Consider the following 72,089-nt stretch of genomic DNA (forward strand, 5'->3'; position numbering starts at 1 on the left):
CTGCTCTTTCAAAACTGAGATGAGAAGGAACTACTTCACTCAGAGGGTGGTAGGTCCATGGAATATGCTGCCCCAAAAAGCTGTAGAAGCTACATCATTACATAAATTTAAAACAGAAATAGACAGTTTCCTAGAAGTAAAGGGAATTAAGGGTTACGGGAAGCGGGCAGGAATTTGGACATGAGTCTAGGTTCGGATCGGTCATGGCCCTGTGGGTAGCGGAGCGGGCCCAGGGGCCGTGTAGCCTGATCCTGCTCCTATTTTGTGTGTCTAATTCTGTTAGTTTCAGGAGATAGTTCTGTGATAAGAGATTGGCGGTTAGGATCAGATCAGCCATGATCTTATTGAATGGCGGAGCAGGCTCGAGGGGCCGATTGGCCTACTCCTGCTCCTATTTCTTATGTTCTTATGTTCTTATCCCACACTTCAACATTAAAAATAGGGATTAGGCTAAAAACTGCCTGTTAACTACCTGTTAACAGGCAGTTAATTGGCAGTAATCCCCTTCCCGCCTCGAGGAGGCGGGTCCCCTTGCGGACGGGGACCCGCCTCCTTTGAAACTGGCATGGAGGCGGGTTGGTTGCGGGATGGGGTCGGGACCCCCAATTTCGGGATTTTAACCCACCACACGTCTCCAATTCTGCTTCCACGGCTCAATGAAAATCCTGCCCTATATTTCAGGGCAGTATTGAGTGCGGATGTGTGCCGGAGGATTGGAGAGTAGCCAATGTAAAAAGGGAGAAAGCTAATCTGGGTAATTACAGGCCAGTTCGTTTAACATCTGTGGTAGGAGTCTCTAATTAAGGATGAAATTACCACATATCTAGATAAAGAGACAATAATTAGAAATAGCCAGCATGGGTTTCCAATGCGACGATCGTGATTGACAAACCTCAGAATTCTCTGAGGAGGTAGCAGATATGGTAAATGGGGGAAGTGCAGTAGATGCAGTGTACATGGACTTCAAGAAAAACCTTTGACAATGTACCGCCCTGGAGATTACTGGAGAAAATTACAGGCTATGAAATGAGAGGGAGATTAGCAAACTGGATTAACAACTGGTTAGAAGGGAGAAAACAAATAGGAGGAGTTAAGGGCAGTTTTCCAGCGTGGTTGGAAGTGGGTCGTGATGTCCCACAGGGTTCAGTGCTGGGGCCACTTCTGTTCGCTGTTTATATCAATGATTTGGATATAGGCCTCGAGGGAGTGGTGACAAAACTTGCAGATGATACAAAAATGGGAGGTACAGGTAATTCTTCAGAAGACCAAAGGAAGCAGCAAATTGGATATTGATAAGAGGGGGAATGGGTTCAGAAGTGACAAATTCAGTGTCGTTTAACAGTGGGAATTATACTCAGAATGGAAGTAGGCTCGGTGCTGGGGAAGAGCAGAGGGGGTTGGGGGGGTGGGGTACAGAGTCACAATACATTAAAGGCAGCACCTCAGGTTGATAATCATAGAATCTTACAGCACAGAAGGAGGCCATTTGGCCCGTCGTGCCTGTGCCGGCTCTTTGACAGAGCTATCCAATCAGTCCCACTCCCCCGCTCTTTCCCCATAGCCCTGCAATCTTTTTCCCTTTCAAGTGTTTATCCAGTTCCCTTTGAAAGTTACTGTTGAATCTGCTTCCACTGCCCTTTCACCCACGCGTTCCAGATCACAACAACTCGCTGTGTGAAAAAACGTTTCCTCATGTTGCTTCTGGTTCTTTTGCCTCTGGTTACTGACCCTTCTGCCATTGGAAACAGTTTCTCCTTATTTACTCATGTTCAAAACCATTCATGATTTTGAACACCTCTATCAAATCTCTTCTTAACCTTCCCTGCTCTAAGGAGAACAACCCCAGCTTCTCCAGTCTCTCCACATAACTGAAGTCCCTCATCCCTGGTACCATTCCAGTAAATCTCTTACGCATCCTTTCCAAGGCCTTGTCATCCTTCCTAAAGTGTGGTTCCCAGAATTGAACACAATACTCCAGCTGAGGCCTAACCAGTGTTTATAAAGGTTTAGCATAACTTCCTCGCTTTTGTACTATATTCATCAATTAATAAAGCTGAGGATCCCGTGTGCTTTTTTAACAGCCTTCTCAACTTGTCCTGCCACCTTCACAGATTTGTGGTCATACACCCCTGGGTCTCCCTGTCCCTGCACCCACTTTAAAATTGTACCATTTAGTTCATATTGCCTCTCCTCATTCTTCCTACCAAAATGTATCACTTCACACTTCTCTGCATTAAACTTCATCTGTCACGTGTCTGCCCATTTCACCGGTGTGTCTATGAACTCCTGACGTCTGTTCCTCCTCATTTACTACATTTTCGAGTATCATCTGCAGACTTTGAAATTATGCCCTGTATACCCAAGGCCAGATCATTAATATAAATCAGAAAGAGCCGTGGTCCTCATACCGACCCCTGGGGAACACCACTGTATACGTCCTTCCAGTCTGAAAAACAACCGTCCACCACTACTCCAACACAAAAAGAAAATACTGCACAGGCTGGAAATCGGAAATAAAAACAGAAAATGCTGGAGAAACTCAGCAGGTCAGGCAGCATCTGTGAAGAGAGAAACAGAGTTAACGTTTCAGGTCGATGACCTTTCGTCAGAACTGGAAAAAAGCAGGAAATGGAACAGATTTTTAAGCAAGTTTAGGGGCTGGGAAAGGGGGGAGGGGATGAAAGAACAAAAGGGAAGGTCTGTGATAGGATGGAAGGCGGAAGAGGTTAAGAGACATTAAGAGATATTCAAGGCAAAAGGAGATGGTAATGGGACAGGTTAAGAAACAAAGGATGGCTCTAGATGGAGTGTAAATTGTACTGGCAGAATGAAAGACAGCTGCCATGTGGGAGGGAAGAAAAAAAGACAGAAAAGAGTGCGGATAAAAAAAATATATATATATATGATAGGGGCCGAGGTTATGATCTGAAATTGTTGAACTCTATGTTGAGTCCAGGAGGCTGTAAACTGCCTAATTGAAAGATGAGGTGCTGTTCCTCGAGCTTACGCTGAGCTTCCATGGAACAGTGCAAGAGGCCGAGGACGGTGAGGTCAGAGTGGGAATGGAGCGGGGAATTAAAGTGACAGGTGACTGGAAGCTTGGGGTCCCCCTTACGGACTGAACGGAGGTGTTCCGCAAAGCAGCCACCCAATCTACGTTTGGTCTCCCCAATGTAGAGGAGACCACATCATGAGCAGCGAATACAGTACACTAAATTGCGAGAAGTACAAGTAAATCGCTGTTTCACCTGGAAGGGGTGTTTGGGGCCCTGGACAGTGGGAAGGAGGGAGGTATAAGGGCATGTGTTACATCTCCTGCGCTTGCACGGGAAAGTGCCGGGTGAAGGGGAAGGGGTGTTGGGGGTGATAGAGGAGTGGACAAGGGAGTCGCAGAGGGAGTGGTCCCTACAGAATGCTGAAAGGGGAGGTGAGAGGAAGATGCGTTTGGTGGTGGGATCACGCTGGAGGTGGCGGAAATGGCGGAGGATGATCCGTTGAATGTGGAGGCTGGTGGGGTGAAAGGTGAGGACAAGGGGAACTCTATCGTGGTTCCGGGAGGGAGGGGCAGGGGTGCGGGCAGAAGTGCGGGAGATAGAACGGACACAGTCAAGGGCCGTGTCAACCACTGTAGAGGGGAATCCTCGGCTGAGGAAAAAGGAAGACATGTCAGAAGCACTGGTGTGGAAGGTGGCATCGTCAGAGCAGATGTGGCGAAGACGGAGAAACTAGGAGAATGGAATAGAGTCCTTACAGGAGGCGGGGTGGGAGGAAGTGTAGTCCAGGTACCTGTGGGAGTCAGTGGGCTTGTCGTGAATGTTTGTCAATAACCTATCCCCAGAGATGGAGACGGAGAAGTCGAGGAAGGGAAGAGGGTCCACCACTACTCTCTCTGCTTTCTGTCCCTTGGCCAGTTTTGTATCCGTGCTGCCACTGCCCCATTAATCTCATGGGTTTTAATTTTACTAACAAGGCTGTAAAGAAAAAGCTGATGGAATTCTAGGTTTTATCACAAGAGGTGAAGAATATGAAAGCTGGCGAGGTAGTGATGAGCCAATATAAAACCTTAATAAGATCTCAGTTAGAGTATTGCATGCAGTCTTCTTCTTAGGCAGTCCCTCGGAACCGAGGATGACTTGCTTCCACATTAAAAATGAGTTCTCAGGTGACTGATGAGTCCAATGCGGGACCTACAGTCTCTGTCACAGGTGGGGCAGACGGTGGTTGAAGGGGCGGGTGGGTGGGGTGCTTGGGTTGACGTGCACTCCTTGCGCTGCCTGCGCTTGGCTTCCGCTTGCTCCCGGCGAAGAGTCTCGAGGTGTTCATAATCATAATCATCATAATAATCATAATCAACTTTATTGTCATTGTTAGTGCACAAGTGCACTACAACGAAATGTAGGCTTGCGGCTCCCGAGAGTGTACATTTAGATTAAGACATTTAAACATTCAACATTCATTTGGCTTGTAGTACATTAACATAAACATAACCATAATAAAGTGCATTGGCAGATGTGCAGACTTTAGAGTTTATTTGTGGAGTTCAGTAGGATGACAGCCCTGGGAAAGAAGCTGTTCCTAAATCTGGTCGTTCGGGTGCGAATGCATCTGTAGCGTCTCCCAGATGGCAGGAGGGCGAACAGACTGTGGCTGGGGTGGGTAGGGTCTTTGATGATGGTCCGTGACCTCCGTAAACAGCGTTTCTGGTATATGTGCTCTATGGTCGGTAGCCGGGTGCCGGTAATGCGTTGGGCAGTTTTGACTACCCGCTGCATAGTAGCTACAGCTGCCATACCATACTGTGATACAGTTCGTCAGGATGCTCTCTATTGTGCAGCGGTAAAAGTTAGAGAGGATCAGGGGTGACAGGTTACATCCCTTCAGCCTCCTTAGGAAATATAGGCGCTGCTGGGCCTTCTTCACCAGAGAGGAGGTATTGAGGGACCAGGAGAGGTCTTCCGTGATGTGGACTCCGAGGAACTTAAAGCTGTCCACCCTTTCCACCACAGCCCCATGGATGTGGATGGGGGTGTGACTTCCGCCTTTAGACTTCCTGAAGTCCACAATGATTTCTTTGGTTTTCTTGATGTTAAGGGCCAGGTTGTTATCAGCGCACCACTTCACGAGATGCTGGACCTCCTCCCTGTAGGCTGACTCATCGTTGTTGGTGATCTGGCCTACTACCGTGGTATCATCCGCAAACTTGATGATGGTGATGGAACCATGAACAGCCACACAGTCGTGGGTGAAGAGGGAGTAGAGGAGGGGGCTCAGCACACATCCTTGTGGGGCCCCTGTGTTCAGGGTCAGGGGGGGGAGGTGTGGTTACCTAATTTGACAGACTGGGGTCTGTTTGTTAGGAAGTCCAGGGTCCAGTTGCAGAGGGAAGTGTTCAGGCCAAGAGTGTGGAGTTTGGTGGCCAGCCTGTTGGGGACGATAGTGTTGAATGCTGAGCTGTAGTCTATGAACAGCATTCTGATGTAGGTCTCTTTACCATCTAAGTGATTCAGTGCAGAGTGTAGAGCAGTTGTGATTGCATCCTCCGTTGATCTGTTTGCACGATAGGCAAACTGGTGTTGGTCAAGAGAGGCGGGAACACTGGCTTTGATGTGAGCCAGGACCAGTCTCTTGAAACACTTCATTATGATGGGTGTGAGTGCGACAGGTCGATAGTCGTTCAGGCACGTCACAGCCATTTGCTTTGGCACAGGAATAATGGTAGTGGTCTTGAAGCATGTAGGGACTACTGCCTGGGCCAATGACAGATTGAAGATGGCGGTGAAGACATCAGCCAGCTGATCAGCACATTCCTTGAGTACCCATCCAGGGATGCTATCCGGTCCAGCAGCCTTTCGTGTGCTCACTCCGCGTAGAACACCCCTTACGTCGGGGTCGACAGAGTGAGCACCTGGTCTTCCAGGGGTGGCAAGGCTTTGGTAGCCGGCTCCCTGTTGTCCATGTCGAAGCGAGCATAGAAGTTGTTAAGCTCCTCCGGAAGGGAGGCATCGCTAACCGGGGGGCTGGTGTTTTTGCTCTTGTAGTCAGTGATGGACTGGATGTCTTGCCACATGCGCCGGGGGTCCGAGTTGTTGTGGAAATGACCCTCTATCCGCAGTGTCTGTTTCCTTTTGGCAGTCCTGATACCCTTTTTTAGGTTGGTCCTAGCTGCACTGTAAGCCGCCGCGTCGCCAGATTTAAATGCTGTGTCGCGTGCTTTCAACAGCGAGCAGACCTCTCCATTGATCCAGGGTTTCTGGTTGGGGTATGTCCTGATATTTTTATCGGCGCCTTCCCGGATGCTTCTCCTCCACTTTGTGCGGTCTTGGGCCAGGGATTCCCAGGTGTCGGTGGGGATGTTACACTTTTTCAAGGAGGCTTTGAGGGTGTCCTTGAAGCATTTCCTCTGCCCGCCTGGGGCTCTCTTGCCGTGCCGGAGCTCCAAATAGAGTGCTTGTTTTAGGAGTCTCGTATCGGGCATGCGGACAATGTGACCCGTCCATCGGAACTGATTGAGCGTGGTCAAAGCTTTGATGCTGGGCATGTTGGCCTAAGCAAGAACACTGACGTTGGTGTGCCTATCCTGCCAATGGATTTGCAGGATCTTGCAGAGGCAGCGTTGGTGGTACCTCTCCAGTGCTTTGAGGTGCCTGCTGTACATGGTCCATGTCTCTGAGGCATACAGCAGGGCAGGTATCACTGCTGCCCTGTAGATCATGAGCTTAGTGCCGGGTTTGAGGTCCTGGTCTTCAAACATTCTCTTCCTCAGGCGACCGAAGGCTGCACTGGCACACTGAAGGCGGTGTTGGACATCGTCGTCGACGTGTGCCCTTGTTGACAGTAGGCTCCCGAGGTATGGAAAGTGGTCCACGTTGTCCAAGGCCTTGTCGTGGATTTTGATAATCGGGGGGCAGCACTGTGTGGCGGGGCAGGTTGGTAGAGGACCTTTGTCTTACGGATGTTTAGTGTAAGGCCTATGCTCTCGTATGCTTCGGTGAAGGTATTTACGATGGCTTGGAGTTCGACCTCCAAGTGAGCGCAGACGCAAGCATCATCTGCATACTGTAATTCGACGACAGAGGATGGGACGACCTTGGATCTGGACTGGAGGCGACGGAGGTTGAACAGTTTCCCGTTTGTTCTGTAAATTAGCTCCACTCCAGTGGGGAGCTTACTGAGGGTCAAATGGAGCATTGCAGCAAGGAAGATTGAGAAGAGCGTTGGTGCGATGACACAGCCTTGCTTGACCCCGGTTCGTACGTGAATTGGGTCTGTGGTGGAACCATTGGTCAGGATCACGGCTTGCATGTCGTCGTGAAGCAGGCGGAGGATAGTGACAAACTCTTGAGGGCAGCCGAATTTGAGGAGGACACTCCATAATCCCTCATGGTTGACAGTGTCGAAGGCCTTTGTGAGATCAAAGAAGGCCATGTACAGCGGTTGGTGCTGTTCCCTGCATTTCTCTTGTAATTGGCGTGCGGTGAAGATCATGTCCATTGTGCCCCTTAGTGGGCGGAATTCGCATTGCGACTCTGGGAGGAGCTCTTCGGCCACTGGGAGAAGGCGATTGAGGAGGATTCTTGCGATGACTTTCCCTGTGGCAGATAGCAGGGAAACTCCTCTGTAATTACCACAATCGGACTGAGCTCGACACTGCGGGAAGGCTATTGAGGCATTAGAGAGGGTGCAGCGCCAGTTCACCAGGATGTTGGCTGGTCTGAGGAAATACAGACACAAAGAAAGACAAATATTGGAGCAATGTAGATTACAGAGTGATGTGTCCCGTGCTTTCACACTTAGGACCTGTCAGGAGAAAGTCTGAATCCTTCTTCCAAGGTGGGTGGATGGAGTTAAGATACAGATCAGCCATCACCTCATTGAATGGCAGAACAGGCTCGAGGCAGCTGAATGGCCCCCTCCTGTTCCTACGTTCCTGTCCCTTCTGAGATAGAACAAAAAAATTGTAAGTGCTAAGAATTGGGAAGTGTGAAGGACAGATTAGCACTTCAGGTAGAAACCCAAAAGAATGTTAACCTATCTTTACAAATGCCGACTGTCATGTTGTGGCCTCCTAGCATTTTCGATTGTTTTTAACTCTCTGAATCCTCTTCATGTGGATCGGATAAAGAAATAAACCTTATTTGACTTAACTCCAGCTGATTTTTGTGCTTCCTCAGGTGAGGGATTGTCAGCGCTGGGCAGTGAGACACTTTCCTTTCCTTCCACTCACTGTTTGCTCCCAGTAGCAGCATCAAGCATTCCCATCACCATTGGCCTGGGAGCACTCCTATGTTCAGCTGAGATGTGATTTGCCACGCTTTGGTAGGAGAGAAATATATAAAAGAAAGCTCTTCACAGCCAATGAATTACTTTTGAAATATAGGCGACATTGCTTTGAAAGCAAACGCAGCAGCCAATTTGCGCACAGCAAGCTCCCACAAACAGCAATCTGAGAATGACCAGATAATCTGTTTTAGTGATGTTGGTTGAGGGATAAATATTGGCCCTAGGACACCGGGGATAACTCCCCTGCTCTTCTTCGAAATAGTGCCGTGGGATCTTTTCCGTCCACCTGAGAGGGCAGATGGGGCCTCGGTTTAACGTCTCATCCGAAAGACGGCACCTCCGACAGTGCAGCACTCGCTCAGCACTGCACTGGAGTGTGCTCAAGTCTCTGGAGCGGGACTTGACTCCACAACCTTCTGACGCGGAGGCGAGAGAGAGTGCTACTCACTGAGCCATGGCTGGCCCACAACATCAGCGAAGGACGGAATCGTGTTTGGTTGTGCTGTTCCAGGAGGGCGAGTGGGATGCTGACACTCTCTGTCAAGGTTCTCACGTGGAGGACAGCCACCGGGAAGAGAGTCTGGAGGGTGAATAGCGCCCGCGGAAAACAAGCACAGCACCAAGGAGTCAACACCTTCAGGAGAGGAAGAGCCGGAAAGAAAAAAAAATGACAAACCACCCCCCCCCCCCCAGTTGTTTAAATAAAGGATTTAATTGGACATGGGTCTGCTTTTGGGCAGTGCAGTGTGTGGCCCAGGGAATGGTGGGGAGTTGGCAAAGGGGGATGGCACAGCACCACTGTCCAGTCACCTTGAGGAGCAGATGGTTGACCTTGGCACGATGAATGAGTACGTGCAACAGTCCTTGCTAGTCAGCAGAGGGTGCTTGAGTGTGCACCTTAAGCCTCTCTGAGTAAAAATGTATTATTGCTTCAGTTATTAGGTTTGATAAGCCCTCTCTCAGCCTTTTCCAATCAGTTTAACCTATTCAGTGCAGGGAGCATGTCAGGACTAGTAACAGAAGCCCTGCACTGTAAGGGTTTGTAGTACCCTGTAGCACATTGAAAATGCGTCCTGTTAATGAGATAGCTGTGTGCTGAATGCATGTTTTGAGATTCTAGTGCTTTGGTTCAAATCTGTTTTATATCCTGTTCTCTCCTTTCTGTCACCTTCTGAGTCAGACACCTGGACTGAGAAGGAAGGTGGGAGTGTGACCGTGGATGTCTCCACAACCTCCGCCAATACTAACAACAACTTGTATTTCTATAGCGCCTTTAACGTAATAAAACATCCCAAGGCGCTTCCCAGGAGTGCTAGAAGAGAAAATTTGACACCGAGCCACATAAGGAGAATTTAGGACAGGTGACAAAAGGCTTGTTCAAAGAGGTAGGTTTTAAGGAGAGTCTTAAAGGAGGAGAGAGAGGCGGAGAGGTTTCGGGAGGGAATTCCAGAGGGAATTTCATTCTGTGGTCAGTCAGTAGTGAGGATTGAAATGTAACACAAAGTAAAAACCGTACACAATTTCCCCTTGCCTCCGCAGCATGCTGTGTCTGATGACCTGGGTGTGATTGGCAGCTTTTATCGGGGTGCGGGGAGAGGAATTGTAGTGAGGAATCAGTCCTGCGATGGGCTTTGAATTGGGGTCTCCCAGTCATGGAAGATTAGGAACTGGAGCAGGCCATTCAGCCCCTCGGGGCCTGCTCCGCCATTCAGTTGGATCATAGCTGATCTGCACCGCCACTCCATTCTCCTGCCTTTGCTCCACAATCCCTTGATACCCTTGCCTAACAAAAAGCTATCGATCTCAGTCTTGAAAGCCCCAATTGTCCCCCGGCATCCATACCTTTTGGGGGGGAGAGTTCCAGATTTGCTAACGTTGGGCAACCCTGAATAGAACTTACCGTGCTTTGTTTTCCCCCTAATTCTCCTGAATGAATCATTCACACAAGCATACTTGTCAACTGTATCCCACCTTAATCAAAACGTCCTGACATTAAACAGTGCCACTAAGAAAGAGTCCCATGTCGGCAAAGTCACTGGATTCCACCCTTTCAACACATTCCATTGCCCCATTCCTTGGCTTGTGCCAAGAGAACGTATCATAAAATTCCGCACCCGAATACCGGTTGAGCGCCCAAAATCCGGAGTTCCAGAATCCAGACTCCGGGACGATTGGTGGCAGGGTCGTCTGGAATCCGTAAAATGTTCCGGATTCCGGACACCCTGTTTTCGTCGCCAGCCGGGCCCAGGCAATTCCGGACTCGGAATGTGTTCCTGATGTCCGAAGTCCGGAAACGCCCGAGCCCAGGTTGCGATATTTCCGGACTTTGGACATCAGAAACACGTTCCGAAGTCCGGAAAAACACGAAAACCGGCTCGGCCTCGGTCCCAAGGTTCTGGGATTCAGGACGCTCAACCTGTACCATGCTTATCCTTTATCCGTTATCCATTATGGACTGATTCCTGGGATGGGGAGGATTGTCCTATGAGGAGAGATTGAGTAGACTAGGCCGACATTCTCTAGAGTTCTCATTGAAACATACAAAATTCTTACAGGGCTTGACAGACTGGATGCAGGGAGGATGTTTCCCCTGTCTAGGGAGTCTAGAACCAGAGGGCACAGTCTCAGGATACGGGGTTGTCCATTTAGGACTGAGATGAGGAGAAACGAGGGCTGTGGATGCTCAGCCGTTGATTATATTCAAGACAGAGATCGCGTCCGCTGTCACGTCTCCCCCAGTAATAAAACACAACAAAGAACCTTGCACGACACTTTCCTTACATGGCACTGCCTCTTTAAGATGGCACTTTGCCCTCACGTTGGCAGTGTGTGCAGAACTCCCTCCTGTAACAATCCAGGGAGTTATGATACCGGGATGAGAAATAAATAATGTCAGACTCCGTAAGTTACTGCACCCGTGGGAAGTGGGTGTTGGACTTGATACAGTACTCGATACATTTAAGGGGAAGCTAGATAAACACACGCGGGAGAAAGCAATAGCAGGCTATGCTGATGGGGTGAGATGAAGAGGGGTGGGAGGAGGCTCGTGTGGAGCATAAACACCGGCACAGACCAATGCGGCCCAATGGCCTGTTTCTGTGTTGTACATTCTATGTAATTCTGTGTAGCATCAATGCATTCCTGTTTGATATGTGACGTAAGAAAGCTACTAGGCACTTGGTCTAAGCGTTAAACAAAGCTTTAATCAACTGTTTTTCAAAATGGAGATCTAGTTGTGTCCTTCACTAGTTCCCGTTAAAGAATGTCCTGAGCAAGCTGGGCCCATGCCCGAGTATTTATACTCTCCCTGGACAGCACCACCAGCAGGCCGCCCAGTATTTACTTCATAAGTCATTTCCACATGAATGACAAGATTCATGTCAATATGTAACTAATTTTGTACATGTTTTTGCTGCACATGTATGTATGTTCTTAAGAGGGGTAGATATAAAGTATGCTGACTCTCAGTCCTTTTTGCTTTGCCCTCCCCATATAGTTTCCATGGCTGAAGAACCTGCTTCAAAGACTCTTACCAATGTCACTGTGATCGGATCTCCAGATGTGCCCAAGGGTGACTATTCTTTCCTACTCCCTATGAGCTTCCCTCCCTGATATAGTGAGATAGGCAAAGAAACAAACAAACAAAAGAACAAGTTTGCATTTATGTCGCACTTCATCACATCTCTCAGAAACATCTCCAGGTTGGTTCTCATGAAGTGCAATCATTGTAGCACATGGGCAAATGTGTCTTAGCTCGGAGTCGGAAGGTTGTGGGTTCAAGTCCCACTCCAGAGACTTGAGCACGAAAATCTAGGCTGACGCTCCAGTGCGGTGCTGAGGGAGTGCTGCACTGTCGGAGGTGCCGTCTATCACATGAGATGTTAAACCAAGTCTGCCCTCTCAGATGGACGCAAAAGATCCCATGGCCCTTTTTGGAGAAGGGCAGTGAGGTGTCCTGGACAATATTTGTCCCTCAACTAACACCACCAAAAACAGATAATATGGTCATTTATCTCATTGCTGTTTGCTGTGCGCAAATTGCCTGTTGTATTTTCCTACATTACAACAGTGACTACGCTTCAATAGTACTTCATTGGCTGTGAAGCACTTTGGGACATCCTGAGGTCACGCTGTATAAATGCAAGTCTTTCTTTCCTTCAAACGTAGCAGGTATTTTGCACACAGCAATGTCCCACAAACAGCAATGTCCCACAAACAGCAATGAGATGAATGACCAGTTAATCTGGGGTGTTTTTATGTTGGCGTTGGTTGAGGGTTGAATGTTGGCCAGGACACCGGGAGAACTCGCTGCTCTTGTGGCTGCCGAGTGGAATGGCAGACAGGCAATCTGTTCGAAGTAATGTTGTAGCAGGTTGAACCCTTCATTGGTCCTGCCGTTCGGGCTTTGCTGGTAAGCAAAGCGGCCCCCTTGTTACTGTCCATTCAAAGGGGTAGACTTGGAGGCCTCACGCCCAGCAGAAACGGGGTGTTGGCTCCCCGGTAATGGTGGGGAACGACTTACCAGCAATGTTCCCGTTAGTTTTTTTTGGGGGGTGCGCGGCCCCTTCAAAGTACCGCGCATGTGCGGTTTTTCCGATTGAAAAGCCGGCTGCGCGGGAGTGCTGCGTGGCCGCGCAGCTTAAAGGAAACATTGCTTACCGCCCTGCCCACCATCATCTTGTCCTGGGCATACCTTATGGGCAGCAAGAGTGCCTGCCTGAGTCAGGCGGTAGACCCACTTATGCTGCAAATCGGGTGCAGTGACGTAGACAGGACCCTGTTCGCAATTTTAACAGTACTGGGCGGAACAGCTGAAATGGAGCTGATGGGTACGTTTTGTGTCGGAGGGACGGGGCGGAGCAGGAGCGTTCCTCTGGGATCCAGAAAATCAATTGGACCGCTGTCGTTCCGGACCTCTCCCCGCCCCGGAGACCAAGAGGGAACCACTGGGATTGCAGCCAATTGTACCACCTCGATCGCTGCTCGATTAGAAACAGAAAGGTAGAAATTTTTGGAGTACTGTTCACAACTAGACAATGTGATGACATTTTCAATTTCAGCCGTCCTGCAGTCTTCTGCTTCGAAACACAGCTTGATCACTGGTTAATAGAGGGGCTGATGTCACCCTTGGATGGTCTGTCAGGTAATGTTATGAATTTGATTGGCTAATGGTGAAACCACACATAGATTGATGATTTATACATAATGCTCCAAAACTCCAGTGGACTGCATTCATCGTGCTGACAGCTTTTTACCTTACATACCTCAATGGAATTGGCACGATATTAATATATCACTGTCATCCCGCCAATAGACACACTCAACTGGCCAACTCAACTAAACACATGACGTGGATTCAGGGCTTGGGCTTTGCAGTGTTGTCCGACACATTCCACATATTCCGTGCCGTCCGGGGTCGGGTGGGGGGGGGGGCGGTGTTGCGGGGGGGCTCTCTACACGGCAGTCCTCCCCCTGTGACAAAGAAAACTACTAGGCACTTGGTCTGAGTATTAAACAAGGCTTTAATCACCTGTTTTTCAACATGGAGATCGAGTTGTGTCCTTCACTAGTTCCTGTTAAAGAATGTCCTGAGCAAACTGGGCCCATGCCCGAGTATTTATACTCTCCCTGGACAGCGCCACCAGCAGGCCGCCCAGTATTATTACATAAATCATTTTCACATGAATGACAAGATTCATGTCACCCTGCACTACTGGGGATCTGGGGCAGAGAGTGTTGCACGGAGCAGTCCCGCCAAACAAGGTTTTTAAAATCATTTTAACGACTTCCAGGCAGCTTGCAATTTTTGGCGGCCTCAACCAGACGGTGTTCCGTGTTTTTTTTTTGTTTCTCGCGGGAGGTTGCAGCCCCTTTTCCACTATTTGAAGGGGCTGCTCCGCCACTCCTGAAGCTCCACTTCAGTCCCACGCTCCTGCTCGTTGGCCACCCAGTGGGCGGGCGGGCAAGTGGGAGGACCTCCTCGTGGGCCTGGGTGGCCCTGGAGAGGTAAGCTCGCAGCCATCCGCGACCGGTGGGCACCGGAGTGCATAGTGGGCACGAGCGATAATATTATTGACATGAATCAGTCATTCATGAAAGAAAGACTTATGAAATAATACTGAGCAGCCTGCGGGTGGCGCTGTCCAGGGAGAGTATAAATACTTGGGCACAGGCCCAGCTTGCGCAGGACATTCTTAACAGGAACTAGTGAAGGACACAACTAGACCTCCATGTTGTAAAACAGTTGATTAAAGCTTTGTTTAACGCTTAGACCGAGTGCCTAGTAGTTTTCTTACGTCAATTATTATTTAATTTTATAAGTTTTCTTTGTTTTAAGATTTAGTTCTTTATTAGTTTTGCCCCTTGAAAAAGGGGCGGTTTTGTTTGATGACACTGGGGTAAGCCAGCGTCTCCTTATGGTTTTAGTAATGAAAAGCATTGCACACATTCCACTCCATGATTTGTCGACTAGGTGTTTGACGCAAGAAGTTAAAAGGAGGCTTGGGCTCAAAGCTGGGGGGAAGTGATGCAATGGGCAGCATACAAAGTGTATCCGAGCTGTTTTCTAGTGCGGTCTTGTGATCCCCATTCAATGTAAGCATCTCTTCCTGGTCCCTCAGCAGCACGAAGCCTGCAGTTAATTGTACTGAATGAACGGGCTCAAACTGAAGTTGAAAATGGATGGCACAAGACACGAAGGGGGAGAAATTGGGTTGCTTTGCGCTTCCCGTTAGCGCCCCTGGGGGGGTGCAAAGCCCCTAGTGCCCGGGCACGGCGCTGCTAACGCCTCTTCAGCGAAACTCAGCGGGAGGTTAGCGGCGGCGGTGGCCGGTAGCGCCCCGCAGCGCTGCGCCTCCGCCGATGACGTCATTGCCGTGCGCAGCGCTCCGGCCGCGCCCCCTGAGCTATTGCCGGATGATGTGTCCGACAGGGTCAGGGTGGCGGTGGGTGCAGCCGCGACGGTATTTAAAGGGGCAGGTGTCGGGCGGACATTTTCTTTTTCTGGCCGCCTGCCAGCACCTGGCCCCCTTCCCCTTTCACTCGGGGTGCCGGCCCCTTTAATCAGGTGAGGGAGGCCTGCAATACCGCGGCGCTACGTGCCGACGCTCGTGGCACTGTTGCACGTACCGCCGCGATATTCAGAGGTAGCGTCCCAGGAAGGAGGGGGAGCGCTTCCAGTAGCGCCCCGCCTCCTGCTTGGGGCGCTACCATTGAATTTATGGCGCGGGGTTAGCGCCCTGGTGAAGTTAGCGCCCCAAAGGGGGCGCCACTGAATTTTCCCCCCAGGGATAGAAAGCTGACCAAGTCTGGAGGTGGGCAAGCTACGAGTCCAACTCCCTTGTGTGCTGATAGTCAACTGGTTGCAGGAACGGGAAGAGGCAAGCGGCTGAAATAAATGCAGAGAAAGGGTTTGAAAACAATCTCGACTCTAAATCAGGTTCTCTTCCTACTGTTGATTTTTTTTTTGTCGCAGGCGGATGATAATTGGGCCTCCTGATTGGCTGGCCAAGTCAGGTTTGTGATTGTCGATTACATTATTAATGGACTGACTGCATGAGGCTGGACTCGAAGCGCAGCTGCTTAAAGTGCCAGTTTCATGGCTGGATAAGAGCTCATCCGGCATCACTAATGCTGCAATCTGACTGGTCGCCGGCCATGACATGATTTATAGTGATTTATAATTCATAATGACATGATTAATAATTTTTGTCAGATTAGAATTCCTTAATGCCAATGCCCCCGCTGTGTCAATATCACACTGACACTGAGCAGAGAGTCAGTTGAGAGCGAGCACCGCTTAACCCAGACAGCAAAGACGACCCATTATTTCAAAGGTGGGGGGGCGGGGGTTCGGGAGACTTGAATGCTTTCCCAACGCCATCCAAACCCAGAGAACGTGAACAGCCTCGAAGGCATGCCAGGACTTGGCTTCATTTTTACAATTAATAATACAGTTTGGCATCTTTCCAGCCACATTGTTGAAATTTCCATCTTCCATTGCCACTGTCAGTCACTGTTGAAGTTTCCTGTGCAGCTCAGTCGCGGGGGGGGGGGGGGGTGGGGGGGTGAATTTCCTCTAAGCTTCTTCCGTAGTTTGGGTGAAGGGGCAGCGGGATTTGATTACAAAGTTTCGCTGGCAGATTACTCGAAGCTCCAAGAAAGTTCGACCCCCCCCCCGCCCTTCTTGAGGGGTTTATATTTCCTGCAACGACAACAAAATTCTGGTTATTCCTCAGCATGGTTTCCCTGTGGGGGGTTTTCATTCTTGGCCACTTTACAAACAGCAAGGTCCGGCGTGCCCTGTCGAATGGCCAGTTTTTTTTAATTTTTTTTACAGAAACCCCACAGTGCAGATAGAGGCCATTTCGGCCCATCGAGCCTGCACCGACACATATCCCACCCGATCCCCGTAACCCCTACACCAACACATATCCCACCCTATCCCTGTATCCCCACGTATTTAATCCCCCTAACACTAAGGGTCAATTTATCATAGCCAATCAACCTAACCTGCACATCTTTGGACTGTGGGAGGAAACCGGAGCACCCGGAGGAAACCCACGCAAACACGGGGAGAATGTGCAAACTCCACACAGACAGTCGCCCGAGGCCGGATTTGAACCCGGGTCCCTGGTGCTGTGAGGCAACAGTGCTAACCACTATGCCACCGTGTAGGCAGTTGTAAAAGAATTTGGGGGCTTTGCAAGCAGACATGCCCGCTAGGAGCCGTAGGCTTTTACCGTGTTCAGTCCCTTCAGCTGCCACTGATACATCTGGGAATTACCTGAGTTCAAGGCTCAGGCCTCTCACATAGGCACAGGCCTTCAAAGAAAAACATTGTTAAAAGAAAGAAAGACTTGCATTTATATAGCACCTTTCATGACCACCGGATGTCCCAAAGCGCTTTACAACCAATGAAGTACTTTTTTAAAAATAACAACAGAAAATGCTGGAAAAACTCAGCAGGTCAGGCAACATCCGTGGAGAGAAATTTGAGTTGACGTTTCGGGTCGAACCCTTGAGTTTTTCCAGCATTTTCTGTTGTTATTTCGGATTTCCAACATCTGCAGTATTTTGCTAAAGTACTTTTTTTAAGTGTAGTCACTGTTGTAATGTGGGAAACGTGGCAGCCAGTTTGCGCACAGCAAGCTCCCACAAACAGCAATGCGATAACGACCAGATCATCTGTTTTTTTGGTTGAGGGATAAATATTGGCCAGGACACCGGGGAGAACTCCCCTGCTATTCTTCGAAATAGTGCCGTGGGATCTTTTACGTCCACCTGAGAGAGCAGACGGGGGCCTCGGTTTAACATCTCATCCTAAAGACGGCACCTCCGACAGTGCGGCGCTCCCTCAGCACTGCCCTGGGAGTGTCAGCCTAGCTTTATGTGCTCAAGTCCCTGGAGTGGGACTGTGAATCCACGACCTTCTGACAACTGAGCTGTAGTGTATGTACCTTTAAGAGAGAACTACTTTTACAGCTCCTGTATACTGTAAAGTACCGGCAGTGACCACACCTGTATATAAGCCTTGAGCAGGCATCTGTACTGTTAGTCTTTAGACTACCCTCCTCCAGTAAACACTTGTTGGTTGTTAATTCACAGCCTCCATCTGGTTATTGGAAAACACCATACTGTAAGAATCACGGATTCAACATGAGCCACAGCTGACACTGTGGAAGTCTTTCTTTTGTTCTTTTTCATTTGGTTGTAACGAAAGACATGGCAGCCAGGGGCAGTGAGGCCTCCTGTAATGAATTCACTGAAGAGGGTAAGTAGGAGGTTATTAGTAATATTAAGTAGGGTAATTTCCATGTGCAAATTTAGATTCTGATTTCTGTTTGCTGATGTTCCTCTTTTGGTAGCACCAATCAAAAAATAAACAAATAAGCTGTAACTAATAGAACTTTAAATAAATGTTAACAAGTCAAATTAAAATTTGGTTATTGCTGATGTTGAGTTCTGATGTATTCCTGTAACTGTTTCTACCATATGCCAGCAGCTTCTTACTCTCCAGACCAACACTTCCCTTCCTCATCCATGTGACCTTGTAACCATCCCCAGCCTAATCTGGCTCAAACCCGTCCCCCTCACTTTGCGGCAACTGGTTCGGAGCGGCCTTGAGACAGGCTTCACACCCGTGTCTCTGATAGTGCGGAAGGATCAGGAAAGGGGAGATACTGGAGGAACTCTTACCCGCCTATAAATTTCGAACAGAAAGAGTCCAACCTGCAGCTACCTTTGAGCGCGCAGCCTGTACCCAAGGCCGCACCCAAGATGGTGGTAGCCAGAGCACCAACATAAAAAGGGCGGTAAGATGGCCGTCCGCCACCGTCCCGCTTACGACAGGCGGAGTGCGAGTAAAAATCAGCCGTACCTCCTGGGCGACAGGTCAGAGGATTGCCGACGCCCCTGAAACACAACCCCCTAGCGAGTCTCGCCGCCTTCGCGAGGCCGGGCTCCAACTCGATGAAGGAAGAAAAGCACAATACACATCAAAGAACGTCAGCAGGAGTTATGTAACGGGATAGCGCAGCTTCTCAGGGTCGGGGGAAACGGCAGACGAAAGCTGTGTGAGGACAGCAGGGTATCCCGTGACGAATGAACAGTTTTAACTCTGCAAAGCTGCACAATTTCTGCCGAAATGTACAACTAAAGGAGCCACAGAGGTGACTGCGGGCGAAGGTGATGTCAGCATTGTGCGTGACAGTTCAATCTGTGTAGAACCGTTACCATGACATTAATCTTCAAGAGTACTGAGGGAGGATTTTAATCCTCGTAAGTAAAAGAAAAATCAGAATTACATTCCCCCACCACCACCGACTGTACTGCACCCCATCCCCCCCCCCCCCCCCAAAGTTCAATCTAGAAATACTATCGCTCTTTTCTCTGCCCTCTGATTTTCTCTCCTCCTCTCCTGAAGGTGATGACTTTTGGAAACATAGGACCAGCAGGAGGCCATTCAGCCCTTCAAGCCATTCACTTAGATCATGGATGATCTGTATCTTAACTCCATCTACCCGCCTTGGTTCCGTTACCCTTAAACCTACAATGCAACAGTGACTACACTTCTGAAGTACTTCATTGGCTTTGGGAAGTCCTGAGGTCGTGAAAGGTGCTATAGAAATGCAAGTATGTCTTTCTTTGTTTCTTTAATACCCTTGCCTGACAAAAATCTATCAATCTCAGTTTTGAAATTTTCTATTGCCCCCCCTCAGCCTCGAAGGCCTTTTGGCAGGGGAGAGAGTTCCAGATTTCCACTGCCCTTTGAGTGAAGAAGTGCTTCCTGACATCACCCTTGAATGGCCTAGCTCTCATTTTAATGCATCCCCCCTTGTTCTGGACTCCCCCGCCCCCCCCCCTTCACCAGAGGAAATAGTTTCTCTCTATTGACCCTATCAAATCCTTTATTCATCTTAAACACCTCAATTATTTAACCCCTTACTCTTCGCTACTCAAGCGACACTTGATACACTTTAGCTGGGACACCGCTCCACAGGCGCTGGCCCACCGTCTGGTGCCAGACGCGAGTGGTCATGCAGCAGTTGTGAGACTTAAGCAAAGTCAGCCCTGTGGGCGGCTCCCTGTCCCGTCCCAGGAGCACATGTCGCAACATCGCGCGTTCCCACCCCGTGGGTTTACCGTTTGTGGAACGGAGTGATGGGTCGGAATTCACACCTGTACTTTGAAGCGCATCGGCATGATTTTTCTCCGTTAAACATATGACCGTACGAAAATGACGAGCAGGAAAAGTCATGGGGGTCACAGTCTCAGAAAAAGGGGTCGGTCATTTAGGACTGAGATGAGAAAATTCATCACTCCGAGGGTGGTGAATCTTTGGACTTCTCTACCACAGAAGGCTGTGGAGGCTCAGTCGTTGAGTATATTCAAGACAGAGATCGATAGGTTTTTGAATGCTATTTGTTGTTGCAGATGATATAGGAAATGGGATCAGAGTACATGGCTTCAATGAAAGAGCTGGCACCAGCACAGGGAATCATGGGCCAAATGGTCTCTTTCTTTCGGATGAGATGTTAAACCGAGGCCCCGTCTGCTCTCTCAGGTGGATGTAAAAAAGTCCTATGGCACTATTTCGAAGAAGAGCAGGGGGGTTCTCCCCGGTGCCCTGGCCAGTATTTATCCCTCAATCAACATCACTGACATGAATCTTGTCATTTATGTGGAAATGACTCATGAAATAATACTGGGCGGCCTGCTGGTGGCGCTGTCCAGGGAGAGTATAAATACTCGTGCATGGGCCCAGCTTGCTCAGGACATTCTTTAACGGGAACTAGTGAAGGACATAACTAGATCTCCAAACAGTTGATTAAAGCTTTGTTTAATACTCAGACCAAGTGCCTAGTAGTTTTCTTACGTCAATCACTAAAACAGATTATCTGGTCATTATCACGTTGCTGTTTGTGGGCACTTGCTGTGCGCAGATTGGATGCCGCATTTCCAGTGACTACACTTCACTGGCTGTGAAACACTTTGGGACGCCCTGTGGTCATGAAAGGTGCTATTTAAATGCAAGTCTTTTCTCCTGAGCTGCGATTTCAATGATAAGTTGGTGCCTTCAGGAGGGGATGGGCGTGGGGACGCGAGGAATGAGGGAAACAGAGAGCCACAGTTAGTGCTGCAGTTGCCTCGTAGGGTTGGATTCGATGCCCTGAAAAATGCCATCAAGCACTAAAAGAGTTAATTGTGTTTCAGCAAATTGCGTTCCTCCATGAATAAAGACCGGCTTCGAGTTGTGAAAACACAAGTCACCACTGAAGCCGTGAAACTTCATAATTAAGCAGGAAGGCTGCCCAGGGTTTGTAAAGCTGACACATTATGGTGAGCTACAATCACGTTAATTAATTTAAGCCAAGATAATCAATAGATCTGTAGGATTTCTGCTGCCCAGGAGCTCACTCCTGGCGATTAAAGATTAATAGGATCTTCGGATTCGCTGCAAACACTGCATTTAATTAGGTCACAGAAGAAGGTTGCATTCATTTATTTCATTTATACACAATTAGTGCAAGAGTGACGGCAAACAAGCACGACCCACAGCCCAGCACGTGAGCGGCTGCGAGTTAAATCATGCCCCGACCACTCCTGTACACGGAACTGGTCCAGGCATCTTAATAATGGTAATCAGAGAATGGCACAGCACAGAAGGAGGCTATTTGGCCATCGAGTCTCTTTCGAAGAGCGATCCAGTCAGTCTCACTCCCCCCGCTCTTTCCCCATATCCCTGCAATTGTTTCTCCTTCAAGTATTTATCCAATTCCCTTTTGAAGGCGGCTATTGAATCTGTATCCCCCACCCTATCAGGCAGTGCATTCCATATCCTAACCACTCGTTGCAAAAATAAGTTTTTCCTCCTGTCGCCTCTGGTTCTTTTGCCAATCACCTTCAATCTGTGCCCTCTGGTTATCGACCCTTCAATCTGTGCCCTCTGGTTATCGACCCTTCAATCTGTGCCCTCTGGTTATCGACCCTTCAGCCATTGGAAACAGTTTCTCTTTATTTAATCGATTGGGCAGTGTCAGCCATGGCTCAGTGGGTCGCACTCGCCTCTGAGTCAGAAGGTTGTGGGTTCAGTGCAGTGCTGAGGGAGTGCTGCACTGTCAGAGGTGCCGTCTTTCGGGTGAGACGTTAAACCGAGGCCCCGTCTGCTCCCTCAGGTGGATGTAAAAGATCCCACGGCCACTATTTTGAAGAAGAGCAGGGGAGTTCTCTCTGGTGTCCTGGGTATTTATCCCTCAATCAACATAACAAAAGCAGATTATTTGGTCATTATCACATTGCTGTTTGTGGGAGCTTGCTGTGCGCAAATTGGCTGCCACGCTTCCCACATTACAACAGTGACTACACTTCAAAAAGTACTTCATTGGCTGTAAAGTGCTTTGAGACGTCCGGTGGTCGTGAAAGGCGCTATAGAAATGCAAGTCTTTTTTTCTTTATCTAAATGCTTTGTTGAATATTAAGGGAATCAAGGAATATGGGGATAGTGCAGGAAAGTGGAGATGAGGTAGAAGATCAGCCATGATCTCATTGAATGGCGGAGCAGGCTCGAGGGGCCAAATGGCCGACTCCTGCTCCTATTTCTTATGTTCGTAATTTTAAACACCTCTAACCAATCTCCTCTTAGCCTTCTCTGCTCTAAGGAGAACAACCCCAGCTTGAATATGCCCTGTGTTGAATAATACAAGAATAAAATGCCTTCCCCTATTAGCTTTGTTTGATGTTGTCTGACTGACTTTCGCACTCTGCTAGCTTTCTGTAAGACATCTTATTTTGCGCTTATTGTACAGTATTTAAATTTAGATCCTGTCGGCGCACGTGAGTGAGTAAATTGCTCGAGGTACATGAACTGCGTTTGCTTTGTTAAATGCGAGCTGTCTCCAGAATTGCTGATCTGAACATAAAATATCAGTGATGCAGCCGAGCTTAAGCTCTGGAGTTTGCTGTGTGCAGCTCCGTTATCCGAATCCCTCAGCCCCGCAGAAGGGAATGGGAGGAAGCATCTGTTACTGGGCAGGCTGAGGAGAGTTTACCTTTTAATTGTAACAGTGCTTACACTAATATAGGGCCTGTAACATAGAGGAGTGACCCCGAGATGCTTCACACAGGTCGCTGAGCAGGAATTGGGGGGAAGAGATGAGGGAAATACAAGATCAAGGGAAGGAGGAGCAGGAAGGGCTTGATGGCGGAGGCTCTTAAACCCCATTAGGAAGTAAAATACTACCGTAGAATGAATATGTCTGCAATTCGCTCCATCTCTAGCCTTTATTTCAGTTTCCTCTCCCTCTGAAAAAGAAAGACTTGCATTTATATAAAGACTTTCACAACCACTGGAAACCCAAAGCACTTTACAGCCAATGAAGTACATTTTTTTTTGAAGTGTAGTCACTGTTGTAATGTAGGGAAATGCAGCAGCCAATTTGTGCACAGCAAGCTCCCACAAACAGCGATGTGATGTTGATTGAGGGATGAACATTGGCCAGGACGGCAGGAAGAACTCCCCTGTTCTTCTTCCAAATATTGCCGTGGAATCTTTTATGTCCACCTGAGAGGGAAGGCTGGGCCTCGGTTTAAACCGATAAAGACGGCACCTCCGACAGTGCAGCACTCCCTCAGCACTGCACTGGAGTGTCAGCCTTGATTTTTGTGCTCGAGTGTCTGGAGTGGGGACTTGAAGCCCACAAACCTTCTGACCTGGAGGCGAGAGTGCTGCCCACTGAGCCACAGCTGAAACTGTGATGAATAAAAGCTTGGTTAAAGAGGAAGGTTTTAAGGAGCATCTTAAAGGAGGAGGGAGAGGCGGAGAGGTTTAGGGAGGGAATTCCAGAGCTTAGGGCCCAGGCAGCTGAAGGCACGGCCGCCAATGGTGGAGCGATGAAAACCGGGGATGTGCAAGAGGCCAGAATTGGAGGGGCGCAGAGTTCTCGGGGGGGGGGGGGGAGTTGTAGGGCTGGAAGAGATTACAGAGATAGGGAAGGGCGAGGCCATGGAGGGATTTGAAAACAAGAATGAGAATTTTACAATCGAGGTGTTGCCTGACCGGGAGCCAATGTAGGTCAGCGAGCACAGGGGGTGATGGGTGAACGGGCCGGCATAGGCACGATGGATCGAATGACCTCCTTTGCTGTATCATTCTAGGATTCTATAATATGCATTGCAGTGTTAACAACTCTCCCCCACCCCGCCCCCAACAATCTGTGAAAGGAATACACACCCAACTCCTTTAGCTCTTCCATATCAAGGTCAAAGTTGGTTAAAGTTGTCTCGGGGAATATGTCTGGATTTATTGGACGGAAATACAGGATTCAGTGAAGCTCGGGGAATTACAATAAATGAGTTGTAGGTTTATCCGGATTCAATTGGGCTGCCTGTGGTGAACCTGAGCAACTCGGAGAGTTGTATTGAACGAATGTTCTATTACAGCACATGTAGAGAGGCTCTGCCTTGTCCTTGTGGAGGCTGATTCTCCCTCCAGTCTGACGAGTTTCCGGTTTAATATTTATTCATATGTAAACGATAGTTCCCTAATTGCCTAAAACAGTGTCAGTGGGATAAAGGCAGGTGGCGGATCTCGCTGCCAATACCACTTGTGTACAATCGCAGGAGGGTGCCCATCACTGGAGTTCATTCCCTCGGTTTTCTCTTCCACCTGTGCGCGCAATTCCCCCTGCTTCCTTGCCCCCCTCCCCCTCTATATTTCCCACCCCTGTGACAGCGCAGCTAGGATCAGCAACTGTTTGGGAAATCTCAGGATCTCAGGCCAGTGCATGTGTTAGAATCCAGAGAAGGGGATGTGAGTCCAGTCAGGTGGAATAGTTTCACTCCTGTTGAGTCACTGATTTAAGTAGTCTTTTACTTTCCCCACTGAAGGTGCTAACTAATGCCAGGGTAGAGCGCTACTGTGCCAGGGTACAGTGCCAGGGTGGGTACAGTGTCACCGTGCCAGGGTAGAGTGCCAGGGTACAGTGCTACCATGCCAAGGTACAGTGCCAGGGTACAGTGCCACAGTGCCAGGGTAGAGTCTACCTCATGTCAGGATATCACCAGAACGAATAAAGTGAGCCTTTGGCTTAGTTGGTGCCATTCCCTCCTCTGAAGCAGTAGGTGTCAGGGTTCGAAGCCTAGACAATGTGCGTCAGGATCGTGGAAATCATAACTGAGCCCATTGTCCAGCAGCAGTCAGGAGCAGGAGGCCTGCTTCACAGAGCGAGGTAGCAACACTTGAACAACTGCAGCAGGTGATCAGGAAGGCCAGTGGAATCTTGACTTTTATTGCAAGGGGGATGGAGTATAAAAACAGGGAAGTCTTGCTTCAGTTATACAGGGTATTGGTGAGGCCACACCTGGAATACTGCGTGCAGTTTTGGTTTCCATATTTAAGAAAAGATCTACAGGCAGACTATCCTTTATCCGAAAACCTCGGGACCAGCCGTGTTTCGGTTTTCGGAAAATTTCGGATTTCAGAAGGTATTTTATAAGACTGGGAAATTTGTCGGGGGTGGGGGTCGGCGGGGGTCGGGGCCGGCGGGGGGTGGGGGTCGGCGTGGCGGGGGGCGGCGTCAGCGGGGGGGTCGGCGGGGGTGGGGGTCGGCGTCGTGCGCACGACTTACGCTGAATGAAAAAACTTTCGGTTTTCAGAGGATTTCGGTTTTCGGAAGTGCGGATAAAGGATACACTATCCCTTATCCGAAAGGGCGGGGGTCGGGAGGGGAGAAAAGAATATCGGACAGGCCGCTGCAGCTATCGGACGGGCCACTGTATTGTTGGGTTCACTCTCCCGGTATACCTCCTTCACACTGCCCGGCTCGGCCTGCAATCTCCTACCCAGGAGGGAACTCAGTGACCCTCTGCCCTGCTCGGCGTAAGTCGTGCGCCACTCTGGTCGTGTCGTGCGCATGACTTACGCTGAACGAAAAAACTTTCGGTTTTTAGAGGGTTTCGGTTTTCGGAAGTTCGGATAAAGGATAGTCTACCTGTACTTGCTCTCGAGGCAGTTCAGAGAAGGTTCACTCGGTTGATTCCGGAGACGAGGGGGTTGACTTATGAGGAAAGGTTGAGTAGGTTGGGCCTCTACTCATTGGAATTCAGAAGAATGAGAGGCGATCTTATCGAAACATATAAGATTGTGAGGGGGTTTGATCGGGTGGATGCGGTGAGGATGTTTCCACTGATGGGTGAGACTAGAACTAGGGGGCATAATCTTGGAATAAGGGGCTGCCCTTTCAAAACTGAGATGAGGAGAAACTTCTTCACTCGGAGGGTAGTAAATCTATGGAATTTGCTACCCCAGCGAGCTGTGGAAGCTGCAACATTAAATACATTTAAAATGGAGATACAGTTTCCTAGCAGATAAGGGAATTAGGGGTTATGGGGAGCGGGCAGGGAAGTGGATGTGAGTCGAGATTCGGATCAGCCATGATCCTATTGAATGGCGGAGCAGGCCCGAGGGGCCGTATGGCCTACTCCTACTTATGTTCTTATGCATGGGGACACCACATACACGCAAATACATGCATGAACACAGGAATCAGGAGCAGGGGTTGGCCATGCGGCCCCTCGAGCCTGCTCCGCCATTCAATAAGATCATGGCTGATCTTCAACCTCAACTCGTTTCCCGCCCGGTCCCCATATCCCTAGAGTCCAAAAATCTATCGCTCTCAACCTTGAAGGCACAGCTGCCAATGGTGGTGCAATTAAAATCAGGGATGCGCAAGGGGCAAAAATTGGAGGAGCGCAGAGCAATGTTCCTGTAATGTTTGTTGGGGGGCTCTGCGGTCCCTTTAAGGAACTGTGCGGTCCATTCAAAATATATACACATGAACACCCACATACACTCATGTATGCGCGCACATGTACACTCATAGAATGGTTACAGCACAGAAGGAGGCCATTCGGCCCATCGAGCCTGTGCCAGCTCTCTAAGAGCACTTCAGCTAGTCCCCCGCCCTTTCCCCGTAGCCCTGCAAATTTTTTTTCATCAGGTACTTATCCAACTCCCTTATGAAAGCCGTGATTGAATCCTCCACCACTCTTTCAGGCAGTGCATTCCAGATCCTAGCCACTCGCTGCGTAAAAATGTTTTTCCTCATGTCGCCTTGGATTCTTTTGCCAATCACCTTAAATCTGTGTCCTCTGGTTCTCGACCCTTCCGCCAATGGGAACAGTTTCTCTCTATCTACTCTGTCTAGACCCCTCATGATTTTGAACACCTCTATCAAATCTCCTCTCAATCTTCTCTGCTCTAAGGAGAACAACCCCAGCTTCTCCAGTCTCTCCATGTAACTGAAGTTCCTCATCCCTGGAACCATTCTGGTAAACCTTTTCTGCACCCTCTCTAAGGCCTTCACATCCTTCCTAAGGTGCAGTGCCCAGAATTGGACATAATTATCCAGTTGAGGCCAAACCAGTGTTTTATAAAGGTTCATTTGATTGTGACTTTTAACGTTTCTGCCCATGTCATAGAATGGTTACAGCACGGAAGAAGGCCATTTGGCCCGTCGAGCCTGTGCCGGCTCTCTGCAAGAAAACTTCAGCTAGTCCCACTCCCCCGCCCTTTCCCCATAGCCCTGCAAATTCTTTTCCTTCAGGTACTTATCCAACAATTACTTTTTGAAAGCTGTGATTGAATCTGCTTCCACCACTCTTTCAGGCAGTGTATTCCAGATCCTAACCACTCGCTGTATAAAAAGGTTTCCCTCATGTCGCCTTTGGTTCTTCTGCCAATCACCTTAAATCTGTGTCCTCTGGTTCTCGACTCTTCCGCCAATGGGACCAGTTTCTCTCTACTCTGTCCAGACCCCTCATGATTTTGAACACCTCGATCAAATCTCCTCTCAATCTTCTCTGCTCTAAGGAGAACAACCCAGCTTCTCCAGCCTATCCATGTAACTGAAGTCCCTCATCCCTGGAACCATTCTGGTAAATCTTTGCTGCACCCTCTCTAAGGCCTTCACATCCTTCCTAAGGTGCGCTGCCCAGAATTGGACACAATACTCCAGTTGGGACTGAACCAGTGTTTTATAAAGGTTCATCATAATTTCCACACTTTTGTACTCTATGCCTCTATTTATGAAGCCCAGGATCCCGTAAGTTTTTTTAACTGCTTTCTCAACCTGCCCTGCCACCTTCAACGATTTGTGCACATATACCCCCAGGTCTCTCTCTTCATGCACCCCCTTTAGGATTGTACCCTTTAGTTTGTATTTCCTCTCTTCATTCTTTCTACCAAAATGTATCACTTCGCACTTTTCTGCGTTAAATTTCATCTGCCATGTGTCTGCCCATTCCACCAACCTGTCCATGTCTTCTTGAAGTCTATCACTATCCTCCTCACTGTTCACTATATTTCCAAGTTTTGTGTCATCTACAAATTTTGAAATTGTGCCCTGTACACTCAAGTCCAAGTCATTAATATATATCAAGAAAAGCAGTGGTCCTAGTACCGACCCCTGGGGAACACCACTGTATACCTTCCTCCAGTCCGAAAAACAACCGTTCACCAATACTCTCTGTTTCCTGTCACTTAGCCAATTTCGTATCCATGCTGCCACTGTCTCTTTTATTCCATGGGCTTCAACTTTGCTGGCAAGCCTGTTATGTGGTACTTTGTCAAACGCCTTTTGGAAATCCATGTACACCACGTCAACTGCATTGCCCTCATCAACCCTCTCTGTTACCTCATCAAAAAACTCGATCAAGTTGGTTAAACATGACTTGTCTTTAAAAAATCCATGCTGGCTTTCCTTAATTATTTCACACTTGTCCAAGTGACTGTTTAATTTTGTCCCTGATTATTGTTTCTAAAAGCTTCCCCACTACCAAGGTTAAACTGACTGGCCTGTAGTTGCTGGGTTTATCTTTACACCCTTTTTTGAACAAGTGTGTAACATTTGCAATTCTCCAGTCCTCTGGCACCACCCCCGTTTCTAAGGAGGATTGGAAGATTATGGTCAGTACCTCCGTGACTTCTAACTTCACTTCCCTCAGCATCCTAGGATGCATCCCATCTGGTCCTGGTGACTTATCTTCTTTTTATGGGCTGTGGGCGTCGCTGGCAAGGCCAGCCTTTATTGCTCATCCCTAATTGCCCTTGAGAAGGTGGTGGTGAGCCGCCTTCCTGAACCGCACAGTGCGGTTAGGGAGGGAGTGCCAGGATTTTGACCCAGCGACTGTAAAGTCTGTGGGTTGTACAGTTAATAACGACACAGACTTCAGGAGTAACAAACAAACAGGTCTTTACTATTCAGAGGTCAGGGCGAATCTGCCCCAGTTATCCTGCCACAACACTTTTATATACTGGTGTGGTCACTGTCGGTATTACAGTATACAGAAGCCAAACAAATAGTGCCACACCTAAAGTAGTTCCCTTAAAGGTGAACAGTTACATTCAATAGTTCCCTTAAAGGTAGACGGGTACATACACTACAATCCTCCCTTTTTAGCTTATTACTTAGAGTCCCCGTTAAACATACATATCTTCAACTTCATATAAAACAATTTACAGATATAATCTCGGTGGGAACAGTTCATAGATTCAGTCTCTGATCTTGACTCGTTCCGAACAGCATCTCTTTGGTGTAGCCAGTTCACATGGCTAGCGTGACTCCTCCATAGCCTTTTTCTTGACGTAACAGCTTGAACTTTCGTCCTGTTGAACCAGCAGTGCGGACTTTTACAACCAACTGGCTGTCTTGATAATTTCCGGTTTTTCAACTAATTTAGCTCCTTTCGTAGTGTCCCGCCTGAGATGGTAGAAGTGATAATATTTTAGACGGTTATTATCTTCTGCTTCTTTTTCTTTTCTGCCTTTTTGAAACTCTCGGAGCTCCTTTCTCGGCTGCCAGCTGTAGCGCCACCAACTCTCTATGTTCCTTAGACCTTAAGTGCTTCATCCGGATTTCAGCACTTTGGGAGTTTTCATCACAAACTGAGCAGACCAGATCCTCGTAATATTCAGTGTCACTCAACAGGTCATGGTAATATTCAGGGTCGTCCTGAGTTAGGCCAGTGAGCGGCCCTTCTACTTCCTTCTTATCCATCTGGACGTTAGCCGACGGTGGTTCCTTCCCTAACCATCTTTCTTGAAAAGACTTCTTCAAACATTCATATTCATCCCGCTCTTCCTGGGTTGTCTGCCATTCCTTCACTACTGACCTCATTTGTGAGTTCAATACCTTCCCTTCCATCGGGGATTGCGTTATCAGGCTATTTAATCCTTCTACTGAAGCAGCTGTTTCAACATTCTTCTGTTCACATTGACGTGATTCAACGAACTCTTCATAGAGTAAACTGTAATACAAAATCTGTGTTGCCACCTCAGTTATTTCCGTAACTTTTGGGAGCTCCGAATTCCTTCCCTTTGAAGATTGAAGCTCGTGTTCCCATTGTGGAGTCTTGTCTCTCAGCATGTGAAGGAGTTGGCTGACCGTTAACTCTTCCACGGGGACTCTGTGGATCAGAGTCTTCTCCATTTCATCCACCTTTCCCTCCAATGCTTTCACCTTCCTTTCCTCTTGTACTTTGGTTTCAAGCGCTCGAAGAAGTTGCGCCTTGATGCTCCCTAGCTCATGTTCAGGGCCCATTCTTACAGTCTCTGTGTTTCTTACAGTTTCCTTTCCTTCCACTGAAAGGATTCCCAGTTGAATTTGTTCTTCAAGTCGTTGAACCTCGGTCATTGCCGCCTCATATTTGACTTGGGTTTCCTTCAATATTTTTATGAGTTCTTGGACATCTTGTCTTTCATGTTCTGCCATGTCTTTCACCTCTAAATTCTCATCTATGGATGGAACTTCTACCGATGAGTCTGTCTTGGCCTTGAGCTCATCAAGAATTTCCTGCAGCCTTTGGACTTCTTGCTCATGTTCAACCTTTAGTTGTTCATATGCTTCTACTGAAACTAGCTTTTCGGAGGTTGCCGAGTTAATCCCCTCCAGAATTGTAGCCTGGGCCTGTTCATACTGTTCTTTCAACTTCTCACACTCTGCTTGTAAGGAGTCGTAGAGAAGAACTGGAATAAAATCCTGGCTTCCTGAAGATTCCTCTTCATTTGCTTCTTTCGCAATTTCCTGTTGGAGTTCAGCCAAGGCTGCTATGCTATCTGCCTCTTGAAGTCTCACTGCCATCAAATCTTCTTTATTCTTGCAGTCTATCTCAGCCATTTTCCGTTTACTTTCATTTAACTGAGTGAGTAGACCCTTATTCTGGGCTGAGAGATATTGCACCCTCTCATGTAGACCATAGCACTCCTTCTCTGCTCGACATAGCTGGTTACTGCTGATTTGGTTCTGTGTTTCAAGTTCCAACATCCTTTGCTTAGCTTCTTTTAGTTTCGCCCCTATAAGCTCCTCTTGCAACATGGCCACATTATTCACATCAGGTAAAGAAGCGTTTCTCTTTTCCATGTCCAAGATTTTTTTCTGCATCTCTTTAAGTGCACACTGCGATTCAGCTTCTCTTAACCTTGCCTGCACTAGCTCCGTCTCCAATTGCAGAACAAAATCCTCAGTGTAGCGTGGTTTGCCTTTATGCTGTATCTCTAGATCATGCAAATATTCTAACTCCTGAACATCATAAGGGAGATGTGATCGGTAATTGGTCACGATGGCTCTATGGTCGCTCTCTGCTTGAGCCAGCAGGTTCTGTTGTCTTTCCAGACTCTCCCATTCGGTGTCATAGAACTTTTTCATTGTTTTCATCTCTTGTACGAGACGGTAACTTAATTGTTCTAATTGCTGTCGTACTTTGAAATAACGTTGAGTTCGAGCCCGGTGTTCCTCCGTAATGCATATGTCTGTAACTTGAACAGACTCAGAATTCTCTGTCTATGCACGCCATCGTTTTTCCAACCTTAGTCAGTGAGTTCATGTTAACCTTGTTTTTCATACGTGGGCTGGACTTATCGTCTTCCGGCTCAGAGTCTGAGCTGCTTGTCTGCACCGAGTCCTCACTCGTCATTGCTTGTAGGTAGTGCCATTCCATGTCTATTTTCTTGATCCACTCCCGTCCTAGAAGTGGTGGTCCTCCCTCAGGTAGTACGTACAAGTTCATTCTTGGGTGTACTTTACCCCTATCTCTCACCTTGACTCTTTTATTTTTCCCATGGGGTATACTTTATGCCCCGTGTATGTCTGCAATACGAACTTGGTATCTCTTAAGGGTATGTGTGGGAATAGCCGGTGGTAATCCCTTCGATTTATGACTGATACAGCTGATCCAGTGTCCAACTCCATTTTCACTTGGACTCCAGCTATTTTTAGCATGACCCAGATAGTTTGTAGGTCAGCTTCCTTACTCACATGGTGGATACTCAGACTACCCAGCTCCTGGCTGTTTGGACCTGAGTCTGGATTCTGTTCGTCTGAACTCTTCTCAGCCCCCTTGTATACCTTGTTGTACTTTTCTTGTGATGGCTTCCTTTGGTTGTTGGTCTTCTTCCCTGACCGGCATACCTTAGCGATGTGACCCAGTTTGCCACATTTCCTACATTCTTGGTTCTTAAACCAGCATTGATTCTGGTCGTGTGTTGTCTTCCCACAACGATAGCATTTTGTTGTACTCGAGGTAATTTGGTCCACCCCGAGTGCCGCCGCCTTTAGTTGCATTTCCGCCGTTCCTTTCGCTGCGGCTTCGTGTGATGCGGCTATAAGGACAGCCCTGTCAAGTGTAAGGTCGTTCTCTTCGAGTAGGCGCTTTTGCGTCCCTTCCTTGGACAATCCGCCTACGAACTTGTCTCGCAGTGCCTCTGTCAGATTCCCTCCGAACTGGCAGTATTTCGCTAGCCTACGCAGTTCGACCAAGTATTCTGCGTTGCTTTCGTCTTTCCGTTGCGTTCTTGCATAGAATTTGAATCGTTCAGCCAACATCAACGGTGTGGGGTTCAAGTGGTCCTTCAGAACAGCCACAATCTCTTCGAAAGACTGATCCGCCGGTTTAGCTGGTGCTAGTAAATCCTTCAAGAGCCCGTATGTCTTTGCGCCCATCGAGTTTAACAATGTTATCGCCTTGTCGTCTTCCTCTATTTTGTTGGCTTCACAATAGATCTCGATGCGTTCCACGTACGTGGCCCAGTCTTCTATCTCAGAATTAAAATCGTTAATATTCCCTCGCTTAGGCATCTTCCTTTCCTTGGAGCAGCACAGTATTTCTTTAAGTATTATTTATTATCTGTTTATTTCTAAAATGGCGGTTTTCCCGCGAAAATGGCGTCTCTCTCTCTCTCTCTCTCTCTCTCTCTCTCTCTCTCTTCCCCCCCCCCCCCCCCCCCCCACTTCAATGGCAGTTAAGATGGCGGTGTTTCCCGCTCTTCCTTTCTCTCCCCGCCCACTTCAATGGCGGTTTCCCGCCTCTGTCGTCTTCTCCGCCTAATGGCGGCTTTCCGCGTTTCTTCCTGGTGGAAGGGGTACGCTTTCCCCACAGCGGACAGGTTCAGCCGCTGGGCTGGCTCTCGCACAGCTCCCCTTACTCGGCTCTGTCTCTCTCTCCCGCCCGCACGGCTCTACCGGCGCTGGGTACACCCCGTTAACGGAGGACAGTTCAGCCGCTGGACTGGCTCTCGCGCAGTCTCTCTCTCCGTACCCGGCTCTGTCGCTCTCTCCCCCGCACGTTCGGTTCTACCGGCTCTGGGTACCCCGTTGGTGGAGAACAGTTCAGCCGCTGGACTGGCTCTCGCGCAGCCTCCTTTGCTCGGCTCTGCCTCTCCCACATGCTCGGTTTCAGCGCTCCGCGGCTTCGTCGCCGCCCGGATCTTTCCCGCCGATCGCGGTCCGGCTGTCACCCGACGCCGTTGGACCCGACTTCTGACCGGCTCAGCTCCCCCTCGACCGAGGTCGAGTGCTCTGCCCTTATCCTCCGGATACTTCTACACCTTCCCCTACTCACAGTCTCCGCGGTCGCCTTGTTCCCTGCTGATCGGCTCACTCCGCACCGTGGTAGAAGGGTAGTCAGTGCCTGTTGCAGACGGAAGCTTTTGTTGCTAAAGTCTTCCACCTTTCTCCTGCTGCAGCCTCGTGTTTTCTCCCAGCAGAACGATGAGGGCGGTTGCCTCTCTTCGACGCTCTTCTTGCTTTGGTAGTCTTGCCGCAGGGTACGATCGGACTCGTCGCCACTGTAAAGTCTGTGGGTTGTACAGTTAATAACGACACAGACTTCAGGAGTAACAAACAAACAGGTCTTTACTATTCAGAGGTCAGGGCGAATCTGCCCCAGTTATCCTGCCACAACACTTATATACTGGTGTGGTCACTGTCGGTATTACAGTATACAGAAGCCAAACAAATAGTGCCACACCTAAAGTAGTTCTCTTAAAGGTGAACGGTTACATACAATAGTTCCCTTAAAGGTAGACGGGTACATACACTACAGCGACGATGAAGGATCGGCGATATACTTCTAAGTCAGAATGGTGTGTGACTTGGAGGTGGTGGTGTTCCCAAGGGCCTGCTGCCCTTGCCCTTCTAGGTGGGAGAGGTCGCAGGTTTGAGAGGTGCTGCCGAAGAAGCCTTGGCGAGTTGCTGCAGTGCATCTTGTAGATGGTACACACTGCAGCCACGGTACGCCGGTGGTGGAGGGAGTGAATGTTTAAGGTGGCGGATGGGGTGCCATCTACTTTAAATACAGCCAGCCTTTCTAGTACCTCCACTTTATCAATTTTTATCCCATCCAGTATCTCCTCTTCCACTGTCTATGGCAGCATCTTCTTGGTGAAGACAGATGCAAAGTACTCATTTAGTACCTCTACCTCCTTTTTGGTCCCTAATCAGCCCCATCCCTCCTGTTACTACCAGGTTTACTATTTATATGCCTATAGAAGACTTTTATGTTAGCTGCCATTCTATTCTCCCACCCTCTCTTTGCCCCTCTTATGTTCCTTTTGTCCAGGGAAGATCTGTGAAAATCGCCATCGGCACGTCCTGCAAGGCCCATGGTAGCTGTCAGTGGTTGCCTCCATAGTGCCTGGTCCCTTCCTGCCTGCCTGCCCGCCCCCTCCTTCCCCCTCTCTCATAGCGAGAGGGTTTGAGTACAGGAGCAAGGATGTCTTGCTGCAGTTGTACAGGGCCTTGGTGAGACCACACCTTGAGTATTGTGCACAGTTTTGGTCGCCTTATCTGAGGAAGGATGTTCTTGCCATGGAGGGAGTGCAGCGAAGATTCACCAGACTGATACCTGGGATGGCAGGAATGACGTATGAGGAGAGATTGGGTCGATTGGGCTTATAGTCGCTGGAGTTTAGAAGAATGAGAGGGGATCTCATTGAAATTTATAAAATTCTAACAGGACTGGACAGGCTAGATGCAGGAAGGATGTTCCCGATGGCGGGGGAGTCCAGAACCAGGGGTCACAGTCTAAGGATAAGGGGTAAGCCATTTAGGACAGAAATGAGGAGGAATTTCTTCACCCAGAGAGTGGTGAACCTGTGGAATTCTCTACCACAGAAGGCAGTTGAGGCCAATTCATTAAATATATTCAAGAAGGAGTTAGATATATTTCTTAAGGCTAAAGGGATATGGGGAGAAGGCAGGAACAGGGTACTGAATTTGGATGATCAGCCATGATCTCATTGAATGGCGGAGCAGGCTCGAGGGGCCGAATGGCCTACTCCTGCTCCTATCTTCTATGTTTCTATGTTCCCCATGGAAACCCTCTACATGGGCTGGGATTTGGAGGCCTCCCTGCCCCGTTTTGGTTACACCGCTAGTTGCAAAGCCAGGGCTGTATTATAAATGCGCAACGTTTGTTTTGAAAAATGCCTTTCTTTCTGTTTACAATCTGAATCAAGTGGTTTATGGCATCTTAAAGAATTTCATAGTGTGACATTTACAAGAAGTCTGTGAATAATGAGGTGTTAAAGTGACCCAGTTAGACAAGCAATTAACATTAGCATTTGGAAGGGTGAATAAGGCCCATTATTGGTTGTGTGCACCGACTGCAGAACTACTTCAAACTGCTTCCATTAAAATAACAGGCCTTCATCATAACATCGATAGAGAAAAGCGGCAAAATAACTATTACTGAAATAGAAACAAAAATTGCTGGAAATACTCAGCAGGTCAGGTAGCATCTGTGGAGAGAGAGAAAGGGTTAACGTTTCAGGTCGATGACCCTTCATCAGAACTGGAAAAAGTTAGAGATGTAACAGATTTTTAAGCAAGTGTAGGAGCAGGGAAAGGGAGGAGGGGAGGAAAGAACAAAGGGAAGGTCTGTGATCGGGTGGAAGGCAGGAGAGATTAAATGACACAAGGGATGATGGTGCGAGGCAAAAGGAGATGGTAATGGGACAAGTAAAGAAACAAAAGATGAGTCTAGAAGAGTGTAAATGGGATTGGCAGAATCATCAACAGCTGCCATGTGAACAAATAGGGGCCGAGGTTATAGTCTGAAATTGTTGAACTCGATGTTGAGTCCAGAAGGCTGTAAAGTGCCTAATCGAAAGATGAGGTGCTGTTCCTCGAATTATTACTGAAGTTGAACTAAAAGCCATCCTCCATGCAAAACTAAAGTACAAGAATGTTTTAAATACTAGTCGATCTCCCGTGGTGATGCACACGGGGAGTCATGGCCTTGTGCTGTCTTCAGATTAGAGGCCGTGGGGGATGGGGGGGGGGGTGTAGATGGGTGTGGCGGAGATAATTGAACCATATTGCACAGATGTAATACCTTCCTCATTATAACATCACGCACTCGGTTCTTATTTTTATATTTCCATTATAAATTCCTCTGCCCACATTTACCATGAAAACTGCCTATGTAAACTTCTCGCGCTGTAACGAGACAGGATTAATTAAAAATGTCCTAGTAAAGGATCCCCTTGGAATGAGTGACCATAACATGGTTGAATTCCATATTCAATTAGAGGGTGAGAAGGTTGGATCTCAAACAAGCGTGTTAAGCTTGAATAAAGGAGACTATGAAGGTATGAGAGTGGAATTGAGTAGAGTGGATTGGGAAAATAGATTAAAGGGTAAGACGATACATGATCAGTGGTGTACATTTAAGGAGTTATTTTACAACTTCCAAAAAATATATATTCCACTGAGAAGAAAAAGGTGTAAAAGAAAAGACAGCCATCTGGCTAAGTAAAGAAATTAAGGATAGTATTTGACTAAAAACAAGGGCATATAAGGTAGCCAAATCTAGTGGGAGGATAGAGAATTGGAAAAACTTTAAAGACAGCAAAAAATAACAAAAAGATTGATTTAAGAAAGGGAAGATAGATTATGAAAGTAAATTAGCAACAAATATAAAAACAGATAGTAAGAGTTTTTATAGTTATTGTGGTAAACCACTGTTATACCTGTCTGTATGTATGTGTATTCCACTAGGTACAGGTCTGGACATGCCTCGGCTGACTCCTCCCACTATTCCAGGTATATAAGTGATTACCTCCCAGTCCCTTAGTATTCTGGACGGGTCGACCACTCAAGACAAGACCTTCATTCTTTAGTTAATAAAAGCCTGGTTGTTACTCGCTTAACCTCAGTCTTTTGAGTAATTGATGGCGCATCAATTTTATTAACTAAATTTTTTATAATGGAGAAGATCCTCACACCAGCATGCCTGGACCTGGACAGTCGGGAAGCGGACGCTTCCACCAAGTTTGCTCACTGGCTCACGTGCTTCGAGACATTCCTGACTGCCTCCACTGCGGTCATAACGGATGTGGACAAACTGTCTGTCCTGATCTCCAAGGTGAACCACCGAGCGTACTCAGTCATCCGGGACGCGACCTCGTACACAGCCGCCCTCCAGCTCCTCAAGACCCAGTACACGCGCCCTGTGAACGAAGTATACGCCAGGCACCTTCTGGGGAGTCGCAAGCAACAACCTGGGGAATCAACTGAGGAATACCTCCAAGCACTGTCCGTGCTTGGCCGGGCCTGTGGGTGTAAGGCGGTAACGCCTGCTAAGTACACGGAGGAACTGATCCGGGATGCCTTCGTAGCGGGCCACAGGTCCAACTACACCCGACAGCGACTGCTGGAGCAGAGTGACCTCACCCTCGACAAAGCCTCCGAAATCGCACTAACGCTGGACGCAGCCTACCGGGGCATGGATGCCTACTCCTCTGCACCGTGGACGCCGCGGGGAACGACAACCTGGGACACGGTAGGACAGCCCCATAGCACCGTGCCACCCCAGCCACGGCCCAACTACCGCAGCAGTGTCCCAAAGCCAGACAGCAGTATCCCAAGGCCAGAAATGCTACTTCTGTGGCCAGGCCAAACACCCCAGAACGCGCTGCCCAGCGAAGAATGCGACCTGCTCGGGCTGCGGGAAAAAGGGACACTACGCCAGCGTCTGCAAGGCCAAAGCCACCCCGAACGCCAGCAGCGCCGCGTGTGGGCCGGGCGAGCCGCCATCTTGGGCCCCCAACAGCGCCCCGTGCAGGCCGCCATCTTGGGCCTCCCCAGCCATGTGCGAACCACCACAGCAGCAGCCATCTTGGACGACTCCAGCCACATGGGAATCATGGACGCCGCCATCTTGGACACCAGCCGGGACGCAGCAGACCGCCAACCCCCCCCCCCCCCCCAATCTGATACCCGCAGCGACACACCGACCCCTACGCTGGCCTCTGTTACGCTGGACCAAACGAGACCGCACCAACTAGCTTGGTCCAAAATGGACGTTAAGGTAAACGGCCATGCAATAAACTGCCCTTTTGACTCCGGGAGCACAGAGAGCTTCATCCACCCCGACAAGGTGCGGCGTTGCTCTCTCCCAGTCCTGCCTGCGCACCAGCGGATTTCTATGGCCTCCGAGTCCCAGTCAGCGGACATTGGCAGCTACTGCGTGGTGACACTAGTAGTAGACGGGACTGTGTTCAATAATTATAAACTCCTGGTCCTGCCGCCCTACTGGGGTTGGATTTCCAGTGCCACCTCAAAAGCGTTACGATGGCGTACGGTGGCCCCCTCCCCCCACTCACAGTCCGCAGCCTCCAAAATGCCCGCCGCGCACCAGATGCAACCTCTCCACACTCAGAGTCACCCCCCCCCCCCCACTGTTTGCTAACCTCACCCCCGACTGTAAGCCCATCGCCACAAAGAGCAGGCGATACAGTGCCAGGGACAGGGTTTTCATCAAAACCGAAGTGGAGCGGCTCCTGAAGGAGGGGATTATTGAGGGCAGCTCCAGCCCCTGGCGAGCCCAGGTTGTGGTCGTTAAGACCGGCGAGAAACAACGCCTGGTCATCGACTACAGCCAAACAATAAACCGCTACACCCTGCTGGACGCCTACCCACTCCCCCGCATAGCTGACATGGTCAACCAGATCGCGCAGTACCGCATCTTTTCGACCATTGACCTGAAATCAGCGTACCACCAGATCCCCATCCGCCCTGAAGACTGCCAGTATACTGCTTTTGAGGTAAACGGCCGCCTCTATCACTTCCTTAGGGTTCCCTTCGGCGTTACCAACGGGGTCTCCGTCTTCCAAAGGGAGATGGACCGGATGGTCGATCAAAACACGCTGCAGGCCACTTTCCCTTACCTAGACAATGTGACCATCTGCGGCCATGACTTGCAGGACCATGACGCAAACCTCGAGAAATTCCTCCGCACCGCCCAACTCCTGAACCTGACATATAACAAGAAGTGCATATTCCGCACAGACCGCCTCGCCATCCTTGGCTGTGTTGTGGAACACGGGTTCATCGGTCCCGACCCGGACCGGATGCGTCCCCTTATGGAACTCCCACTGCCCCACTGCCTAAAAGCCCTGAAGAGGTGCCTAGGGTTTTTTTCCTACTACGCTCTGGGTCCCCTACTATGCAGACAAAGCCCGTCCGCTGATCAAATCCACCTCTTTTCCCCTGATGGCAGAGGCCCGCTAGGCCTTCCACCGTATCAAGGAGGACATTGCCAAAGCCACCATGCACGCAGTGGACGAATCTATCCCCTTCCAGGTGGAAAGCGATGTGTCTGACTTCGCTCTGGCCGCCACCCTTAATCAGGCGGGGAGACCTGTGGCATTCTTCTCACGAACCCTCCAGGGCCCGGAGACCAGACACTCCGCGGTCGAGAAGGAGGCCCAGGCTATTGTGGAGGCTGTGCGTCATTGGAGGCACTACCTGGCCGGAAAACGATTTACCCTGCTCACTGACCAGCGTTCAGTTGCTTTTATGTTCAACAACAAGCAGAGGGGCAAAATCAAAAATGACAAGATCTTGAGGTGGAGAATCGAACTTTCCACCTACAACTACGAGATCTTGTACCGGCCTGGGAAGCTCAATGAACCCCCAGATGCCCTATCGCGTGGCGCCAGCGCGCAGATCGATAGGCTGAGGGCCCTCCACAATGACCTCTGCCACCCGAGGGTCACCAGGTTCTTCCACCTCATCAAGGCCCGCAACCTGCCTTACTCCATCGAGGAGGTCAGGACCATGACCAAGAACTGCCAAGTCTGCGCTGAGTGCAAACTGCACTTTTATAGACCAGACAGAGCCCACCTGATAAAAGCCACTCGCCCTTTCGAACGCCTGAGCGTCGATTTTAAAGGGCCTCTCCCCTCCTCCGACCGCAATGTGTACTTCCTCAACATCATTGACGAGTACTCCCGTTTCCCGTTCGCTATCCCCTGCTCGGACATGACCAGTGCCACGGTCATTAAATCTCTGAACAGCCTCTTCACCCTGTTCGGTTTCCCCCGCTATATCCATAGCGACCGGGGCTCATCGTTTATGAGCGACGAACTCCGCCAGTACCTGCTCGCTAGGGGTATAGCCACAAGCAGGACCACCAGTTACAACCCCCGGGGGAACGGACAGGTGGAAAGAGAGAATGCAACAGTTTGGAAGGCCGCCCTACTAGCCTTAAAGTCTAGGGGCCTTCCGACCTCCCACTGGCAGGAGGTGCTCCCCGATGCGCTCCACTCGATTCGGTCACTGCTCTGCACTGCCACCAATGCCACCCCTCAAGAAAATGTTTGTCTTCCCAAGGAAGTCCACATCGGGACATCGTTACCGCCATGGCTGACGTCCCCAGGGCCGGTACTACTGAGAAGACACGTGAGGGCCAATAAAACGGACCCCCTGGTCGAGAGGGTCGACCTCCACGCCAACCCCCAGTACGCTTACATTGCGTACCCGGACGGGCAGGAGGACACAGTCTCCATACGAGACCTCGCACCCTCGGGGACTGCTGTAACCCACTATCCATTACCACCCACTACCCATTACCACCCACCACCCCCCGCCCCCCCCCCCCCCCACGACCCGATATCCAACCCCAGCAGCCGGCTCGCCTTGGACCGTCACCCACGAGGACTACACTCCAGGGCCCCAGCCTACACGGGACGCGACGCCGGAAGCTCCACCACCCCTGCCGTCGCCACGTCGATCACAGCGGCAGACAAGACCTCCGGAGAGACTCCAATACACGAACTTTTAAATACACTTCACCCCGCCGGACTCATTTTTAAACAAGGGGTGAATGTGGTAAACCACTGTTATACCTGTCTGTATGTGTATGTGTATTCCACTAGGTACAGGTCTGGACATGCCTCGGCTGACTCCTCCCACTATTCCAGGTATATAAGTGACTACCTCCCAGTCCCTTAGTATTCTGGACGGGTCGACCACTCGAGACAAGTCCTTCATTCTTTAGTTAATAAAAGCCTGGTTGTTACTCGCTCAACCTCAGTCTTTTGAGTAATTGATGGCGCATCAGTTATATAAAAAGAAAAAGGGTGGCTAAAGTAAATGTTGGTCCCTTAGAAGATGAGACCGGGAAATTAATGGTGGGAAATATGGAGATGGCAAAAACACTGAGTGAATATTTTGTATCAGTCTTTACAGTAGAGGACACTAAGAATATCCCAACACTGGACAAACAGGGGGCTATAGGGGGGGAGGAGCTAAACACGATCAAAATCACTAAGGAAGTGGTACTCGGTAAAATAATGGGACTCAAGGCGGATAAATCACCTGGACCTGATGGCTTGCATCCTAGGGTCTTGAGGGAAGTGGCGGTAGGGATTGTGGATGCATTGGTAATTTTCCAAAACTCCCTGGACTCGGCAAAGGTCCCGGCAGACTGGAAAACTGCTAATGTAACACCCTTATTTAAAAAGGGCAGTAGACAGAAGGCTGGAAACTATAGACCGGTTAGCCTAACATCTGTGGTAGGTAAAATTTTGGAGTCCATTATTAAGGAGACAGTAACAGGACATTTGGATAATCATCATTTAATAGGACAAAGTCAGCATGGTTTTATGAAGGGGAAGTCATGTTTGACAAATTTGCTGGAGTTCTTTGAGGAAGTAACATATAGGGTGGATAAAGGGGAACCAGTGGACGTAGTGTATTTAGACTTCCAAAAGGCATTTGACAAGGTGCCACACAAGATTATTGCTTAAGATAAAAAATCACGTGATTGGGGGTAATATTCTGGCATGGATAGAGGATTGGCTATCTAACAGAAGGCAGAGAGTTGGGATAAATGGTTCATTCTCAGACTAGCAATCAGTAACTAGTGGTGCTCCTCAGGGGTCGGTGCTGGGTCCCCAACTCTTTACAATCTATATTAACGATTTGGAGGAGGGGACCGAGTGTAACATATCAAAGTTTGCAGATGATACTAAGATGGGAGGGAAAGTAGTGAGTGAGGAGGACATAAAAAAACCTGCAAGGGGACATAGACAGGCTAAGTAAGTGGGCAGAGATTTGGCAGATGGAATACACTACTGGAAAGTGTGAGGTTATGCACTTTGGCAGGAAAAATCGTAGAGCAAGTTATTAATCTTAATGGCAAGAAACTGGAAAGTACTGAAGTACAAAGGGATCTGGGGGTCCTGGTGCACGAAACTCAAAAGGTTAGTATGCAGGTGCAGCAAGTGATTAAGAAGGCCAATGGAATGTTGGCTTTCATTGCTAGGGGGATAGAATATAAAAATAGGGAGGTATTGCTTCAGTTGTACAAGGTATTGGTGAGACGGCACCTGGAATACTGCGTACAGTTTTGGTGTCCATACTTAAGAGCAAGTATGTCCTTTCTTGAGTCAGTACATATAAGAACATAAGAAATAGGAGCAGGAGTAGGCCAATCGGCCCCTCGAGCCTGCTCCGCCATTCAATAAGATCATAGTGGATTGGCGGTTAGGATCAGATCAGCCATCACAGAACCATCTCCTGAATCGAACAGAATTAGACACACGAAATAGGAGCAGGATCAGGCTACCTGGGCCCGCTCCGCTACCCACAGGGCCATGACCGATCCGAACCTAGACTCATGTCCAAATTCCTGCCCGCTCCCCGTAACCTTTAATTCCCTTTACTTCTAGGAAACTGTCTATTTCTGTTTTAAATTTATGTAATGATGTAGCTTCTACAGCTTTTTGGGGCAGCATATTCCATGGACCTACCACCCTCTGAGTGAAGTAGTTCCTCCTCATCTCAGTTTTGAAAGAGCAGCCCCTTATTCTAAGACTATGCCCCCTAGTTCTAGTTTCACCCATCATCGGGAACATCCTCCCCGCATCCACCCGATCCAACCCCTTCACAATCTTATATGTTTCAATAAGATCGCCTCTCATTCTTCTGAACTCCAATGAGTAGAGTCCCAATCTACTCAACCTCTCCTCATATGTCCATCCCCTCATCCCCGGGATTAACCGAGTGAACCTTCTTTGTACTGACTCGAGAGCAAGTATGTCCTTTCTTAAGTATGGACACCAAAACTGTACGCAGTATTCCAGGTGCGGTCTCACCAATACCTTGTACAACTGAAGCAATACCTCCCTATTTTTATATTCTATCCCCCTAGCAATGAAAGCCAACATTCCATTGGCCTTCTTAATCACTTGCTGCACCTGCATACTAACCTTTTGAGTTTCGTGCACCAGGACCCCCAGATCCCTTTGTACTTCAGTACTTTCCAGTTTCTTGCCATTAAGATAATAACTTGCTCTACGATTTTTCCTGCCAAAGTGCATAACCTCACACTTTCCAGTATTGTATTCCATCTGCCAAATCTCCGCCCACTTACTTAGCCTGTCTATGTCCCCTTGCAGGTTTTTTATGTCCTCCTCACTCACTACTTTCCCTCCCATCTTAGTATCATCTGCAAACTTTGATATGTTACACTTGGTCCCCTCCTCCAAATCGTTAATATAGATTGTAAAGAGTTGGGGACCCAGCACTGACCACTAGTTACTGATTGCCAGTCTGAGAATGAACCATTTATCCCAACTCTCTGCCTTCTGTTAGATAGCCAATCCTCTATCCATGCCAGAATATTACCCCCAATCCCGTGATTTTTTATCTTAAGCAATAATCTTTTGTGTGGCACCTTGTCAAATGCCTTTTGGAAGTCTAAATACACTACGTCCACTGGTTCCCCTTTATCCACCCTATACGTTACTTCCTCAAAGAACTCCAGCAAATTTGTCAAACATGACTTCCCCTTCATAAAACCATGCTGACTTTGTCCTATTAAATGATGATTATCCAAATGTCCTGTTACTGTCTCCTTAATAATGGACTCCAAAAATTTTACCTACCACAGATGTTAGGCTAACCGGTCTATAGTTTCCAGCCTTCTGTCTACTGCCCTTTTTAAATAAGGGTGTTACATTAGCAGTTTTCCAGTCTGCCGGGACCTTTGCCGAGTCCAGGGTGTTTTGGAAAATTATTACCAATGCATCCACAATCCCTACCGCCACTTCCCTCAAGACCCTAGGATGCAAGCCATCAGGTCCAGGTGATTTATCCGCCTTGAGTCCCATTATTTTACCGAGTACCACTTCCTTAGTGATTTTGATCGTGTTTAGCTCCTCCCCCCCCTTTAGCCCCCTGTTTGTCCAGTGTTGGGATATTCTTAGTGTCTTCTACTGTAAAGACTGATCACTCGGTTCACTCGGTTAATCCCGGGGATGAGGGGATGGACATATGAGGAGAGGTTTAGTAGATTGGGATTCTACTCATTGGAGTTCAGAAGAATGAGAGGCGATCTTATTGGCCCAGAAATTCGAGTCGGGGGCTTGCCGCGCGTGTAAGCCCCCGATCTGCACTTACCCGAGGCACCGGCCGTTGAGCTTCAGGGACGCCTGGAATTGCTGTTTTAAAATGTTGACTCCCGGGCAGCGTATGACGTCACGCCGCCCAGGAGTGCAGGCAGCGCGAAGCCTGTAGCGCGCTGTGCAACTGAGACACGCCCCTTGAGGTCTCAGTTTAACAGGACACGCCCCCAATGTTTCTTCCAAGCTGCTAAGCATTTTTACATGCAAAGCAGCAGTTTAAATAGTTTTTTGAAGCTTTTGGTAACTTTTATAAACTTTTAAAAACGTTTACATTATTTTGAAGAATCTGAAGTAGTTTTAAACAGAATTAAAGCAATTTAAAGACTTTTAAAAGCCCTAAAAGAATTTTTTAAATTCCATTCATTTATTTAGCAATGTCGTCGTCATACGTGTCTTCACACTGTTCCCTTTGGGGAACTGTATGAAGTGGTGGAAGGATTTATGGCCATGATTAACGCTCATTCCGTGACCGTAACCATCTTTGAACCAGCCATTAGGGCGGTTAGTCCTATGGCGGGAGGGTTTTACGGGCTCCCACAAGCTATACAAGGAGGGGGGGGCCACCCACACCCACGGACGCAAATATCCCACTGGATGTCAACCCAGAATTTAGAGCCGGAGCTCCGACTCCACTTGCCGGGACTGTCTGGAGCGGGGTTCGAAACCCTACCCTGATCTGGCCCAGCGGCGGGGATCCTACCGCTATGCCAAAGGCCCAATCCGATTAGCAACATGAAATGGCTGGAATGAGCACAATTCACGGCATTAAAAGAACTCACAATTGAACTGATGATGACCTCGGCAATCTCCTCAAGGAGGTGGAGGCGCAGCGCCTGCTCATCATTGGTAATGAGAAGTCAAAGGCGCCGCAAAAAGGGCAGATGATAGCTTGGTCTTTCAAGTGGCAGCATAGGGCTCCAGTCACAGGGAGGGAAAAGGCGCAGGAAACGTATGGGTGTCACCTTTTGTGCGGAGTGGGCCTTTTGCGTAGCAGTAAGCATCCCCGCCGCTGGGCCAGAAGGAGTAGGGTTTCGAACCCCACTCCAGACAGTCCCGGCAAGTGGAGTCGGAGCTCCAACTATAAATTCTGGGTGGACATCCAGCGGGATACTTGCGTCCGTGGGTGTGGGTGGCCCCCCCCCCCCTCAGATGGGTTGTGGGAGCCCGTAAAACCTTCACGCCATAGGACTAACCACCCTAATGGCTGGTTCAAAGATGGTTACGGTCACGGAATGAGCGTTAATCACGGCCATAAATCCTTCCACCACTTCATACAGTCCCCGAAAAGGAACAGTGTGATGATACGTACGACGATGACCTCTTGCGCAATGCACCTCCTTGGACCCTCAGTCGCAGATGCGAGGGGGCAAATCGTGCAATTGTTAAATTTTTCATTTTATTGACATGTAAAATGTTGGCCCAGTAATTCCCTTCCAAATGCGCGAGTACGGTCGGGGTACTTACGCGTCTGGCCGGAGGAAATGCCGGTTTTCAGCATGCACAGCGCATGCGGGGAAAACCGGCATTTCCTGTCCTCTGAACGAAGGGGTTCAGAGGCAGAACGCGTGCGCAGTAAAATTCGCCGCTTTCATTCATGCTTTCAGTGAGGTCAAGTCCTTACAACTTACACATGAAAAAAGCATGGGTACAGTTGCTCCAGAGGCTGCGGAGGAAGATATTTCTTATCGTGGAGCTTCTGAAAGTATGTATGTCTGTATATATTCCTTTGCGTGTTATGTATATATTCCTTTACTTATGTGTATGAATGTATTATTTAATTATGACTTTCAGAGAAAGTAACTTATTGGAAAATCATAATTAAAAACATACATTCATACACATAAGTAAAGGAATATAAAACATACATACATATACGTAAAGGAATATATGCGGACATACATACATAATTACTTATTACTGATGAAAAGTTTCTTTCTTAAAAGTGCTGGAAATGTTACATTACTCATTTTAGAACACTCATTTTCACATTCAATTCACACAGCCACAATTGCTCCTTCTACCTACCGTTCTGAAAACCCGTTTTTAAAAAAATAAAAAAAAATTTAAACTTTAAAACTTACTTAAAATTTCTTAAAATAACTTCCCTCCCTTTCCCAAACAAAAATATTGCCTTTCAGAAGCTCCACGATAAAATATATCTTCCTCCGCAGCCTTGGAACAACTTTACACATGCTTTTTTCAAGTGTAACTTGTAAGGACTTACCCTCACTGAATCCATGAATGAAATCGACGAAGTTCACTGCGCAAGCGCTGCCTGTGCAGTCGCACGCGCTGTGCCTATGAACCCCTTCGTTCCGAGGACTGGAAATGCCGGCGTTCCCCGCATGCGCTGTGCATGCTGAACGCCGGCATTTCCAACGGCCAGATGCGTGAGTACCCAGACCGTACTCACGCATTTGGTCACGAATTTCTGGCCCATTGAAACATATAAGATTGTGAAGGGGTTGGATCGGGTGGATGCGGGGAGGATGTTCCCGATGATGGGTGAAACTAGAACTAGGGGGCATAGTCTTAGAATAAGGGGCTGTTCTTTCAAAACTGAGATGAGGAGGAACTACTTCACTCAGAGGGTGGTAGGTCCATGGAATATGCTGCCCCAAAAAGCTGTAGAAGCTACATCATTACATAAATTTAAAACAGAAATAGACAGTTTCCTAGTAGTAAAGGGAATTAAGGGTTACGGGGAGCGGGCAGGAATTTGGACATGAGTCTAGGTTCGGATCGGACATGGCCCTGTGGGTAGCGGAGCGGGCCCAGGGGCCGTGTAGCCTGATCCTGCTCCTATTTCGTGTGTCTAATTCTGTTAGATTCAGGAGATGGTTTTGTGATAGTAGATTGGCGGTTAGGATCAGATCAGCCATGATCTTATTGAATGGCGGAGCAGGCTCGAGGGGCCGATTGGCCTACTCCTGCTCCTATTTCTTATGTTCTTATGTAATTACACCCTCCTGGCAATGATGGCGCTGCAGCACCTCCACAGCAGAAGGGTGTCACGACAGCGTGACAGAGAGTGGTGAGAATGTGGAACTCGCTACCACAGGGAGTGGTTGAGGCGAATAGCACAGATGCATTTAAGGGGAAGCTCGATAAACACATGAGGGATCAAGGAATAGAATTGGGTACAATACTCCAGCTGGGACCCATTTATAAGGGTTTAGTATAATTTCCTGGCTTTTGTCCTCTATGCCTGTATTTATAAAGCTAAGGATCCCATATTCTTTTTTAAACAGCCGTATCAACTTATCCTGCCACCTTCAAAGATTTATGTATGTGAACCCCCAGATCTCACTGTTCCAGCAACCCCTTTCAAATTGTACCCTTTAGTTTATTTCGCGCCTCCTCATTCTTCCTTCCCAAATGCATCACTTCACACTTCTCTGCATTAAATTTCACCCGCCACCAGTCTGCCCATTTCACCGGTCTGCCTGCGCCCTCCTGAAGCCTGTTACTATCCTCCTCACCGTTCACGACATTTCCCAGTTTCGCGTCACCTGCAGACTTTGAAATGATGCCCAGCGGGAGTCAGTGTCTTCAGGAGAGATGGAGAGGAACAAATATTGGGCCAGGGACTTGGGAAAACAGGGAATAAATAGTTTACAAATGCACCGTGGCTGCATTTTCATTCCAGCTGCACTTTGGTTGGCGAGAGCTCTTTTTTTAAAGTTTATTGAAATTTGACTGCTGACACGAGAACCCCAAGGACTCTCCCACATAAAGCCTTCAGGCGTACTGCAAACACATAATGTGCACATAATTCAGTAAGTTGATATGAGTGACAAGGTTAAATAGCTACTATTCCCAGTGCTGTCTCTCTAACGCAATACAGATCGAAGTCCTTTTTTTTTGCTTCCAGATCACAGTCAACACGAGCAACAAAAGTAACTGCTAATGTTATGGCTGTTTCAGGGAAAATTACATCAGCTCAGATCAGATGACTTTTCCGACGTTATTAATTTCACGCATTTGCAGCTGCCCTTGTGTTTGCAGTGATTCCGCAGTCAACTGTTTCCAGATACCCTGCTCTGAAGATCAGCTTGTCGATAGCAGAGGGTAAAAATGACCAGTGGCAGCATTACATAGAATTACATCGAGTCTACAGCACAAAACAGGCCCTTTGGCCCAACTGGTCTATGCTGGTGTTTATGCACCACACGAGCCTCCTCCCTCCCCTCTTCATCTCACCCCATCAGCATAACCTTCGACGACTCCTTTCTCCCTCATGTGTTTATCTAGCTTCCCCTTAAAGGCATCGCTGCTATTCGCCTCAACTACTCCTTATGGTAGCGAGTTCCACATTCTCACCACACTCTGGGAAAAGAAGTTTCTCCTGAATTGGCTATTGGATTTATTAGTGACTACAGGAAACTTTCTTTTATGCGGCACAGACGGGACCGACGTGGTGCCGGTTCATCAAAAATTCCGGATAACCGAACGCTATAGTAAAAGATACGGAGCTGAGAGCTCCGTATAAAGCAACAAACGGCTTCAGAACAATGGGCACAAGTTGCAAGTGTCTCTGTAGCTTAGCAACAGCTGCAGACACACCCTTGCACAGCAACAAATGGAGTAAAAAAAGTAATAAAAGTTACCTGAACCTACTCCTGAATTTTGCCGGTTAACTGACATTTCCGGTTATTTAGGGGCCGGTTAATTGAAAGTTTCCTGTATCTTATATTTACGGCCCCTAGTCCTGGTCTCGCCCACAAGTGGGGGTGGGGGTGGGGAGGGGAGAGAGTGCTTTCTCGATTGTCTGCCGTTCCTCTGGCCACTTCTTTAATGAGGGTGTTTAACCCAATTTAAACAAACAAACAGATTAGGCCGCTGTAAAAATAGTGGACAAAGGAACATCATGCAAAGGCGTTCAGCCGCCATCCATTAACATCGCCAACAGTAAGTGCCGAGATTTCATATGTTGCTATGGTTATCCCCGCCACCAAAGTGGCATCAAGCCAATACCCTGTGATGCGATTCAAGGTCAGTGGGTTTAATTTCCCCACTCCACATCCTGAAGACTCTGACCCTTTCCTTGGGGCACGATTTCACGATGCCGATCATCCTCCAGTAAGGAGAAAGACTCGCATTTCTCCAGCGCCTTTCACAACCTCGGGACATCCCAAAGCGCTTTACAGCCAATGAAGTACTTTTGAAGTGTAGTCACTGTTGAAGGAAACGCGGCAGCCAATTTGGGCACAGCAAGCTCCCACAAACAGCAATGAGATAAATGGGCAGATAACCTGTCTTTTTTTTAGTGATGCTGATTGAGGGATAAATATTGGCCCCAGGACACCGGGGAGAACTCCCCTGCTCCTCTTTGAAATAGTGGCCGTGGGATCTTTTACGTCCACCTGAGAGAGCAGACGGGGCCTCGATTTAACGTATCATCCGAAAAACGGCACCTCCGACAGTGCAGCACTCCCTCAGCACTGCCCTGGAGTGTCAGCCTAGCTTTATGTGCTCAAGTCTCTGGAGTGGGACTTGAACCCACAACCTCCTGACTCAGAGGCGATGGTGGGGGGGGGGGAGGGTGCTGTGGCTATGGACGGTCCCTGGGTAATGTTTATACACAAGACGCTTTCAACGAACTGTAGAATTATAGAAACTTACAGCACAGAAGGAGGCCATTCGGCCCATCGTGCCTGTGCTGGCTCTTTGAAAGAGCCGTCGTGCTCAGTCCCAATATCCTCGCTTCTTGTCCGTAACCCTGTGAGTTCCTCATCCTCGAGAACCCGTCCAACTCCCTTTTAAAATTATTGATGGAATCAGCTTCCGCCAGCTTTTCAGGTCGAGCGTTCCAGATCCCGTCAAGTCGGGAGAGGTACGCAGCTCGGAATGTAACAGCAGCGGATCACAATACTCCCAGGCGGAATTTCAATTTGGCGCCTGTAAGATGTTTTAAAAAAAAAGCGTAATTTAAAAAATAAACTTGTTTCAGAGGATCCTGATGGTTCGGTTAGTAAATGAACAGCTCAGCTTATTTATTAATTCATTCTCGGCATGTGGGCGTCACTGGCAAGGCCGGCATTTATTGTCCACCCCGAACATACAGCACGGAAGGAGGCCATTCGGCCCATTGCCCCTGTGCCGGCTCTTTGAAAGAGCTGTCCAATTAGATCCACTCCCCCTTGGTTCTTTTCCCCCACAGCCCTGCAAAGTTTTCCCCCTTCCAAGTATTTATGCAATTCATCAGCAGTTTGATACAATGGAGTGGCTCGCTCAGCTTCTTCAGAGGGCAGTTAAGAGTCAGGCATGTTGCTGTGGGACTGGAGTCACACATAGGCCCAGACCGGGTAAGGGCGGCAGGTTAGGGACATTAATGAGCTCGTTGGGTTTTTAATGGCAATCCGACTGCTCCACGGTCACTTTTACCGACACCGGATTTTTACTTGCACTGAATTCAAGTTCTCAAAATGCCAATGGGCTTGAATTTTAACTCCGTTTCTCTGGACGATTAGTCCGGCCTCTGGAGCACTAGTCCCGTGCCAGAACCACTAGGCCATCGTAGCCCTGCTGTGGAACTGAGCCATGCAGGCCCTGGAAGGTCAAGGCTCTCAAAGTGAATAATGACTCGTTTGATTTTGATATTTCTGCCAGACTTTAAGCTTCATCCCTTGTCTCTGGGGTGCTCCCTGTTTGTGGCGATTTGTCAGCAAACTTTTCAAACTCAGTTAGTTTTGATTCGAAACAGGTCCAAGTGCTGATTTCGGAGCTACTCCACTCGATACCTCCGGCAGTCTGACATCGCACTCCTGGGTTTCAGGATCGCTTCTAGCACCAAGCTCTTATTCAGAGCCATGTTCTGTGCGCTTTGCCATAGCTTTTAGTTTAATTAGAGACCTTTCATGTGAGACTTTGTCAAGCTGTCTGAAAATCCAACTACATTAGGAGTGCCATTATCTAGTTTGTCAATAACAATTGCAAACAAAGTGAGGACATTTGTCAGCCAGAATCTTCCCCTTCTAAATCCCTGCTATTTTAACGGCTGCTAATAGGGAGTGGGTCTGTGACTCACTACCTGCCGGTGAGAGTGCGGGGGGGGAGTCTGTGACTTTAAATAGTACATTTATCTCAAAGCACTTTACAGTCAATGAAGTCCTTATTGAAGTGTGGTCACTGTTGTAATGTGGGAAACGCAGCAGTCAATTTGCGCACAGCAAGTTCCCACGAACAGCAATGTGATAATGACCAGATAATCTTTTTTTTAATGTTGATTGAGGGATAAACATTGGCCCAGGACACCAGGGAGAACTCCCCAGCTCTTCTTCGAAATAGTGCCATGGGATCTTTTACATCCACCCGAGAGAGCAGATGGGGCCTCGGTTTAGTGTCTCATCCGAAAGACGGCACCTCCGACAGTGCAGCACTCCCTCAACACTGCGCTGGAATGTCAGCCTAGCTTTATGTGCTCAAGTCCCTGGAGTGAATTTGAACCCACAACCTTCTGACTCAGAGGCAAGTGTGGTGCCCACTGAGCCACAGCTGACACTGTCAGGTGAATGAGAAAGAGAGTGATAGAGCGTGAGACAGCAAGAGAGTGTGAGAAAGAAAGTGTGAGAGAACAAAAGAGTGAGAGAGAGAGAATACATCAGAGGAAGGGCATGTTCAGACACCGAAACCAATAAAAGAGGAAGAGTGAGAAAAGAGCTGACAGGTAAAATTGGCACTTGGGCGGATTTTCATCAACCAAGCTAGGTTCTGAAATGATTGCCATTGAAAGAACAGTCAGGTTCATTACTTCACTGATAGTCACAATGGTTAGTTCCGCTTTGTACTGTTTTTAAACCGGTGTCTGGTACTGTCGAGGCTATCAATTAAGTTTTTCAGTGAATCTTCATTATCAGCAAAGCAGCCATCAGAACTCAAGCCAAGATCTCACCAGTTACCTTCTGATCCTCCCCCACCCAACCCAACGCTCTGCCCACAATTACCACTGGACTCGGCGCAGGTACAGAAGTGACTGAGGATTGTTCTTTGCCCATTACGAATATCTGGGCAGGGGGTAGTGGGGTAGGTTTTGTCTGACTGCAATCTGTTGGCAACATTGTAAACATAACAGAACCTACTTTCTCTATTTCTGATGAAATCATAAAATGTTCTTAATAAAAAAGACATGGGTTTGCCGTTTTGCTAGATATACCAACCAGATGAATTCTGCTCCCAAAATGTGATTATATTCAACACTTCTGTTTTTTTTAATAAAGTACGGACTGGTTGCTATGCCCAAAGTTGAAGGCCTCAACAAGAAATGGACCGCCAGTGTAAATGCAGCCCTGATGTAAAAGAAAGACTTGCATTTCTATCGCGCCCTTCACGACCTCAGAACGTCCCAAAGCGCCTAACAGCCACTGAAGACCCTTTTGAAGTGTAGTCACTGTTGTAATGCAGGAAATGCGGCAGCCAATTTATGCACAGCAAACTCCCACAAACAGCAATGTGATAATGACCAGATCATCTGTTTTTGGTGACGTTGCTTGAGGGATAAATCATGGCCCCAGGACACCGGGCGAGAACTCACCTGCTCTTCATCGAAATAGTGCCGTGGGATCTTTTACATCCACCTGAGAGCAGTTTAACGTCTCATCCGAAAAACGGCACCTCTGACAGTGCAGCACTCCCTCAGTACGGGCACTGGGAGTGTCAGCATAGACGACGTGCTCGAGCTTCTAGAGTAGGATATAAATGTGGAAACCCTGGATCTAAGGTCTCGAGATGCGCTGGAGGACCGCCTGGCCTGTTCATATTCGCTTTCTATAAAGATAATAGCTAATGTGTGGACATTTTCTCCCTCGCCCACTTCAGGCTTTCTCTCCCTCCTGTTCTAGTTCATCCAAGTACCCATTCTTCACCTGGGAGCCAAGACAGAGCAGGAGTTGAAAAATGAGCTTGCTTTGTTTGATCAATGTTGCTTCCACACATTACATTTTAATTCTTGTTCTCGGCAGCACATTGTAAAGATAAATAGCTGAGAAATGCTGGAATTCTATAAGATTATCCTTCAAAGGATTATAGGGAATATGAACAGCTCCCACTGCAACTGGAGTCTTAACCTTATAACAGATGCCCGTCAGATTCTGAGTGATTTTAGCATTTCATTTTGTGAGAAATCTTCAGCTCTTTTCACCTCCTGACAGTGGAACATGTTGCCCGTTATTAGATGTCAAAGTCTATCGCCTATAAAATCAATAAATGACGTCTTTAAGATGATTTCTTATCTGTGTTTAAATGCTAAATCTGGCAGGTAATTTTAACATTAAATCTCCCTTCTCTATGGCTTTGTCCTCATTTTATTAATAAGTTGATAAGATTGTGTAGACTATTCCAGCACTTTGATATATTTAAAAACATTTATCTCCTTCTTGTGAAGGAAGAACTTGTATTTAGATAGCACCTTATTAGGTCTCAAAATCATACAGGACAGAAGGAGGCCATTCGGCAAATCGTGCCCATGCCGGCCTCTCACAAACAGCTCAATTAATTACTGTTAAACTCTAGTGACTGTTAGAATTTGCATTTATACAGCGCCTTTCACAACCTCAGGACATCCCAAAAGACTTCACAACCGATGAAGTACTTTTGGAGTGTGGTCACTGTTGTAATGTGGGAAATGCAGCAGCCAATTTGCGCACAGCAAGCCCCCACAAACAGCTACATGATAATGACCAGATAATCTTGTTTTTTTATATGTTGGTTGAGGGATAAAGATTGGCCAGGACACTGGGGAGAACTCCCCTGCTCTTCTTCAGAGCGTGCCGTGGGATCTTTAACATCCACCTGAGAGAGCAGATGGTTCAACGTTTCACCCAACAATGCAGCACTCCCTCTTATTGAATGGCGGAGAGGCTCGTGCGGCTGAATGGCCGACTCCTGTTCCTATTTCTTATGTTCTTTTGTTGAGTGACAGAAAACAGGAAGTGAATAGACTCTTCGTTACCTGATTGGATGATTCTTGACTTGTCAAACAGCCCATTTCCAAACTTATTACAACTAATAAGCAAAAATATTCAAAGAGAATTTTTAAAAACACAATTTCATTTTTAATGCCCCTGTGATTTTTCTCCCGGGTGTTGCTGGCTGCTGTGCCCTGGAGATGAATCTTTCATTCCTGGAGACTCCAGGCCAGTTGTCTATGCTACTCCATTCTTCACGGTCAAACTACAGCTTTGTCTTAAGTTCCTGCCAGCTCTGTACAGGCTTGTGGAGAGCAAATCCAATTTAACAACAACAATAACAACCACTTGTATTTATATCGTGAACTTGTAAATACACATCAAAAAAAAAGCTGCAGAATCTCAATTTAAGCCGTAACAAATTTAAGCCAGTACTGGATGAGCAGAAATTTCCTCCAACGAAATATCGGGAAGACCAAAATCATTGTCCCCACCAGAAACTCCATTCCCGCTCCACCGACTCCATCCCTGTCCCTGGCAACTGTGAGGCTTAACCAGACTGTTTGCGACCTTGGCGTCCTATTTGTCCCTGAAAGGAGCTTCTGGCCACATATACACACCATCACTAAGACCGTCTATTACCACCTAAGTAACATTGCCCGTCTCCGCCCCTGCCTTAGTTCATCTGCCGCTGAAACCCTCATCCAGGCCTTTGTTACCTCTAGACTTGACTATTACAACGCACTCCTGGCCGGCCTCCCATCTTCTACCCTCCATAAACTTGAGCTCATCCAAAACTCTGCTGCCCCATAAACTAACTCGCACCACGTCCCGTTCAACCATCACTCCTGTGCTCGCTGACCCGTGTCCTAACTCGCACCAAGTCCCGTTCAACCATCACTCCTGTGCTCGCTGACCCGTGTCCTAACTCGCACCAAGTCCCGTTCAACCATCACTCCTGTGCTCGCTGACCCGTGTCCTAACTCGCACCAAGTCCCGTTCAACCATCACTCCTGTGCTCGCTGACCCGTGTCCTAACTCGCACCAAGTCCCGTTCAACCATCACTCCTGTGCTCGCTGACCTACATTGGCTCCCGGTTGAGCAACACCTCCATTTTATAAATTCTCATCTTTGTTTTCAAATCCCTGCACGGCCTCGCCCTCTCCACATCTCGGTAACCTCCTACAACCCTCCGAGATCTCTGCGTTCCTCAAATTCTGGCCTCTTGCTCAACTCCGATTTTAATCGCTCCACCATTGGCGGCCGTGCCTTCAGCTGCCCGGGCCGTAAGCTCTGGAATTCCCTCCCTAAACCTCTCTGCCTCTTTCCTCCTTTAAGACACTCCTTAAACTTACCTCTTTGACCAAGCTTTTGGTCACCTGTTCTAATTTCTCCTTACGTGGCTCGGTGTCAAATTTTGTCCGATAATGTTCCTGTGAAGCGCCTTGGGACGTTTAACTGCGATTTTGCACAAGTGATATCGTCAGTGAGATCTGCCACCTGCCTTTCCCCCACTGACACTGTGCACCAAAGAAAGAAATTAGGGAACTATCATTTATGTATGAATAAATATTAAACCGGAAACTCGTCACAGACTGGAGGGAGAATCAACCTCCACAAGGACAAGGCAGAGCCTCTCTACATGTGCTGTAATATAACATTCGTTCAATACAACTCTCCGAGTTGCTCAGGTTCACCACAGGCAGTCCAATTGAATCCGGATAAACCTACAACTCATTTATTGTAATTCCCCGAGCTTCACTGAATCCTGTATTTCCGTTCAATAAATCCAGACATATTCCCTGAGACAACTTTAACCAACTTTGACCTTGATATGGAAGAGCTAAAGGAGTTGGGTGTGTATTCCTTTCACAGATTGTTGGGGGCGGGGTGGGGGAGAGTCGTTAACACTGCAATGCATATTATAGAATCCTAGAATGATACAGCAAAGAAGGAGGTCATTCGATCCATCGTGCCTATGCCGGCCCGTTCACCCATCACCCCCTGTGCTCGCTGACCTACATTGGCTCCCGGTCTGGATTTTAAAATTCTCATCCTTGTTTTCAAATCCTTCCATGGCCTCGCCCCTCCCTATCTCTGTAATCTCCTCCAGCCTTACAACCCTCCTGAGATATCTGCGCTCCTCTAATTCTGCCCTCTTGCGCATCCCCGATTTTAATCGATCTACCATTGGCGGCCGTGCCTTCAGCTGCCGAGGCCCCCAAGCTCCGGAATTCCCTCCCTAAACCTCTCTGCCTCTCTATACCTCTCTCTCCTCCTTTAAGATGCTCCTTAAAACCTACCTCTTTGTCATGTGGCTTGGTGTCAAATTTTGTTTGGTAATCGCTCCTGTGAAGCGCCTTGGGGACATACTACTACATTGCAGGCGCTGTATAAATACAAATACAAATATTGTCGTTGTTAAGTCATAAACTTTTAAGCAAAAAAAGAAAAACACATAAAAGATTTTTAAATAAGCAAACTGCTTCTCATAATCGAACACAAAAATCGTGTTAGCAGCATCTTCATTAAGATGGTTTCTGGGGGACCTTTGCTGACAAGTTATCTCTTTGTCCGCTCCTCCCATTGACAGACTCCCAGTGTTATTTCCTTTTAATATTCATTTCCCTCGGAGAAAAGTTCATCTACCGCCTTTTGCAGATGCAAAAATTAATTTAATTTAAATGAGATTTTCTTTTATTTTTCCCCCCAGATTTCTGCCCTCCTTTCCTGACACCACAGACTGATGCTGAACCGCCGTTTCTCTAGTGAGCTGCTTTGACTGCATGAGGAGGAAGGAAGGGCATCTCAGCTCAACCTGGTCCTTTCCTTACCCGATATCTACACACACACACACGGAACGGGGGTCCTCGGATAGCCATCGGGATCAGGGTCCCTGCCTGCTCTCTTGGCCAGCTTCCCATCTTTCACCTTCTATAAACATAAGCTCATCCAAAACTCCGTTGCTCGTATCCTAACCCGCACCAAGCTCCGTTCACCCGTCACCCCTGTGCTCGCTGACCAACATTGGCTCCTGGTCCAGCAACGCCTCAAATTTAGAATTCTCATCTTTGTGTTCAAATCCCTTCATAGCCTCACCCCTCCCTGTGTCTGTAACCTCCTAAAGCCTCCGAGAGCTCTACATTCCTCCAATTCTGGCCTCTGGCGCATCCCCAATTTCCTTCGTCCCACCATTGGCAGCTGTGGCTTCAGCTGCCTGGGCCCTAAGCTCTGGAATTCCCTCCTTAACCCTCTCCGCCTCTCTCACCTCGTCCTACCTCTTTCACCAAGCTTTTGGTCACCTGCCCTAATATCTCCTTATGTGGCTCAGTGTGAAATGAGAGAGACAACAAAATATTCCAAACACAATTAATAAATTTATCTATAAACATATCACGTGAATTCTAATAACTCATGACCCTTGTGCCTGCCATAGTTGAATAGCTGTCATTGTGTGCAAGATGCGAGATGTGGGTGTGAGTGTTGCTAGGTAGAGATTGTTGGTGGGTGAGTGCTGGGGGCGTGGTGCTTTGGGCAATGTGTGAAGCTTGTGGTACAGATGGTGGTATGTAGCATTTGTTGAAGGCTTCGCTCACCCTGGCCACCCGTGTGAGGCCATCAAACTTCTTCCTGCACTGGGTGTGGGTCCTGGGGACCACAGTGCTGCCCGTGACGTGGTGTGCCACCTCCCTCCACATAGTCCAGCAGACTTGTGGCGAGGGCCGCCTGCCAGTTGGTGGGTACATGACCACCCGCCTTCTCTCCACCGCTAAAACCAATGCCTCCAAAGCTTCATCGGAAAACCTCCGGGCTCTCTCCCTGGGGCAGCGATCTGCCATCAGCATTTGTAGGTACTGTAAGTGCTCCTTCTCCTTGTCTTCCTTCTTATGGGTGTTGAGGCAGCAGCACACCCAACAATGCTGAGAATGAGGTGCTGCAGCATCAATGAACCTCCCCTTTAAGCCGTGAAAAAAGCCTGTGGCAATCATTACTTGCGTTTAGACTGCCCCCGATATTGGTCCATCTTTTCAGTGTAACGCCAATGAGCTTGGGTTTTTAGACGAGAATCATGACTGCAATCATTTTAATGAGGAGTGAGGACAAATTGTGCGTGCAGCCTAGATGATTTTCAACTGGCGCTAATTTTTAGTCTAAACACTGCCCATTTCTTGGCTACAACGAATTTCTAGCCCTCTGGAGAGGCTCCATCCATGGTACACATGCGTGTGACTCATGGAGAGAGAAAAAATAACACACCTGGCCGACAGACCACTCACATCTGCGTTTCATGTCTGGGCTTACCTGTGAGGGACAGCAGCTTGGGCGAGGTACTAAACGGGGGGTTGGGGAGGGGTACGGGGGAATTACACCCCCTTGAATTCAACTCCAGCAAGAGCCAACACCTTCAGGGCACAAGGGAGAGAAGTAGGAGCAAATAAACATTTTCCAGGCCCGTGTTAGATCAGCAATAGGAGAAAATTATATTTATTATTCCATGGCTGGGTCTTTGCAAAATGGCAGCTCCCCCCTCTCCCCCCAACAGTGTTCCCCTCAAATGTGAATCAAATTCCTCAACGTGACAGAGCAAATCCATTTCTGGATTATTTTTTTTTGCTGCCGCCTTATCTAATTTCAGAAATATTTTGTTAATAAAGGAGCTGCTGGTCCCAAGAAGATCAGAAATTCCAGCGCAGATTTAGGAGTGTTCTTGTAATCATCTTTATTAAAGGAGAACCGTGGTGCCAGCAGTGCTGCTCCCAGTCTTTGACCTCATTACAAATGAGCGAGCTGGGGGCTATTTACCCGCAATATCTCCAAACTCAATTCCCCCTTGTCGTTAGGAATCGCGTGCGGCTGAAAGTCAGAGTGAAGAAAATGCGCGGCTCTGGCTAAATGCTTTGTTCGTCATCTTTTCCCGTTCTGTTGGCAAATGGCAGATTTTCACCAGCAGCAACTTGCATTTATATAGCGTCTTTAATGTAACAAAACGTCCCAAGGTGCATCACAGGAGTGCGAGCAGACAAAAAAATCGACACCGAGCCAAAGGAGGAGTTATCAGGACAGTTGGTCAAAGAGGTAGGTTTTGAGGAGTGTCTTAAAGGAGGAGAGAGGGGTGGAGAGGCGGAGAGGCTTAGGGAGGTAGCTCCAATGGTGGGGGCGAAGGAAATGGGGGAGGGACATCACAGAGACCGTTATTGAAAGGGGAAGGAATGTCCTCACGCCCGGCTTGAACGGACCGACAAAATATTCCTTATTTTTGTAAGGGGAAAACATCCGTTAAATCCCCGCCACCCCCCAACCCACCCCCCCACTCGCTCCGATCTCCACCGTTCTGGTCAGTGGGAGGGGGCTGCCTGCACCCCCACAGCAGACCTGTTCGATTCATTGCAGCCAAAACTGAGACCGAAGCAGCTGACCCCAGGAATACATGGCACCGGCAAAGTCACACCTCGCAGGTCCAGTGGAACTGTTGGTGGCTAAAGCCTAATTCAGTGGCTGTAACGCACTTGGACTTTCAGAAGCGTTTGATGAATTAATGGCGTGTTAGCTGGATTGTAAACTAAGCTGGCAACGGAGATCTGGATTGTTGATCACTTGAAAATGCTTTGGCTGGAGGGGACAATGAGGAGTGGATCTGTCCTGGCACCCCTTTAGCCATAGTGACATGGGGGAAGGTGTCATAGAGTCATAATGGCACAGAAGGAAGCCATTCGGCCCATCGAGTCCGTGCCGGCTCTCTGTAGACCAATCCAGTCAGTCACATTCCCCCGCTCTATCTCCGTAGCCCTGCAAGTTTATTTCCCTCAAGTGCCTATCCAGTCTCCCCTTGAAAACATTGAGTGTCTCCGCTTCCACCACTTCCGTCGGCAGCGAGTTCCAGGTCCTCACCACTCGCTGTGTAAAAAGATTTTCCTCACATCCCCCACTGTGCTTGTAATATTTGTAGCATCATGCTATATGGCCAGGTTAAGAGTGTGAGAGAAACTGATAGCACTCAAAGACATAGGCACCAACAAGGCAGGGGGCCAAACAATGGCAGATGGACCTTAATGTTGATAAATAAGAGCATAAGAAATAGGAGCAGGAGTCGGCCATACGGCCTCTTGAGCCTCTCCGCCATTCAATAAGATCATGGCTGATCATCGACCTCAACTCCGCTTTCCCACCCGATCCCCATATCCCTTGATTCCATTAGAGTCCAAAAATCTATCGATCTCAGCCTTGAATATACTCAACGACTCAGCCTCCACAGCCCACTGGGGTAGAGAATTCCAAAGATTCACCACCCACTGAGTGAAGAAATTCCTCCTCATCTCAGTCCTGAATGGCCAACCCCTTATCCTGAGACTATGCCCCCTAGTTCTAGACTCTCCAGCCAGGGGGAAACAATGAGGAGTTATTAGAGTGCCAATAGGGCTGGCGTAGAACTGGTATTTACTTGTTTTGTTGAAGAAGTTTCAGGTTCTGGTTAAAAGTAGTTTACTTGAAGTTTTAGTTGATTTCTGATATGGTTATGGGACTTTGTATATCGAGGTGTTATTTAGCAGCATCTACCCTGTCAAGCCCTCTAAGGATTAGAAGCTTGGTGCATTTGTGCCTCACAGGCGCAAATGACTTTTCGCCTGGGCGCAGCGTCGCTAACGATTCTCGCTAAATTCAGCGGGAGTTTAGCGGCAGCCGCTAGCACCCCGCACTGCTGCATAGGCAATGATGACGTCATCACCGTGCGCAGCACCCATTTTTCACCCCACCTGCAAAACTGGCCCGTGCCCCCTGAATCTGCGCCGGCCGATGACAGCGACCGATTCAAGGGGCGGGAACAGAGTGGCAGGAGGCTCGTGGGGCGCTAACTAAAGGGGAGGTGGCGGGCGGGGGGAAAAAAATCGTCCGACTGTTGCGTCTTTGAACGCAGGATCCGTGCCGCGATCTGGCAGCCCGGCACTCCTCTCGAGTGCCGGGCTGCGGGCACGGCTCCCCGCTCCCCGGTGGTCCAGGTAGGGCCCCGCAGCGTTGTGGGCTTGGGCCCTCCCCTTTAATGAGGGGAAGAGCACTTCCATGCGGCAGCGCTACGTGGCCCAGTGCGTAGCGCTGCAGAACGCACCGCCCCGATATTTGGGGTTAGTGCTCTAAGAAGGAAGTGGAGTGCTTGAATTAGCGCCCCACCTCCCTCTTGGGGCACTAAAACTGAAGCTCGCGATCGCTGGCGCTATTTTTCAGCGCCCAGGCGATGTTAGCGACCCAGAATGGTCTTAACGATTTTTCCCCCTAAGAGTTTTATATGTTTCACTGAGATCACCTCTCATTCTTCTAAACTCCAGAGAGTATCGGCCTAGTCTACTCAATCTCTCCTCATAGGACAGCCCTCTCATCCCAGGGATTAGTCAATTTCTTATGTTCTTAAATGGAAGGTAATGCATATTGAAACAGGAAATGTCAAACATGTACACAATGAAAGGATGTCCAGTGGTAGACATAAAAAGGATTTGGGTGAGATTATTGACCATTCACTTAAAGTTTTCAGTCAACTGCTTGTATTTATACAGCACTCCTCACATAGAGAATGTCTATCATGGAATTTGGAGTGGGGAGGTGATGAAGAGATGGAAGGCACGTACAAAAAGACAAATTTGTAGGAGGCCTTTGGAGGTTTGGAGCAAGCAAGGTGAAATGGTTTTGGGAGGGAATTTAAAGGGCAGGGGTCTTAGTGACGAAGGAGTGGGGGACAAGCTAGAGCCCAGAGTTATTTTTATACATTCATGGGATGTGGACGTTGCTGGCAAGGCCAGCATTTATTGCCCATCCCTAATTGCCCTTGAGAAAGCCTTTCCACCATCTGCAGGGCACAAGTCAGGAGTGTGATGGAATACTCTCCACTTGCCTGGATGAGTGCAGCTCCAACAACACTCAAGAAGCTTGACACCATCCAGATCAACGAAGCTCGCTTGATCTGCACCCCATCCCCCACCTTAAACATTCACTCCCTCCACCACCGGCGCACCGCGGTTGCAGTGTGTACCATCTACAAGATGCACTGTAGCAATTTGCCAAGGTTTCTTTGACAGCACCTCACAAACCCATGACCTCTACCACCTAGAAGGACAAGGGCAGCAGCCGCATGGGAACATCACCACCTCCAAGTTACCCTCCAAGTCACATATCATCCTGACTTGGAAATACATTGCTGTTCCTTCATAGATCAAAATCCTGGAACTCCCTCCCTAACAGCACTGTGGGAGCACTTTCACCACAGGGACTGCAGCAGTTCAAGAAGGCGGCTCACCACCACCTTCTCGAGGGCAATTAGGGATGGGCACTAAATGCTGGCCTTGCCAGCGATGCCCGCATCCCAGGAACAAGTAAAGAAAATGTGGTGGTGAGCCGCTTTCTTGAACCGCTGCAGTCTGTGTGGTGAAGGTACTCCCACAGTGCTGTTAGGGAGTTCCAGGATTTTGCCCCAGTGACGATGAAGGAACGGCAATATATTTTACAAGTCAGGATGGTATGTAACTTGCAGGGGAACTTGGAGGTGGTGGTGTTCCCATGCGCCTGCTGCCCTTGTCCTTCTAGGTGGAAGAGGTCGTGCGTTTGGAAGGTGATGCTGAAGAAGCCTTGGCGAGTTGCTGCAGTTCATCTTGTAGATGGTACACACTGCAGCCACGGTACCCCGGTGGTGGAGGGAGCGAATGTTTAAGGCGGTGGATGGGGTGATGTTCAACTGTTATCAATGGGGCTAAATGGACAACGGAGGAACATCTTGAGGGTGTTTTACTTGTCTTACCGATGTGAGTACACTGCGAGTGGATGTCTGTTCTCTCTGGAGTTTAGAAGAATGAGAGGTGATCTCATTGAAACATACAAGATTCTGAGGGGGATTGACAGGGTAGATGCTGAGAGGCTGTTTCCCCTGGCTGGAGAGTCTAGAACTATGGGGCATAGTCTCAGGATAAGGAGTCGGCCATTTAAGACTGAGATGAGGAGGAATTTCTTCATTCAGAGGGTTGTGAATCTCTGGAATTCTCTGCCCCAAAGGGCTGTAGATGCTCAATCAATGAATATATTCAAGATCGAGATCGATAGATTTTTGGACTCTAGAGGAATCAAGAGATATGGCGATCAGACGGGAAAGTGGATTTGAGGTTGAAGTTCAGCCACGATCTGATAGAATGGCGGAGCAGGCTCAAGGGGCCGAATAGCCAACTCCTGCTCCTAATTCTTAGGTTCTTGCTGACTCGCCTCCTTGGGGTAAGCCCAGAGTGGGCAAAATCTGAGGTCTGCTAATGAGTAGTAGCGTGCAAACACATGTGGCTGGCTCTGCCTCGGGCCTAATCCTTGTGTTGGTGTCCATTGACTGGTCCCCTTGTTTGCAATCACCACAGCGGGCAGATGCTGAGCCTAGTGGCTAATCATTGTCTTGAGTACACAATGGGTATTGGAGTGAACGCTGAACGGACGGGTGTGCTGACTAATTATGCTCCATGGGAAAAGATAGTCAGAAGCACACTGTTAATTAAATGAAAGTGAGGATCAGTGTGGCAATAATTGCACAAGCTAACTGAGAAGCCGGTAGCTCTGGGCAGACTCAATGAGGTTCCTTTCTACACACATCCCTGATACCAATGAGGCACTGTAACGACACACCGTGATAGAACTCTATACAGATCTGGTTGTTTATGTGAGAAAAAGGGGGATGAACCATATAGTGGGTGCAAACAAGAATGATTCCAGAGACTCACGAGGAAAGGTTTAAAAATTACATAGAATCTACAACACAGAAACAGGCCATTTGGCCCAACTGGAACAAGGCTGGTGTTTATGCTCCACACGAGCCTCCTCCCACCCCTCTGCACTATCAGCATTTCCTTCTAGTCCTATCTTCCTCGTGTGTTTATCCAGCTTCCCCTTAAATGCATCTATACTGTTCGCCTCAACTACTCCCTGTGGTAGCGAGTTCCACATTCTCACCACTCTGTGAGTGAAGAAGTTTCCCCTGGATTCCCTACTGGATTTCTTGGTGACTATCTTATATTGATGGTTTTGCTCTTGCCCACAAGATAGACCACACTCTACCCTATCAAAACCTTTCTAAATTTTAAAGACCTCGATTAGGTCACCCTTCACAGCCTTCTCTTTTCAAGAGAAAAGAGACCCAAGCCTGTTCATCCTTTCCCGCTAGGGATACCCTCGCACGTCTGGCATCATCCTCGTAAATCCTCTCTGCACTCTCTCCGGTGCCTCTGTATCCATTCTTTAGTACAGGTATGACGACCAGAACTGTGCGCAATACAGGCAGTGTCTATATCGGGCGGTGTCTGTATCGGGCGGTGTCTGTATCAGGCGGTGTCTATATCGGGCGGCGTCTATATCGGGCGGTGTCTATATCGGATGGCGTTTATAGCGGGCGGTGTCTACGTCGGGCGATGTCTGTCGGGCGGTGTCTATATCGGCGGTGTTTATATCGGGCGGAGTCTATATCGGGCTGTGTTTATATCGGGCGTTGTCTATATCGGGCGGTGTTTATAACGGGCGGAGTCCATATCGGGCGGTGTCTATATCGGGCGGTGTCTTTATCGGGCGTCGTTTTTAAACAGGCAGCAATGCCAGGTTCCCATCCATGTGGCAAGTTAAAAACCTACCTGACCAGCTGTTCAAATCATACCTGGGGGTTTAATATGAAAGACACAGGCAAGAAGTGAGTTCAAAACAGTTTATTTTTTTATATTTTTTTATATTTCAGACAAACACATTGATTTCTGGACCACAGTAGAGGATGGAAACCTTTCACAAACTTTTTATTTTTGAAAATACAAATATAAAATTATACTTTCCACATCTGTGATGTGAGAGAGCCCCATCCATATATTTTACAACAGGGCTTAGTAAGCCGTACACAGGGACCTGAAAGATGCTTTTACTAGTCATGTTTACAGTGTTGTCAGTTCAGATTTTGATTAGTTGAGGTGAGAGCCAAGGAGGGACAGGAGTGAGCCACAGTGACTAAACATCTGCAGGAACATCTGCCCCCGCAACCAACACACCGCCGTGCTCATCTAATGACGCCAGGTTTTTTTTTGTAAATGGAGACAACTAAGGTGCAAGCCAAGGCCCACGCTGAGGGAAACCACCAAAAACGAAGTGTACAGAGAAGACCATAAACCAGTCATGGGCAAAGACTTCCTCTGTTGACTGGAGTGAAATCATAAACACAGATCAACAGACCGAGTTTACAAGTTTCTACAAGGAGCGAACACAGGAACTCTTTCCCCTCCACACCCCCCCGCCCAACGTGACAGTTTTAGGTTCCCTGTCCTTCTGCAAACACCTTCCTCTAGGCAAGGATTAACTCACTGATCACAAGTGTGGGAGAAACGCAAGATTAAATGCTTCCCCCTGAAGCGGTGCTTGGTAAAACAATCAAAAGAAAGTCAATACTTGAGGTATATTTATCAGGGCTTTATCTTTTTTTTTCCCCTTCAGAACCAGGAGAAAACTTCAAAGCATTGAAAAAGAACTTGCATTTACATAGCGCCTTTCAGGACGTCCCAAAGTGCTTTACAGCCACTTCCTTGAAGTGTAATCGCGGTTGTCAAGAGGGCGGTAACCGCCCGTTGAGTACGATAACTCAAGAAATGCCAACTCCGAATGTCAGTCTCAATTGTCATTCAACGGAGGGGTTTCGCTCCGGAGAGCGAGGAGAAGGGGAGGGAGCTACGGCACTCCTGAGCAGGCCTGTGGAGAGAGGGCGGTGACCTGGTACAGTGCGAGATAAAGGTACTTTTGCCTTTAGAGAGAGCAAGGTAATGTTGTGACGTCGCAAAGTGCTTTCAGATGATGACTCTCTTTTGGAGTGTGGTGGCCTTTGCTACGTAGGCTAACGCATTGTGGGGAAACTGGCACCTCCTAACCAGGTGGAGGTGACGGAGGTGGGACAGGCATGGGGTTTAGAATATCACAATAATAATATGAAGCAGAAGACAGTGGAAATACACAGCAAGTCACTGGGTCTGATGGCGGGTCGAGTGGACCTTTCATCACCAACGTTAGCCTGTTTCTCTTTCAGCAGGTCTTGTCACAATGAAGCCCTCTCCTTTTCTTAACGTGGTGTTTTGTTGGTGTATGCTGACAATTCAACCTTCACAATGTACCCTGTTCAAATGGTGGTTTGCAGCAATGTATAATTGTATTTCGAGTCGATTTGTTAACAATGTTGTGAGAGCATTGTACATAGAACTGCATCAAGCGAACTGACCTTTCAAGAAAGAAAGAACTTGCAATTTAGACAGCGCCTTTCACGACCTCAGGACGCCTCACAGCCAATGAAGTACTATTTGAAGTGTAGTCACTGTTGTAATGTGGGAAACACGGCAGTCAACCTGCGCACAGCAAGCTCCCACAAACGTCAATGAGATAATGACCGGATCATCTAATTTTAGTGATGTTGGTTGAGGGACCGGACGACCGAGGAGAACTTCCCCTGCTCTTCTTCGAATCTTTTACTTCTACCTGAGAGGCGCCTCGGTTTAACAGCACCTCCGACAGTGTGGCACTCCCTCAGCGCTGCACTGGGAGGTGTCAGCCTGGATTTTTGTGCTCAAGTCTCTGGAGTGGGACTTTGAACCCACGACCTTCTGACTCGGAGGCGAGTGTGCTGGCCCACTGACACCTCCAGGACCTGGATTCAATAGAGCCCAGACTGATGGGACTAAAGTCTTCACCTGGCTGTAAAGGGCCCTGAGTGAAATGGGTTTGGGCATTCTCAGTCCAGCTCCTGGTGAGAGTGGGCCTACAAGCACTAAAGGGGCGCTGACTGGCGATATCACTCAGACTGGCCTAAGGATGGTTAGTGTGAGAAATGGGGGAAAAAAATGGTGCAGTAGGAGATGCCCTTCTGAAGTTTGGGACGTTGCTTGGGGCAAAGTGTGGCTGTGGTATGCTTGACTGGGAGAGTGCTTGACACTTGAAATGGGAAATGTTCCACACTAACTTCACTCATCTTGATGAGCATCAATAGTCACCATACAAAGAAATTGCTTAAAATGCTTTCCATTTCAATTCTCTTTTGTTTGAATTAACAGCGATTCACCCATGAAGGACAAAGAAATATTAAATATCATTTTTTTTTTTTTTAAATAGAGTGTGGCGGATTTTCCCCGCTTGCTTGGGTTTCGACGGAGCGCCGCGCCGACCAGCGCAAGTGGTGTTGAGACAGCTTCACGTGACCCGCACACACGTACGGCTCATGCAGTTTGTTTCCAGGGCGGCTGGCGACAGTTTACTCGATAAGACTTAAAGGGAACGGCAAATACGATCGCGCTGAGCAAACAGCTAGGAATTAAAGTAATCACAAGGCATCAGTACAAATAAATTGCTTGGACTGAATCGTGCAGACGGAGCCCAGAGGACAAAGTGAGCTGCCTGCCTGAGATTGGTTTAGAAGTTTTCTTTTTTATGTTTGTGTGAAAGAAAGAACGAACAAACTTGCATTTATATAGCACCTTTCACCACCTTGGGACGTCCTCCAAGCGCTTTACAGCCAATGAAGCACTCTTGAAGTGTAGTCACTGTTGTAATGAAGGCAGCCAGTGAGAGGGCACAAAGCATCCTCAGAGGCTCCTTTACACAACCTATTGAACCTGATGTTGTCCAGGGGGGCAGTGACCGGGGGCATCGCGTCGTTGGGCTGTTTCGATATGATAAGAGAGAGAACCAGCCATCTCTCAATCCCTCCACTCCCAAAATGCAAGAAGCACCTTAAAGTGCTACAATCAAATGTGGTTCGAGACACTGGAAGCCAATAGCTGTCCACAGTACGTCATGTCCACAAAGAGCAGCTTCCTCCAAAACCAGTTGTTTCCTATCAAGATGGAAGAATTTTCTTGGAAAAGGGTCTGTGCTAAGATACTGGTGCAGGGAGTGGCGGGGGGCAGAAAGCTCTCCTATAGACCCAGCACTTGGATTAGTAAGGAACACAGAGCCCTAAAAATACAGCCACGAGCTCAGCCCCCAGTGCTGCCTTCTGCAAGTGTGCTTAATATTCGTCACGGTGTTTCGAATAGCGTTACGTGACGCAATGATCAGTCACGCGATGATGTTGCGAAGTGGCTGATCGCATCACAGCTTGCGAGCATACTCCTGTGCCCAGGATGAGAGGAAAATGCCCCCCTTTCCGTCAAAGTTAACTTTCTCTAGGCATCCAGGTCAAAGAACTGCAGCGATGTTGAGAAAAGGGAAGCTGGCAATATAAAGCTCTCCGCAGTCCCAGCAGACACTCGTCATGAGGAATTGACAGCACTGTGAAAAGTGCTGTGATGGTAGTGGAGTGGAAGGTAGAACTCCACCATCAAATATGGCAAGAGACAAGGCAAGACTTTGGAATACAGGGCCAAGATCTTGCACCACAGCAGGACTATAGGAGGGAAGACTTCTTTCTGTCTAGCTGTTTAGGGCTCGATTTCCCCCCTGCGATCAGGGAGCTAGGATGGGGAAAGGGCAGGGGGTGATGAAGCCCATCTAGAAATAATGCATTTGTTTTGTTCGCCTCTCTCTTCTTCTGTGTCTTCCTTGTTTCTGTTTAGTGGGTCGTTTTGGGCTTTATTGGGCTACTGCACCGCAGTTTGGGTACACTGAGGTTCCAATCCGTTGGGCTGGATAGCAGTCTGTGTTTATATCATTCCGTATTTCTACTGCAGTCTGCAATTCAATCTACAAAGTAAATAACAAGGGGAGGAGACGTTAAAGAGGCAGCGAGTGAAGTGTTTATAACAAACAGCAAAACTGCAGCACAATAATCAACAGGGCTGCCATTGGAATCCAATATCCAATCAGCCCTCTGCAAACAGCTTACATTTGCCCATTTCAAGTCAATTTCATAAATTGATTGACCATTTTTAAAAAAAAAATTCCTCAGATGATGAAACACAATTTGCAGGCAGATTATCGAAAGGGAAGAAAATGTCTTGGAGCAAATAATTAGACAGTATCAATCTTGATGCCAGAGCTTTATATATACACATCTGCAAAGGGAAAGTGTCAGTTTAAACTCTCTGCTGATTCATCTGTCACCAGCAGAGGAGCCATGTGCACGTCAAAGATTTTCCTGTGCCAAGAATCAAGGTGATAAATTTGATCGGAGCCTTTGGCTCAAGATCCTGAACACAACGCCTTGTTTCAAAGGGTCACACATTTCGAGGTCACCCCTCGCCTGTTTACCGGTTCTAGCCCGGTCCGTTTATCGTTGGACCCGATAGAAGTGAGGCAAGGCAGATTACAGCCAGTCTGGGAGGGTATCAATGGCAGGCAAGAAACCCAAACTGCACTCCAGAAAAAAAAATAGTACCGGTGATCTCGGACGCCGTGCCGTGAGGTTCGTAACACTAAATTTGAAAGCTGAGAGAGACAGCACAGTGTGTCGTATATATCCTCTGTCCCCTCAACTCAAGTCTCCCACAAGTCAGTCAAGAGCGGAGATGGACTCGAGGTAGAGCTGCTTCACTGTATGTACAAAGAGATACACCGCATGAGGGGCATCCCATATTCCGAGGTGTTCCGTGTTTATCCGCAAGTGTCATGGATCAGATCACGCAGCTCTCTTCCCTCACCAAGGGGATTGCCAAAGGAATTATTCTGGGAATTGGGTGTTTAGGTGCGATGATCTTGGTTCTAAAGTAGTAGCTCTGGGGTAACATGGCAAGCTCCCGGGAACCAGTCTCCATCTGTTGTGCTGCGACAAATATGGAGAAGACTACAGTGCAGAGTCATCCGTAGAGAGCTGTTCCAATAAAGGTTTATCAATGTTAGTTTCAACACGAGCTGCTAAGACCAACTGGTGTGGCCCCCGTCCATCTACCAACTGGTGTGGCCACCGTCCATCTACCAACTGGTGTGGCCACCGTCCATCTACCAACTGGTGTGGCTACCGTCCATCTACCAACTGGTGTGGCCGCCGTCCATCTACCAACTGGTGTGGCCGCCGTCCATCTACCAACTCGTATGGCCCCTGTCCATCTCCCAACTGGTGTGGCCACCGTCCATCTCCCAACTGGTGTGGCCCCCGTCCATCTACCAACTGGTGTGGCCACCGTCCATCTACCAACTGGTGTGGCCACCGTCCATCTACCAACTGGTGTGGCTGCCGTCCATCTACCAACTGGTGTGGCCGCCGTCCATCTACCAACTGGTGTGGCCGCCGTCCATCTACCAACTCGTATGGCCCCTGTCCATCTCCCAACTGGTGTGGCCACCGTCCATCTCCCAACTGGTGTGGCCCCTGTCCATCTGTCAACTGGTGTGGCCACTGTCCATCTCCCAACTGGTGTGGCCACTGTCCATCTCCCAACTGGTGTGGCCACTGTCCATCTCTACCTGCTGTAACATGAATGCCTCGCAACACTTTAACCTGGCAGTGAACAACCTTTTCTTTGAAGATTGAAAGTATTCAATTACAAAAATCGACTAGATAAACAAAACTAAACTAGCCAACTACATGACCTTCTGTTGATAAACTTAGCCGGCGCCCTAGGTTTTCGTGTCCTCTAATTACCTGGGACACTCGCTCGAGCACCAATGTTCTTACAACGGGCTCTTGACAACAGAGCTACAATGCCGATGGAGTGTATAATCCTATTAACATCTACCTGCCTGGGATAACCACCATGCTGAGGGTATTCTCATTGGTTTCAAACTGCTAAAGGAATTGGAGAGTGTGCGTTTGAGACCATCTCATGCGCAGAAGAGCTGAGTGCTAGAAGGAAGGGCAGATCCACCCACCTATTGAGTTCCCGACTGCCAGCGGGCACCGTTTTGGAACGTGCCACTGAACGGATAAAGGGGCAAAGATAACCTGGACGTTTCACTTCTCTTTGTCTCCCTTCGTCTCACTTAAAGGTGGAGCATCCCATCTACAGTGAGGCTGTCCCAACGTTGGACTGCCTGGTAACACAAATTCATGTGCGCCCCCTCCACCCACCCACCTCCGTCCATCCCCCAAGCTGGTGGGCAACCACCTTTGTTCCTGACCTCGTGTGGCACCCCCAAAAAGCAGAAAAAACCAGAGGGTGCACAATGCCAATGTGTATCAGTGCTGAGCACTGGTGGTTTTAGCCTGAGGCTGCCATTGCCAGAATCAGAATGCAAGTCCCGGTCTAAAAGATGAATTCCAAAGACATTAAATATTTGAGCCAATGGCCAAACACGTCAATGGGTTTTTGCACAATTTTTAAAGTGCAGACATTATTAGTTTGTACCACATGTAAGTCATTAACCAAATCAACCTCCGGCTCTCTACATGACCTTATAAAGTACAGTGGGAACTAGCGGTTGATTCGGAGCTACACCAGGCTGGGAGGAGGGGGAGGAGGTAGGGGCAGATTCAATCCTT

At 48.3% G+C, this 72,089-nt stretch overlaps 1 protein-coding gene and 1 long non-coding RNA gene across 2 annotated transcripts in view; one reads left to right on the forward strand and one right to left on the reverse strand.

Moving 5' to 3' along the window:
- The first annotated feature begins 18,188 nt into the window (after window positions 1–18,188).
- On the forward strand, window positions 18,189–49,542 carry LOC147102400 (uncharacterized). The gene is made up of 3 exons (XR_015073251.1): window positions 18,189–19,059; window positions 19,205–19,413; window positions 48,684–49,542. It is a non-coding gene; the product is annotated as an uncharacterized LOC147102400 (long non-coding RNA).
- Window positions 49,543–65,406: 15,864 nt separating this feature from the next.
- The window catches only part of LOC147102401 (RNA-binding protein Musashi homolog 2-like), a 269,465-nt gene continuing 262,782 nt past the window's right edge, over window positions 65,407–72,089 (reverse strand). The window contains exon 9 of the mRNA XM_085964792.1: window positions 65,407–72,089. This exon is cut by the window's right edge and continues 4,455 nt beyond it. The gene's annotated coding sequence lies outside the window, so the exon portion shown is untranslated.

Source organism: Somniosus microcephalus, chromosome 22, assembly GCF_052327205.1.
Source record: "Somniosus microcephalus isolate GS21.2 chromosome 22, FLI_Smic_1.0, whole genome shotgun sequence".
Classification (NCBI taxonomy): domain Eukaryota; kingdom Metazoa; phylum Chordata; class Chondrichthyes; order Squaliformes; family Somniosidae; genus Somniosus; species Somniosus microcephalus.